Below are 71,278 nucleotides of genomic sequence, written 5' to 3'. Positions count from 1 at the left end.
TTAGTACAAATACTAATTTATGTATTATATCTTGAGGTCTCTTCAAGAAAATTAGAGATACCAAAGGAACATTTCATGCACAGATGGGCTCAATAAAGGACAGAAATGGTATGGACCTAACAGAAGCAGAAGATATTAAGAAGAGGTGGCAAGAATACACAGAACTGTACAAAAAAGATCTTCACGACCCAGATAATCACAATGGTGTGATCACTCAGCTAGAGCCAGACATCCTGAAATGAGAAGTCAAGTGGGCCTTAGGAAGCATCACTTCAAACAAAGTTAGTGAAGGTAATGGGATTCCAGTTGAGCTATTTCAAATCCTGAAAGATGACACTGTGAAAGTGCTGCACTCAATATGTCAGCAAGTTTGGAAAACTCAGCAGTGGCCACAGGACTGGAAAAGGTCAGTTTTCATTCCAATCCCAAAGAAAGGCAATGCCAAAGAATGCTAAAACTACCACACAATTGCACTCATCTCACATGCTAGTAAAGTAATGCTCAAAATTCTCCAAGCCAGGCTTCAACAGTTTGTGAACCGTGAACTTCCAAATGTTCAAGCTGGTTTTAGAAAAGGCAGAGGAACCAGAGATCAAATTGCCAGCATCCACTGAATCATCCAAAAAGCAAGAGAGTTCCAGAAAAACATCTATTTCTGCTTTATTGACTATGGCAAAGCCTTTGACTGTGTGGATCACAATAAACTGTGGAAAATACTGAACGAGATGGAAATACCAGACCACCTGACCTGCCACCTGAGAAATCTGTATGCAGGTCAGGAAGCAACAGTTAGAACTGGACATAGAACAACAGACTGCTTCCAAATAGGAAAAGGAGTACATCAAGGCTGTATATTGTCACCCTGCTTATTTAACTCATATGCAGAATACGTCATGAGAAATGCTGGGCTGGATGAAGCACAAGCTGGAATCAAGATTGCTGGGAGAAATATCAGTCACCTCAGATATGCAGATGACACCACCCTTATGGCAGAAAGTGAAGAAAAACCAAACAGCCTCTTGATGAAAGTGAGAGAGGAGAGTGAAAAAGTTGGCTTAAATCTCAACATTCAGAAAACTAAGATCATGGCATCTGGTCCCATCACTTCATGGCAAATAGATGGGGAAACAGTGGAAAGAGTGACTGGCTTTATTTTTGGGGGCTCCAAAATCACTGCAGATAGTGACTGCACCCTTGAAATTAAAAGACACTTGCTCCTTGGAAGAAAAGCTATGACCAACCTTGACAGCATATTAAAAAGCATAGATGTCACTTTGCCGACAAAGGTCCATCTAGTCAAGGCTATGGTTTTGCCTGTAGTCATGTATGGATGTGAGAGTTGGAGTATAAAGAAAGCTGAGCACAGAAGAATTGATGCTTTTGAAGTGTGATGTTGGAGAAGACTCTTGAGAGTCCCTTGGACAGCAAGGAGTTCCAACCAGTTCATCCTAAAGGAGATCAGTCCTGAGTGTTCATTGGAAGGACTGATGCTGAAGCTGAAACTCCAGTACTTTGGCCACCTGAATGCGAAGAGCTGAGTTATTTGAAAAGATCCTGTTGCTGGGAAAGATTGAAGGCTGAAGGAAAAGGGGATGACAGAGGATGAGATGGTTGGATGGCATCACCTACTCAATGGACATGAGTTTGGGTAAACCCTGGGAGTTGGTGATGGACAGGGAGGCCTGGTGTGCTGCAGTCCATGGGTCGTAAAGAGTTGGTCACGACTCTGACTGAACTGAACTGACTGATGCATTATTTCTAATCCTGTGCAGAATTAGTATTATGTCTTCTAACTAGTGAATCTGGCCCTTGGGTTTTCTATATGGGAAGGCTTTTAAGTACTGTTTCAGTATTTTAAAGGTCTTCCCTGGTGGCGCAGATATTAAGGAATTCACCTGCAATGCAGGGAGACTTGGGTTCAATGCCTCAGTTACAAAGAACCCATGGAGACGGGAAAGGCTACCCACTCCAGTATTCTTTTTTTCCCCCAGTATTCTTGCCTAGAGAATTCCATGGACAGAGGAGCCTGATGAGTTACAGTCATTAGGGTAGCAAAGAGTCAGACACAACTGAGTGACTAACACTTTCACTTTCTCACTTCCATTTCTTTAATAGATACAGAATTGTTTTTGTCATCTATTTCTTCTGTGGCATTTGTCTATTTTACCTAAGTTGTGAAATTTATTGTTGGCATAAAGTTATTTATAAAAATTTACTTTTATTCTTTTAATACCTATAGTATACATAGTGATGTCACGTCTCTAATTATACTGAGAATTTTTGTGTCTTTTTTCTTTTTTCTGACTAGTCCAGCTAGAGTTTAATCTCTTTTGTTTATCTCAAATAACCAGCCTTTGCTTAGATTCTCTGTATTGTTTTCTTCTTTTCTGTTCCATTGATTTCTACCTTGATCTTTATTATTTTTTCTCCTGCTTACTCTATACTTTATTTGCTCTTCCTTTTCTAGTTTTGTGAAGTAGAAGCTGAGATTATTGATCTGAGACATTTCTTCATTTCTAATATAGAAATTTAGGCTTAAGTTTTCACTTAAGGACTGCATTAATGGTATCTACAGATCCTATATATTGTATTATCATTTCCATTCAGTTTTAAATACTTTTCAATTCTTTCTTTGATTTCTTCTTTGATGTCTGCCTTATTTAGAAGGATGTTGTTTACTTTTCAAATACTTGGGGATTTTCCAAGGATCTTTTCATTATTGCTTTCTAGTTTAACTCCTCTTTGGTCAGAGAACATATTTTGTGTGACTTGAATCCCGTTGAATTTTCTTGTCTGGTTTTAGGGCCCAGAATAGCGCTTTGTGTACTTGAGAGAAATGTGTGTTCTCCAGTTGTTGGGTAGAGTGTTCTGTAAATGTCGATCAGGTCAAGTAGTTAACAGTGTTGTTCAAATCATCTATATTCTTACTGATTTATTGCAGAACTGGTCTAGCAAACATTGAGAGAAGTGTTGAAATCTCTGGCTATAATTGTACAGTTCTATCATTTTCTACTTAATGTATTTTGAAGCACTATATTAGGTTCATAAATGTTTAGGATTGTTATTTCCTCTTGATGAATTGACCCCGTTTATCCTTTTTTTTTTTTTTTTTTTTTTTACCACATCACAGCACAGCATGTGGGATCTTAGTTTCCTGGCCAGGAATCAAACCTGTGCCCCCTGCATTGGAAGCATGGAGTCTTTACCACTGGACCATCAGGGAAGTCCCAACTCCTTTATCCTTATAATGATAAAATAACCTTCTTTTCCCTGTTACCATTCTTTGCTCTGAAATTTATTTTGTCTGGTTCAAAAGTAGCTACTCTTGTTTTCTTTTGACTAGTGTTAACTTGGTGTATCTCTTTCTGTCTTTTAATTTTAACCTATTTATTGGTTTATATTTTAAAATGTGCATGCATACTAAATCACTTCAGTCGTGTCCAACTCTTGGCAACTATACGGACTGTAGCCTGCCAGGGTCCTCTGTCCATGGGATTCTCCCAGCAAGTATACCGGAGTGGGTTGCCATGCCCTTCTTCAGGGGATCTTCCTGACTGGGATCAAACCCAGGTCTCTTACCTCTCTTGCATTGGCAGGCAAGTTCTTTACCACTAGCACCACCTAGGAAGCCCATATTTAAATATAAAGATATATAAAACTGCCTACAGTTTATATTTAAAGATAAAGTATATTTGTAGGCAGTCCTATGTTTGTAGACAGCTTATAGTAGAGTCTTGTTTTTTTTTTTAATCCAACCTGACCATTTCTACTTTTTAATCAAGGTGTTTACACCGTTTACATTTAATGTGATTATTAATGTTAGATTGTCAATGTAGATTATTGCAGCTAGATTGCTATTTACCCCATCTGTTATTATTTTCCCTTTTCATAGTTTTTACCTCATTTTGGACTAATTAAGTTTCTTTTTAAATTTGACTTAATCTACTTTGTTGCTTTATTAGTTATAATTATTTTGTTATTCTAGTGGTCACTTAAGTATTTATGGGCTTCCCTGATAGCTCAATTGGTAGAGAATCGCCTGAAATGCAGGAGACCCTAGTTCAATTCCTGGGTCAGGAAGATCTGTTGGAGAAGGGAAAGGCTACCCACTCCAGTATTCTTAGGCTTCCCTTGTGCCTCAGCTGGTAAAGAATCCACCTGCAACGAGGGAGACCTGGGTTTGATCCCTGGGTTGGGAAGATCCCCTGGAGAAGGGAAAGGCTACCCACTCCAGTATTCTGGCCTGGAGAATTCCACGGACTGTAGAGTCCATGGGGTGGGGAAGAGTCAGACATGACTGAGTGACTTGCATTTCACTTTCACTAAGGGTTTATAGTATACATATTTATCTCTTAAAGTCTACCTTAAAGTAATATTATCCTACTTCACGTGTAACCTACGAATCTTACAAAAGTATAGTTCATTTATCCCCTTCTGGTCTAGATGCTATTGTTGTCATGTATTTATTTTACTTTTAATCTCTACAAGTTCAGTTTAGGATTTTCTCTGTATCTTCCATCTCTCTAACTTGTTGAATATATAGAATACAATATAATAACTGTCTTAATGTTCTTCTGTGTTAATTCTAACACCTGTGTCAGTTTTGAGTTTCTTTTGACTAATTATCCTGCCTTCCATCAGTTGTGTATCTTCATGTCTTTGTAAACCTGGCTATTTTTGTTTGGATGCCAAGCACTGTGAATTTTACCTTATTCAGCGCTGGATATTTTTATAGCTCTATAAATCTTGAACTTATTCTAGGAGAGACACATTACTTGGATAGAGTTTTGTCCTTTTGGTTTTGTTTTTACTATATAATAGGCAGGTCTGGAGCAGTGCTCATTATAGAGCTACTTCTTTATTACTGAGCAAAACTTTCCTGAGTACTGTACCCAATAGCTTGCGAATTATGAGTTTTTTCCAGCCTGGCTGGTGGAAACGCACTGTGTGAGTGAATAGAATTGTTCCTGCTAATCGTTACAGATGATTCTTTCCCTGGCTTAGGACAGTTTTCCTACATCAACCCACTGACCATGAACACTTGGGGATTCTTTGCAGATCAGTATTCTGTTTCTGTGCTTTGTTTCTCTCTGATTTCTGTCCTGTGAAATGAAACTGCTTTGATTTTCCTGGACTCTACAGTCTATCTCTTCAACTCAGGGAGTCTTCCAGGCTCTCTCTCAGCTTTTCTGTCCTTCTGTGATGCTTGGAAACTCTCAAGGTAGTAAACTGGGGCAATTGTGGGGCTCATTTTGTTCATTTCCTATCTCTCAGAGATGACTGCCCTTTGTTGCCTCTTACAGAGTATCTTAAAAACTGTGGCTTATGTATTTTGTCTGTTTCTTTTTTTTTTTTTTAATGGATGCTTCAGGTGGTATAGAAATCTGGTTCCTGTTACTTCTTGTTGACCAGAATGGAAAGTCTAGTCCTTGCTTTTTCCACTTTGAAATTTAATCGTTTCTTTTTTATTTCAACTTAAAAAAGTTTTCAAGGCTTAGAAAAGCTGTAAAAATTATTCAAGGAACATCTGTGCACACTTTGTCTAGATTGATCAATTGTTAACATTTTGCCACACTTATGCCCCCCCCCCTTTTCTCTGTCACTCTCTCACATACACAAATTTTAACTGAGGCATTTGAGAGAAACTGCAGACATCATGATACTTCATCATTAAATAATTTTTAAGAATAAAGTCACTGTCCTGGAGAAAAGAGATTCCTCTTACATTGTTGGTGGGAACATAAGTTAGTGCAATCACCATGGACAACAGTATGGAGGTTCCTCAAAAAACTAAAAATAAAATTACCATATGATCCAACAACCCCATTCCTGGTCATACATCCAGTCATATAATTTAAAAAGATATATGCACCCTTATACTCATATCAGTACTATTCATAATAGCTAAGACATAGAAACATCTGTCCATTGACAGATGATTAGATAAGGAAGACATGGTATGTATGTACAATGGAATAATGCTCAGCCATATAAAGGATGAAATAATACATTTGCAGCAATATGGATGGACCTAGAGGTTATCATACTAAAGTGAAGTAAGTCAGAAAGAAACAGACAAGCACCATATGATATCACTTATATGTGGAATCTAAAATGTGGCACAGATGAACTTATCTATGAAACAGAAACAGACACAGACATAGAGAACCGATTTGTGGTTGCCAAGGGGAAGGGAGGTAGGGGAGGGAGGGTTTGGGAGTTTGGGATTGGAAGATGCAAGCTATTATATACAGGATGGATAAATAATACGGTCCTACTGTGTAGCACAGAGAATAATATTCAATATCCCATGATGAACCACAATAGAAAAGAGTATGAAAAAGGATATATTTATATGTATAGTTGACTTATGATGTATTAATTTCTTCTGTACAGCAAAGTGATTGTCAGAAATTAATATATTGTAAATCAACTATACTTCAATAAAATAAATTTAAAAAAGAATAAACTCATTCTCTTATATAATCACAATAGCCTTTTCCTCCTCCTGGGGAATCTCCCTGACCCAGAGATCGAACCCGCATCTCCACATGGCAAGTGGATTCTTTACCAACTGCGCCACCTGGGAAGCCCGTAACCACAATACAAGGATCAAATGCAAGGAATTTAACATTGATAGAACATTATCATATAATATATGGTTTCTCTGATTATCTATTGCTTTGTAACAAGTGATCCCAAAATTTAGAGGCTGAAAATAACAATGTATTAACTATTATATCTCATGATTCTGTGGGTCAGGAATTCAGATATGGCAGAGTGAGGAGGGCTCATTTTTGCTTTATAATGCTTAAGCCTCAGCTGGAGGTGACCCTGAGTGGTTGGTGGCTTATTCACGTGGCTAGTGTGGGCTTTGTCATAGCGTGGTAGCATCAGGGTAGCCAGGCTACTTCCATGGTGGTTCAGGGTTCCAATAAAAAGTGATTCTAGTAGTCATGTATGGATGTGAGAGTTGGACTATAAAGAAAGCTGAGTGCCGAAAAATTGATGCTTTTGAATTGTGATGTTGGAGAAGATTCTTGAGAGTCCCTTGGACTGCAAGGAGATCAAACCAGTCTATCCTAAAGAAAATCAGTCCTGAATATTCATTGGAAGGACTGATGCTGAAGCTGAAACTCCAATACTTTGGCCACCTCATGAGAAGAATTGACTTATTAGAAAAGACCATGATGCTGGGAGGGATTGGAGGCAGGAGGAGAAGGGGATGACAGAGGATGAGATGGTTGGATGGCATGGACAGACTCGATGGACACGAGTTTGAGTAAACTCCAGTAGTTGGTGATGGACAGGGAAGGTTGGCATGCTGCAGTCCATGGGGATGCAGAGTCAGACACGACTGAGCGAATGATCTGACTGAGAGATCTCCAATAATACAATTGGTATCATACAGAAAATGATGCTTGAGAACATAATATCATTTTTTAAATCATATTTCTTTTTAGTGGAAACAATTTTTTTTTAATTTTAAATTGAAGGGTAATTGCTTTACAGAATTTTGTGGTTTTTCTATCATATATCAACAAGAATCAGCCATGGGATACCCATGTCCCCTTCCTCCTGATAGTGGAAACAATTTTTTAATGCCATTTAAAAATTATTCATTCATTTATTTTTGGTTGTACTGGGTCTTTACTGTGATGCTTGGCCTCTTTGTTGCTGGGTGCAGGCCTTCTCTAGTTGCTGTGAGTGGGGACTACTCTCTAATAGTGGCTCTTGTGGAGCTTGGGCTCTAGGGCACTTGGGCTTAAGTAGTTGTGACTCATGGGCTTAGTTGCCACATGGCATGCGGGATCTTAGTTCTCAGACCAGGGACTGAACCCGTGTGTCCTGCATTGGCAGGCGAATTCTTTACCACTGAGTCATAGGAAACAATCAGACAAACCCAAATTAAAGAATATTCTATAAAACAACTAGCCTGTAAACTTCAAAAATGTCAAGGTCATGAAAGACAAGGACAGATGAGAAACTATTTCAGATTAATGGAGAATGTATTAGTCAGCTTGAGTTGCTAATATAAATATTAATACCACAGACTGTGTGGATTAAACAACCGAAATGTGTTTTCTCACAATTCTGGAGGTTGGGAGTCCAAGATGAAGGTGTTAACAGGTTGGTTTCTTCTGAAATCTCTCTCCTTGACTTGCAAGTGGCCACCTTCTACTTGTGTTCTCACATGGTCATCCCCCACCTATGCTGGCTCTGACCTCATCTCTTCTTCTTTATAAAGACACGGGTCATGTTGGATTATTACCTACCCTAAAAACCCAATGTTGGCTTAATGACCTCTTTAAAGGCTCAGTTTCCAAATAGAGTCACATTCTGAGATACTGGGAGCCAGGGCTTCTACATCTGATTTCAGGAGATTCAGTGCTGTCCATAACAGAGGCTAAGGAGAGTTCTTTATATGTGGTCTTAGATTGGAAAAAATTGTTTCAAGGTATATTATTGAGACAACAGGAAATGAGTATGTACAGCATGACAAATTAAAAACAGCTTCAAATTCTTTGACAGTCCTCTTACTGAGGAATGGGCTATATTGACCATGCCTTTAAATCTGGACTGACCTGCTTTCTCACATAGGAGAGAGCGAAAGTGGAAGCAGAAACTGCCTTTAAAAGGCTGGACTCAGAATTGACATAGCTTCACTTCCTTTTTTTCAATCTACCATGCTTAATATACTCATTTCCAATCGTCTCAGTAATATGTTGCTGCTGCTGCTATGTCGCTTCAGTCGTGTCCGACTCTGTGCGACCCCATAGACAGCAGCCCACCAGGCTCCCCCGTCCCTGGGATTCTCCAGGCAAGAACACTGGAGTGGGTTGCCATTTCCTTCTCCATCTCAGTAATATACCTTGTAACAAAAATTTTTTTCCAACCCAGGAATTTAGATGTCAGATCTAATGTTCCTCATCTATCCTTGTCTTTCATGACATTGACATTTTTTTAAGTGCACAGATCAGTTGTTTTGTAGCACATCCTTTAATTTGGGCTTGTCTGACTGCTTCTTCGTGATTAAATTCCAATGATGCATTTTTGGCAGGAATACAATAATGGTGATTTTATGTCCTCAGAGCATCACCTCATGTGTGATGTCACTTTGAACTATTGCTGAAATTAATTTGGAGTACTAGGTTAAGATAGTGTCTGCCAGATTTCTCCAATGAGTACTATCTTTTCTTTGTAACTGGTAAGTAACCTCTAGGGATATTGTTTTTTCTTTAAAAATTAAAAAAAGAGCTTTCCTGTATCCTGTTTCAGACAATTCCAGTATCTGATGTCCTTGGGGGTTCAGGCAGGTCTAAATCTTTTGGGTATTCCTGCTAACTGTTCTTATATGCGGCTTCCAGTGCTTGAGATTTTTTAAAATTTATAAACTTGAATTTGAGTCCTATAGGACTAAATTGAGGATGCATCCTCTAAAGTGTGCTTCCATTGCTCAGCACACAAAGAACTCAGTGCTCTTCTGCAGCCTTGGCTTGACAAGGAAGACACGGTTTGGCTCTTCTCAGTTGGATCCCAAATCAGTGTCAGCAGAGACTTTTATCTGCTTCAGTCGTGTCTGACTCTTTGCCACCCATTGGATTATAGCCCACCAGGCTCCTCTTTCCATGGGATTCTCCAGGCAAGATTCAGTTCAGTCAGTTCAGTCGCTCAGTCGTGTCTGACTCTTTGTGACCCCATGGACTGCAGCACTCTAGGTCTCCCTGTCCTGTCCATCACCAACTCCCAGAGTTTACTCAAACTCATGTCCATTGAGCCAGTGATGCCATCCAACCATCTCATCCTCTGTCGTCCCCTTCTCCTCCCGCCTTCAATCTTTCTCAGCATCAGGGTCTTTTCCAATGAGTCAGTTCTTCTCATCAGGTGGCGGAAGTATTGGAGTTTCAGCTTCAGCATCAGTCCTTCCAATGAATATTCAGGACTGATTTCCTTTAGGATGGACTGGTTGGGTCTCCTTGCAGTCCAAGGGACTCTCAAGAGTCTTCTCCAACACCACAGTTCAAAAACATCAATTCTTCAGCACTCAGCTTTCTTTATAATCCAACTCTCACATTCATATGTGACTACTGGAAAAACCATAGCTTTGACTAGATGGACCTTTGTTGGCAAAGTAATGTCTCTGCTTTTTAATATCCTGTCTACGTTGGTCATAACTTTTCTTCCAAGGAGCAAGTGTCTTTTAATTTCATGGCAACAGTCACCATATGCAGCGATTTTGGAGCCCCCCAAAATAAAGTCTGCCACTGTTTCCACTGTTTCCCCATCTATTTGCCATGAAGTGATGGAACCGGATGCCAAGATCTTTGTTTTCTGAATGTTGACTTTAAACCAACTTTTTTGAATCTCCTCTTTCACTTTCATCAAGAGGCTCTTTAGTTCTTCTTCACTTTCTGCCATAAGGGTGGTGTCATCTGCATATCTGAGGTCATTGATATTTCTCCCGGCAATCTTGATTCCAGTTTGTGCTTCATCCAGTTCAGCGTTTATCATGATGTACTCTTCATATAAATTAAATAAGCAGGGTGACAATATACAGCCTTGATGTACTCCTTTTCCAATTTGGAACCAGTCTGTTTTTCCATGTCCAGTTCTAACTGTTGCTTCCTGACCTTCATACAGATTTCTCAAGAGGCAGGTCAGGTGGTCTGCTATGGTCTTCCCATCTCTTGGAGTGGATTGCCATGCCCTACTCCAGGGGATTTTACCGACCCAGGCATCTCTTTTGTCTGCTGCATTGGCAGTTGAGTTCTTCACCACCACCGCCACCTGGAAAGCCCGCTTCTTCCTGTGGTTTGTTCCTTTTGGGGTGGGGTGGTTCTTGGAAACATCTACTTCCCCATCAGTAGGAGGGTGACTTGGATAATCTAGTCTGCTATCTTGCCTGCCTAAGCAGAACCCACTTTAATGATTTTCCACTCTAATCTTTAGTATAAATATGATTCTGCTTGCCTTTTTGTAATATCTTCGAAGAAATTTGGATTTTTCACAACTTTTTAATATTCTCAATAATCCTGTGAAATGAGGAAGTCAGTTACTTTGGTACATCGTGCAGCTGGGGTGGTGCTAGTGTTAAAGAACACGACTGCCAATGCAGGAGAGTAAAGAAACACGGGTTTTATCCCTGGATCAGGAAGATTCCCCGGAGAAGGAAATGGCAACTCATTCCAGTATTCTTGCCTGGAGAATCCCATGAGCAGAGGAGCCTAGAGCGCTCCATAGGGTCGCAAAGAGTCGGGCACGACTACAGCGGCTTAACACAGGGTGATGTAAGGTAAATTTATTAACTTGTAAAACCTCAGTTTTCTACTCCGGAAAATGGACAAGTTCCTATCTCCTTCCCAAAGCTTTATGAATATTTACAAGGATGTAATTTGAGAAGTGCCCAGACCCTCGCGCAGTATTGGCACAGGGCTTTATTAAGATCACCCAAAGAACAAGCGGTCCTTTGCCCTCCAGCTTCCCCTTCGGTCGCCGCGGGGAGCGGAGCGGGGAGGAGACCGAGGGTAGGGGGTGGAGGGCTGGCATCCGTCTGGCCCGCCCAGCGGAGGACCGCGCAGACCCGCCCGGGGCCTGGCCGTAGCGACTCCCGACGCGGGCGGGGGCGGAGCAGGCGAGTGGAGCCTCCTCCCGGCGGCGAGGGCGGTCCCCACAGCCGTTGCTCCGCGTCTCCGCTTTCTGCGGGCGGTGCTCGTCGCCGCGGCGTCTGGGGTGAGTTCGTGGGGCCTCCGCTCCACCGGTGCCCGGGACGGAAGGTTTCACGCGGAGGGCGACGGGCGCCGTGTGGGCATCGCCGGGCAGCAGGGCGGGTCGGTCCCCGGGTTGCGGCTAGGCGCGCGCGGGCCGGGCCTCGGAGGGCTGTCCTGCCTCCTCCCGGGCGGCGGGGCCGGGCAGGGGGCCTGCGGAGGCCGAGCCCAGCGGGAGGCACCCGCTTAGGTGAGGGCACCACTGCGGCGCTCTCTCTGCTGCCGGAAGGATGGCCGAGCGAGATGCTGCCAGGTAGGAATCCAGGGGTCATCCCCCGAGGCCCCGCGTCACGGTTCTGGGGTCGCCACCAGCACTTCTGCCCGTGCGGGGAGCATCAGCGTGAAGATGCCCCTTCCTCTTTGGAGCCCTTTCCCCGGGGTTTCTGTTGGGAAACCCACCCGCTGATCCCATCCTGTGGCCTTCAGGGAGGGGCCGGCTAGTGGTGAGGATCGACTGAATGGTGAAGTGTATCAGCTCTCTACTCTTAGTCTGGCTCTGCGTCCATCCACTCACTGTCTGTTGATCCAAAGCCCATGAGGATGGGGGCTGAGGAAGGGCCTTTGGGTTGGTGGCCTCGGGAGAGCAGTCATCAATAGCGTGGGCCTGTGCCGGGTTGCACGGTGTTCAAGAGTGGGTGAGCGATGAGGGCGCGGAGGCGGCCCGGGCACAGCCGTCGGGTGATGAAAGGGAGCCGGAAGAACACAGTCCTTTGAAGGTTGGGGGTGGTGTTTGTTTAACTTCTAAATTAATGTTAAAAAAGAAAAATAACATTGAGGATGCGAGAAAGTCAAGGAATCGCGGATAGAGATGGCTAAGATTCAGGGTCTAGGCTGAGAAAGTGGGCTTCAAAAGAAGGGTGGAGGGCTGTCCTAGGCACCCGGGCTGAACAAGGGGGCTGGAGTGCTGGAATATCACTCTGGAGCTAATGCTCAATTAGGACCATAGTTTTCCTTTTGGAATTTTATCTTCTAGAGCTGGGTTGGCCTTTAAACCCTATGAAAGTGCAAAATTTTCACGTGCCTGTTTGTATTGTAGGGGAGAAAAACTTTTCTTCTTAACCCCTTCTAGGTTCTTTGGCTAGACTAATAATTAAATTGGATTGACATATAACAAATTAACAGGAGAAAACCAAATTTAATTTCATGCCAGTGGGATCCCTTAAAAATAGGAGGCTCAAAGAAGTAACCAAAGCAGGCAGCCTTTATATCTTTTAGACAAAGAAACACCACATATGTGAAGAATTGGTAAGACAAAGAAGTTTGGGTTTGGGGTAGTAAATTAATGAAAAAGTGTTAAGGTTTGTTGTACTTAGCTCTCCACCTTGTTTCTTATCTCTGATAATAAGGATGTCTGATCCTGGTGCCCTCCTGTTATAGAAAAGGCACCTTTCATGTGGGATTTATTTCTGCTTTTAGGGGAAGAAAGAAGGGTAAAGTGTCCTTACACAGGCTGTTAAGTAACTTTAATTCAAAATAATCAGTATGTCAAAGTGGCCTATTTTGGTGTGGCATATCTTGCTTCCCTTCAGTGTGCATTTTTAATCTGATTAAAAACATCTGTTAAAGAGCAGTACTGAACTGTTTGATTACACAATGTTGCAGGGGGCAATAAAACTCTTAGTATATTTTAGGTGCCGCTTGATAGAATAAGCTTTTGGTATCTAGTTTAAACTGAGCTATTAATAATGTGTGTTTTTTCCAGAAATGCATGCAAGACTTGAGAACTGTTTCTTTGAAGATCTTTAATTCAAAGTGGAAACATTCAAAGCAAGTCAGTGGTGGTTTTCTTCTCTCTTTTTTTTAGAAAAGCCATCGATGAACAATGGTTTCTCAAACCCAAAATATTGATTACCTGGCCCCACCTTGGGCCTTGGAAATAAAGATCTCCTGGGGATGGAGCCTAGGAATAGGAATTGCAAAGAGAGACCACAGAGTTCTCTGGCATGGGAAATTATTGACCCCTTCTGAAGTTTTTTAAGATTTGGGCTCATTGAGGCCTCTTTAAAACAGATTTCCTTTCTAGTTATGTTAATAAATTGCTAATAAACTTAGGTAAATTATAATCCCTGTCTATTGTGTCGTCTCTAAATTTTAATATAGTAGTTTTAAAGAAAAACTACATAGTCATCAGAAAAAAAAACTTCGTTTCTGATTATAACCCTATTTTTTAAAAAATAGATTTTGAAGAAATAATATTTCTCTATTATTAAGAGACAGTCACCAGTAATTCTTTCTGGCGTTTTATATATAAAAGGCATGTACACCACACATACGTAGCATAATGTGGATTGTATTCTACGTACATTTTTATGTTCTGGTTTTTTTTTCTCTCTTGGCTATCTTGAGTATTTTCCTGTGTAGTTAAATTTTTAAGTGCCATTTTAAGGAAAGCATGTGTGCCATCATATGTAGGTATTGTAATTCATTCAATCAGCTTCCCTGGTGGCTCAGATGGTAAAGAATCTGCCTGCAATGCTGGAGACCCAGGTTTGATCCCTGGGTTGATAAAATTCCCTGGAAAAGGAAATGACAGCCCACTTTAGTATTCTTGCCTGGAAAACCCCATGGACGAAGGACCCTGGTAGGCTATAGTCCATGGGGTTGCAGAGTCGGACACAACTGAGCGACTTCACTTTTACTTTCTAGCATTCTTGCCTGGAGAATCCCATGGACAGAGGAGCCTAATGGGTGACAGTCTGTGGGGTCGCAAAGAGTCAGACACTACTGAGCAAATCTCTGTCTGTTGTCCCTATTGTTAGCATTTTGATTCTTTTGAATTTTTGGTTGTTTTAAGTAATGTTGGTTTGAGTATCATGGTTTACCTGTCTGATTATTTCTTAGAATAATTTTCTAAATGATGGAGTCGAAAGCTATTCAAATGCATTTTAAGCATCTTCTTTTCACATATCTTCTTACTGCTTTGCCTCACCAGAAGGAAAATGGAATGTTTCTGAAGATCTATTGCATTACAGGTCCAATCTCTTATTTCATCAATTCTCAAACTTTAATGCGTATAAAAATCACCTGGGGAGCTTGTTAAAAATTCATTTTCCTGAGTCCCAGGCCCAGGTGTTCTAATCCATTAGCTCTGGAGCAGGGCCCAGGAATCTGCAATCTTAACATATTTCCCTCTGCATTTGATATAGGCACTTTTGAAATCACACTGTGAGAAATGTTTTTAAAATAAATGGCAAAACAGACTCAGCTTTAGGTCATTTGCCCAGCACCATTCATGCATCTGGTAACCAGATTTGAATTAGCTTTCGTGGCTTCAAAACCCTTGTTTTTTCCATTACCTCAGACCTTCTTCAGCCTCTCATTGATGTGCTTCTAATAATGGCAGAAAGGGAACTTCAGCTGACCCCACTGTAGCGTTCTCTGGGATAACTCAGAGTGACGCACAAATACACAATGAGCCTCCATTAAAATCCCCCATTGGAAATTCTTATGAATCCTTTCATGCTGCATAACATAGACTAAATGAAACAATTTCAGTCCTTTCCCGGTTGAATTTATTTCCTGTTTCCTGACTGTTTCATGCCAACCCTTGTAAAATAGGTGATGCGGTACCATCAGGCCCTTCTTGCCCAGGAGGCAGGGACACTGTGTGCTCCGTGGGTTCAGGGAGGTGGTGGCAGGCTAAACAGCATCTCCTCCTAGAGTCAGAAAAGGGAAGTACTGCTTTTGAAAAGTCAGTGGTAGAGGAGCAAAAGGTGGTGGGCATGACTAAGAAAGCATCATTTATTAGAGATAGGGCCTGTACCCTTAGAAAAGCATTGGTGTTAGTAAACCAAAGAAAGCTAGCATGGGGTTGACCCTTTTTCAGTTTTAAAAATCTTCCCTAAATGGAATTTTATGCCCAGTTAATTTTTCCCCTTCTTTATTAATCTTTATTTTTTTCCTTTTATACTATGTCACATTTATTTTAGTAGTAGTTGGGGATTATTGTATGTTGTTATGAATTTCAACTAGTGTATCCTAGAAAGTCATTCAATATTTACCACATTTAGCACCTATTATGTGTCAGATCAGTGTGAGGCACTAGGAATACAAAGAAATAGTGATTCTCCTTGAGAATTAAGTTAACCTCACTGCTGTGTGTTGACTTGGATTATACAGAGCCTTTGACTTTTTAGCTTTAGTTGTAATTAATTTTAGACTTAGAGAAAAGTTGCAAATATTGTACAGAGAATTCACTCAACTTCCCTTATATTGATCCTTTACAGAACCATTGTTCAGTTATCAATACTATTAACGATAGACTTTATTTGAATTTCATCAGTTTTCCTGCCAATGAATTTTTTTCTGTTTCCATATGCTGTCAAGGATCCTACCTTGCATTTAGTTATTTCCCCTTAGTCTCCTTCAGTCTAAGTAATTCCTCAGTTTTGCCTTATTCTTCATTACCTTGACCCTTTTGAAGAGTACCAGTTGTTTTGTAGAATGAAGATATTTTGTAGAAAAGTACTGATTAGTTATTTGGTAGAATGCAATTCGTCACTGATTCATGAGGTTGATAGGTCTTATCACTGATGATGCTAATGTTGATTGCTAGTTAAGGTGATATCTGCTAGGTTTCTTCACTGTAAAGTTACTCTTTCCCTTTGTTTGTTTTTTAGTCGCTCAGTCTTGTCTGACTCTTTGCGATCCCATGGACTGCCTCATGCCAGGCTTCCCTGTCCTTAACTATCCCCTGGAGCTTGCTCGAACTCATGCCCATTGAGTCGGTGATGCCACCCAACCATCTCGTCTTCTGTCATCCCCTTCTCCTGCCCCCAATCTTTCTCAGCATCAGGGTCTTTTCCAATGAGTTGGCTCTTCCCATCAGGTGGCCAAAGTATTGGAACTTCAGCATCAGTCCTTCCAATGAATATTCAGGGTTGATTTCCTTTAGGACTGAGTGGTTTGGTCTCCTTGCAGCCCATGGTACTTTCAAGTGTCTTGTCTAGCATCACAGTTTGAAAGCATCAGTTCTTTGGAGTTCAATCTTGTTGGTCCAACTCTCCCATCCGTCAATGACTACTGGAAAAACCACAGCTTTGACTATATTATTTGAGAGGAGATACTTTGAGACTAGGTAAACTGTTTATCCTCAAATTTTTACCTACTAATTTTAGCACCAATTGGGGGATCTTGTCTGCCACAATTATTTACAGTGATGTTTGCCTAATGGTGATCCCCCCCCATTTCTTGCTTCTTTATTAATTGAAAGGTTATTGTAAGAAAGAGCTGCCCTTTCCCATTTATTTATTTGATCGTTTATATCAGTATGGACTAATGGATATTCATTTTATTCTTTTTTTAATTTTTTTTATTTTTCAGTGGGTTTTGTCATACATTGATATGAATCAGTCATAGAATTACACGTATTCCCCATCCCAATCCCCCCTCCCACCTCCCTCTCCACCCGATTCCTCTGGGTCTTCCCAGTGCACCAGGCCCGAGCACTTGACTCATGCATCCCACCTGGGCTGGTGATCTGTTTCACCATAGATAATATACATGCTGTTCTTTCGAAACATCCCACCCTCACCTTCTCCCACAGAGTTCAAAATTCTGTTCTGTACTTCTGTGTCTCTTTTTCTGTTTTGCATATAGGGTTATCGTTACCATCTTTCTAAATTCCATATATATGTGTTAGTATGCTGTAATGTTCTTTATCTTTCTGGCTTACTTCACTCTGTATAATGGGCTCCAGTTTCATCCATCTCATTAGAACTGATTCAAATGAATTCTTTTTAATGGCTGAGTAATATTCCATGGTGTATATGTACCACAGCTTCCTTATCCATTCATCTGCTGATGGGCATCTAGGCTGCTTCCATGTCCTGGCTATTATAAACAGTGCTGCGATGAATATTGGGGTACACGTGTCTCTTTCAGATGTGGATTCCTCAGTGTGTATGCCCAGAAGTGGTATTGCTGGGTCATATGGCAGTTCTATTTCCAGTTTTTTAAGAAATCTCCACACTGTTTTCCATAGTGGCTGTACTAGTTTGCATTCCCACCAACAGTGTAAGAGGGTTCCCTTTTCTCCACACCCTCTCCAGCATTTATTGCTTGTAGACTTTTGGATAGCAGCCATCCTGACTGGCGTATAATGGTACCTCATTGTGGTTTTGATTTGCATTTCTCTAATAATGAGTGATGTTGAGCATCTTTTCATGTGTTTGTTAGCCATCTGTATGTCTTCTTTGGAGAAATGTCTGTTTAGTTCTTTGGCCCATTTTTTGATTGGGTCATTTATTTTTCTGGAATTGAGCTTCAGGAGTTGCTTGTATATTTTTGAGATTAATCCTTTGTCTGTTTCCTCATTTGGTATTATTTTCTCCCAATCTGAGGGCTGTCTTTTCACCTTACTTATAGTTTCCTTTGTTGCGCAAAAGCTTTTAATTTTCATTAGGTCCCATTTGTTTATTTTTGCTTTTATTTCCAATATTCTGGGAGGTGGGTCATAGAAGATCTTGCTGTGATTTATGTCGGAGAGTGTTTTGCCTATGTTCTCCTCTAGGAGTTTTATAGTTTCTGGTCTTACATTTAGATCTTTAATCCATTTTGAGTTTATTTTTGTGTATGGTGTTAGAAAGTGTTCTAGATTCATTCTTTTACAAGTGGTTGACCAGTTTTCCCAGCACCACTTGTTAAAGAGATTGTCTTTTTTCCATTGTATATCCTTGCCTCCTTTGTCAAAGATAAGGTGTCCATAGGTTCGTGTATTCATTTTATTCTGTGGATTAAAATACAATGCTATCATTATTTTCTTGCTCAGATGCTTCCAGTTTTGGCCATTAGGAGCACAGTCTGAGTTTAAATGACCTGTACATGTAAATGGCTGTTATCATTTCTGTCCTTCCCTTGCCAGTAAAACAGCCAGTTACTTTACAAGCAAAATGAGTTTATTCAGGAGAAGTAAAGAATTGCAGTTTGGAACATACAACTGTGTCAAACCACATGCAAGTCTGATAAAGCAAAGGAAAGGAAACTCTTTTATGGAGGAGAGGGGGAAATTGGGAGGGGCTGTTATTGAAAAAAAAAAAAAGTCCATTGGACGAAGCTGGGAGTTTGAAGTATGGTGGCTTTTCACTGGCTCAGCTGTGACATTCTCTCATTGGCTGAGGTGTCACCAGACTAGGAGAAGAGCTTCCTCCTCCTGCTAGTGGTAGTAGTTGCAACACTTCCTGCCAGAGATGCAAGAAGTCTGTATTGATGTGATCTGTATCTCCCCTTCTGGCCTCCCAATTCCACTTCAGTTGGGTTTCTCTTCATTAATTTTCACAGAACCATGGCTTGTTTAGGGTCTGGGCAATGATCACTGAAAAGCCAGGTAAAGGAGCTTTAATTCTGAGGAAAGTAGGACAATATGTGTGCAAGTAGTCTGCTCTGAGGAACTCTGCAGTAGTAAAAGGAGTAGCGAAATACTAGCCTTTCCATTGGTGCTATCCCAGAGAAACTCAAAGGAGTAGGACCATGTGCCTGGTGCCACATTTTGCGCACTCTAGATCCTGTCTGTGCAGGATTACCAGATAGATTTAGAGACACTGGAATGCTGATTTTAGTGTTCTTGACTGCTGAATGAAAACCACACCCCTTCTCCCTGGGTGCATAAGTGCTTAGTGAGTATTTATGGAGTGACACTTGGTGTCTTCCCCTGGTCTCCCATGGTGCTATAAAAATGTGTGCATGTAGAGATTCTCTAAGAATGATAATGATACTTAGCATTTATGCTGATTTGACCTTTGTTATAGCTTGTCTTCGGAGAAAGCAATGGCACCCCACTCCAGTACTCTTGCCTGGAAAATCCCATGGACGGAGGAGCCTGGTAGGCTGCAACCCATGGGGTCGGGAAGAGTCAGACATGACTGAGAGACTTCACTTTCACTTTTCACTTTTATGCATTGGAGAAGGAAAGGGCTACCCACTCCAGTGTTCTTGCCTGGAGGATCCCAGGGATGGGGTCGCACAGAGTTGGACACGACTGAAGTGATTTAGCAGCAGTAGCATAGCTTGTCTTCTGTGCTAGATTTTTTTTTAATGGAAAATTCCAAGCCTTCAAAAAAAGTAGGGTGAAAAAGAAAATGAAACTCTCAGGCACCTGTCACCTTACTCAATACTTTTCAGTATTTTGCCAGTCTTATTTCATCTGTTTCCCTGTTTTCAGGGTTGGGGTGGCATATTTGAAAATGAATTGCAGACATTAAAATCGAAAGAAATTGAAAATAAACTCTGAGTTCGAGGACTATATCTTAATTCTTTTGGTGCCTAGCACTGTGCCTGAAAATAGTGGGTGCTCAGAAAAGACTGGTTAAATTGAGAGGAGAAAGAACAAATTATGAGAACATCATCATTTTGAGCTAACTCTAGGGCAGACCTAAGAAGGAAAAAGGTGGTGAGACTTGCCCTAAAATAACTTCTTTCACATTACCTGAATTTGTTCTCTATAACTATTGTCCTCCTGTCACTTTAAGATAGCCTTGATTGAAAGAGAAAACTTAGGGAGAGTTCAGGGACTCTCCTTTATTTAAATATTTTTACAGGTAACTCCAATCTGATGACATTTTCCCAAACACCAACCAGAAATGACTTGCCCTAAAAAGGACTTTCTTTAAAAAAAAAATCATTAAAAAAAAATTACAAAAGTAGTATATACTCATTGAAAGAAAATAGGAAATAACAGAGACATAGAAAATAAAATTATTCAATATGTATTTCAATATGTAATTCCAGAGATAACATTATCTTGGTTAGCATTCTGATAAAATTTGAGCATGAATCACATTGGTAATCAGAGTCAATAACTATTTATTATGTCTGTGAGAATGTGCTAGGTGTGACTGATGCATCATCTCATTAAATTCTTACAGCAGTGTTGTAAGATAATTTTTTATAATTGTTTCGTAGCTGAGGAAATGGAAATGTGATAAGAGTATTTGCCTTCGATCACTTAGCTGATAAGCAGGCTGGGCAGATCTCTATTGAAACACTGTTTCTCTATGGGCATAGCAGCTCTTAGAAAAACAATGTTCCCTGACTAAGTTTTCCAAGACTGAGATTTTATCAAAAACATTAGCGATTGCCATTCAAGCCTTCTGCAGTTAAGTCTGTGAGAGTCTGGCTCCAGGAACCTGCAGACTTACTGTTACCTGGAGGGAAGGAAACAGACCTCCAGGAAACCATTTCAAAGACAGTCTCAAACAGAGGGACAGGAGGAGGGAGGTAGAAGGCTGCATATTTCAAGGGTTTGTGCTGCGCACACCCAGGTACCAAGGGGAGGAGAGAGATAGCAACATCCATGTGAAGGATGTGGCAGAAGCCCAGGCTTTGGAACTGAACACATGGGCTCATACCCCAGCTCCACCACTTACTATTAATAGTTTTGTGGTCTCTGGCAAGTTCCGTAATCTCTAAACCTTTGTTTTCTCCTCTTTAAAATGAGGAGACTAATAATTCTAAACTCACAAAGTTGAGAAATAAGTAAGTTAATATAAGTGATTGAACTCCCAGTACATGGCACAGAAAAAATGCACAAGTGAATCACTCCTCTTTTTAACGATTAATCTTCTAATGAGTTCTTACTGCCTTCAGCATTTACTTGTGATGCCTTCACAAGACCCTAAGCACAGGCCATACTGTTTAATTGCTTCCTGGGTCAGATCTCTTTTGCCGTTTGATCCAGGAACCTAACCACCATTTATAACATTGTGTCTAGAGAGGAATGCTTCCTAGGTTTCCCTCAAACTCATCTAGGCTAAAATTTTGGAATACTACCCTTTAGTAAGTATGAGGCTGTCTTGAGAGTTGCTAGGGTTGTTTTTTTTTTTTTCACAGTAAGTTACCACATCCCCACATCTCATTTAAGAAATCAAATTTGTTTTCATTACAAAAGGACAAAAGTGTGTTATACTTTTCCAACAATGAAAGAAAAAAGGAAAAAAAGCACCCCTGGCTAATCCCATATTCCTAATAGAATCTTTGCTAACTTTTGGTTCTGTTTCTTTCTAGAGTTTTCTTATTTCTATCATTTTAGTGGTAATCATATTCACAGATAGACTTTTTCTGCTTTTCTTTTTATTACTTAAGATTTAACTGTATGTGTTTTTGTGTTATTTTGGCAGGGAATATAGTTTGGTCTCTATCCTCTCCATTTAATTGAGGGTATGTTTGCTGTGGAGATTATCAGCATCCTGGCTTTAGCATTTTCCACACTCTTAACGATGACACACTTAGGATTTGAGAAGGGACATGGTTTCAGTAATGCAGAGAAGATGTGGGGCCTTGCCAAGTAGCTTTCATCACCTTAGTGTAGTTACCATGGTCCAGGGAGGGCCCTCAACTTTGTGGCCTCAGAAACTGAATTTTTGTTAGTAACGAAGAGCATAGCCATCTCTCATACTATTTTAGTACATGCAATTGAAGTATGAAATGAGAATGGCAATTTCATATTGATAGAAATGCAGCACAGCAGAGTGGTGATTCTGGCAGCCACCAGTAATCATCCTGCAGGTCATCTCTAGTCTAGAGTCATTAATGTAAATAATGTAACACAGCAGTGACAGTCACCACTTCAGGTCGTACTAGTGGTGAAGAACCCGCCTGCCAGTGCAGGAGATGTAAGAGATGCAGGTATGATCCCTGAGTCGGGAAGATACTCTGGAGGAGGGCATGCCTACCCACTCCAGTATTCTTGCCTGGAGAATCCAATGAACAGAGGAGCCTGGTGGACTGCAGTCCATGGGGTCGCAAAGAGTTGGACACGACTGAAGCAACTGAGCATGTATGCGTGCACTGTGCATCAGGAGGTGGGCTGACACTTTTTGTATTAATGTGTTAGGTCATCCAGTCCCTCATTAACTCTCTAGGAAGGTACAGTTTTTATCCCCATTTTACAGGCAAGGAGACCAAGGCCCAGTGAATTGATGGGTGTGAGGTTTCATACTTTCTGTCTAAACCCAAACCCCAGATCTGAAATGCTGTGCTGTAGTCTGTTGTTCTTGCAGATTCTTGCCTCCTGTGTTGGCATCCTTTTGTGTCCTCTGCCCTCTTCCCCAGATGTTGGGGTGTGCCTTGTACTTTATCATGGCTGTAACATTTATAACTTGAAAAACCGTTGATTTTTCATCTCTGTTTCAAGAAACAAGTTTTTCCAGCTCTTCACAGGGAAGAGCTTTTTGTCTTTTCCCTTATTTTCTCTTTGAGTCAAAATATGCTCTGGAACAAGAGTTCACCTTCTCTTAAAACTGTGCCAAGAAGGGACAACCAAGGCAGAGAGAACCATTAGGGCTGAACTTGGGGCTGTGCCAGCTCAGAACTGAGGAGGCAATGATCGGCTCTCCTTTGCCTTCTCCACCTGTGTGACATCTGGAAATGGCTTTTCTTCTGGAGTGAATGACAGCTGGGGTGATAACCTAGAGAGAGAACTCCTGTGATGTATAGGTGACTGGAACCTTCTACCTCCAAAATCTCTGGTTTTCTGATCTTTAAGCTCTCACTGGAGAACTCCCTTTACTGTTACAGTCAAGATTGGTTGGGGACAGGTTTTCAGTGTGTGCTGGTGAGTATTATTTCAGGTTAGGATTTCCATCTGAAACAGCACGTCTTTGTGATTGCATTTCAGGGATTGTTGGAGCAGAACACCCAAACAAAAGCAGGCATCGCACAATCAGTTGTCATCAAGTTTGCAGATTGGAATAGCTGAACTTGAAGCTTCCTGCCTGCAGTGGAGGCCGAGAGATACCTATTGCTCACATAATCAAAGACATGAACTTCAACGTGACTTTCCACCTTTCCTACAGATTCCGATTGCTGTTGCTTTTTACCTTATGCCTGACAGTGGTTGGGTGGGCCACCAGTAACTACTTTGTGGGTGCTATTCAAGAGATTCCTAAAGCAAAGGATCTCGTGGCTAGTTTGAGCAAGGGTGTCGTTTTAGGGAAGAAAGGAACTGTGACGGATGAAGCGTTTGTGGAAAAAGGAAAACTTGACAACTGCCCTTCTGTGTCTCCATATCTCAGTAAGTATTTGTTTTTCCTTTTTTACAAGTAGTACATACACTTTTTATTTAAATATAACAAATGTACAGAAAAGTACAAAAAGCAGAAGTGTACACTCAAGATTCACAAAATGAACATACCTGTGGAACCAGGATATAAATTAAGAAATGGACTCTTCCCAGAATCCCAGAAGCTCCCATGCTTCTTTTTGTCACTACCCTTACTCCAAGTTTATAATACGAGTCGTTAGATTTTTCCTATTTTTGAAACTGTATGTAATTGGAAACATAGTATGTACTCCATACAGTATATATGCTGTGTACTCTTTTATGTTTGACTTCTGTTGCTCAGCATTATGTTTGTGAGCTGTATTCATATTGTGGACATATTATGTTTATTATATGAATATCCCCAGTTTGATCATCCAGCTGCAGAAATCTCAGCAGGCATGTCAGTAGGCACTTGTGATGAGCTGGGGGTCAGTTGCCCTAGGCTGGTGGCTCTGCTCCATGTGTTTCTCACCCTCCTGGATCAACAGGCTAACCTGGACTTGTTCTCCTGGCATCCAAAGAACAAGGGTGGAGAAATTCCAGTACACCCAAGCCTCCACTCGTATCACATCTGTTAGCACTCCCTTGGCCCTCGGTATGGAGTCAAGGGACAGGATAGTACTTTTTCAGTGTTGTCTTAGTTTATTACTTAAATATGTTGTATGTATGGATTCTCCTTTAATGCCTTGCCTTTCACTTTAAATGAACAGTAAGTTGGTCTTAGGAAGCACATTAATTAGGAAAAACTCCACAGGAACATTCTGTCTAACCCACAGAGGTTACATCAGACCCCCCTAGAACATCTAAGACCTTGTAGTTCTCCAGATAATCTTCAGAGTATCTTTCCAGAATGCCTTTCCTCAACCCATGTGGGTCTGGCGGATTCATGTTTAGTCATCAGATGTGTGGTTTAGATCACTTCTCTCCCAGAAGGTTTTCTGGGACTGTCCCGGAGTTAATGCCAGGCTCCCTGTGTGCCTGCCTTTGTTTCTGTTGTTGTGTTGGCCAGCGTATTGTCTCATGTTTGACTTTCTTTCCCAGGAGACAGTGTGCAGGCAGGATGAAGGCAGGGTGATCCTTTCTAGCTCTGTGAAGTTCAGAACTCCCCTGTGGCCTTTCAGAGGTGGCTCTCTGCACACACCCACCTAGCACGCTGGGGTCAGTCGGGCTCTTCAGAGGCTTCTTGCACGTAGTTACACGAAACCAGCGGACCCTTTTCCTGAGTGGCTCTCAGACTCATACTGTGCCCATCCTGGCATGCCGCTTCCCTTTACTCGGTCATAGAAAAGCCAAAGCATTTTTCCTGATTGTTTGAGGGAACTCATTCTGCTCACAAATTACCCAAGTTGAGATGGGAAAATGAGTTACTGAAGCACAGATCTGACTGCATCATGCCCCTTGTTCAAAATCCTCTCAACATACTTAAGCGACAGATGCATTCATGGAAACAGACGGGCAGTGACACAATAGTGCGTATGGATCCAAAGGGTGATGCAGCAGTCATGAATCAGGATAGACCATTAGTGACCCAGGGAGGGACAGAACTTGAGAAAATATCATGGGGGCGCTAAGGGAGGACGCTAGAGCAAGTGGAGCCAGGTGCTCAAGATGAGGTGCGTTGAAAGTGGTGACCCTGAGAGAGTGAGCAGGGGCACTGGTTTTCATCAAACCTGTTTCTTGGTGTTCTCTCGGGCCAGGGACTGAGACATGGTCCAGTTAGCCCAGATGATGGGATTTATGAACAGGCTACATAGGAAAACATCGCAGCGGCCATCCATCGCATCGTCTCCCAGCAGCTCTGGTAGCTTGCTTCTCCTTATAACTCCCTTTTCTTACTGTTTGTTTTTAGGGCATTATTGCCTGCTGACCCTGTCTCATGTGTAGACCCTTCTGAAAAGGGTCTTGTAGGTCAGTTATTTTCTCTAGGTGTCTGGAAGCAGATACCTGCTCTTGGTGCTATTGTCTTTTGGCCATGGCCAGCGTGGAGGACGGTCACATGAAGCAAGGCACAGTGGCATACATGGGAAAAGCAGGCGACTGCTTTGCTCAGAAGAGGATAGTGCAGTTGCAAACATCTTGAGATTTTACAGCCTGACCAGGATATGAGGAGTTTTAAAATGTGTGGCTCTGTTCCCTAACCAGAGCCCTGCCTCCTCCCTGACCAGTCGGTATTTCCTGTTCATTCAGATCTGAGGGGAGGGTCAGTGGCTTCAGCTGTATCTTTAAAGACTTGTGTGAGATTGGTTACCGTGGATGGTCTTGGGTTTCATCCAGCCAGGCTGTGTCCAGACTTGCTGAGCAAATGCCCCATTGGGGATATCTGCTGTGTGAAACAGTGGGAGGGTTCTTAACGGTGTTGCACATACCTGTTATTGTTGAGTTAGGGAGGGAGGCTAGTTTCTCTTTCTTTTCACTGTTTTACCTTCAAGGAGTTAGTATGACTCTTAAGAGCTTAGGGAAGGACTTTAGGGAAAAAGTCTTTGTCCATGAGCTTGATTCCATGGAATGCTTTTAATTTTTAAAAAATTATTTTTGGCCGTGTTGGGTCTTTGTTACTCATGTAGGTTTTCTCTAGTTGCAGCAAGTGGGGACCTCCTCTCTAGTTGCGGCGTGAGGGCTTCTCATTGTGGTGGCTTCTCTTGTCGCAGAGCATGGGCTTTGGTGCACGGGCTTCAGTAGTTGTAGCCTTCGGGCTTAGTTGGTTCTGTGGACACTTCCCAATCTGGTTATCGAACCCCTGCATCGGCAAGTGGACTCTTAACCACCAGACCACCAGGGAAGTCCTGGAATGCCTTGATTTTTAGGAGACTTCACCCTCCTTTGGAGCTTTTTTTAATGACAACCAAAAAGTTGGATTTATTTATTCATTCGTGTATTCATTCATTCCATGGGTGAGGCTTCCTGTTATTTTCCCCCCCCCCCTTTCGAATTTTGAGAAGGAAAAGAGATTAGAGCAAATTTGAAGTTATTTAGTCTGCCCCTGATCTCTGCTCTTCACCAGGGTCATCAGGACAGAGTGTATTTCCTCGTACGGATGAATCAGAGAACCAGAACTGGTTACTCTGCCACAGGGGGCTGCTTTTGTATGTCATTTGCTTTTTTTTGCCAGTACCCTGAGTCATAGATTCTGCGGTTCTGTGGTTTATATTTCGTGACCAAAGGAGGCTTCACAATAGTGCTTATGGTGTGCCAGGCAGTGTTCAAAGTGTGTGGCATGTACTAGCTCCTGCAAGCCTATCAACACATGATAAGCTTGCTCCTGTTAGTTCCTGTGTCCGTTGTTTATTGTAGAAGGCCAGACCAAGCTCGTGTTCAAGCCAGATCTCACTCTGGAGGAAGTCCAGGCAGAGAACCCCAAGGTGCACAGAGGCCGGTATCGCCCTGAGGAGTGCAGGGCTTTGCAGCGGGTTGCCATCCTCATCCCTCACCGGCATAGGGAGAAGCACCTGCTGTACCTGCTGGAACACCTTCACCCCTTCTTGCAGAGGCAGCAGCTGGACTATGGCATCTACGTCATCCACCAGGTGAGTCTGGGGGGGTGGACAAGGCCTCTGCCCTCCAGGCTCCCCTCTCTTTGTGGCTCTTTGTCTGTCTTGGGTAAAAGAGCGTCTAACCATCATTAAAAGTGAGGTCTCTTAACTTATTTATCCTTGACAGGAGTAAAGGAGTTTCTTGTCCCAGATTTTGGAATAATGGGATGAGTGCTGAGAAATTTTACTTGGTCTTTAGTGAACATCTGGAGGAAGCCTGTTTTCTTTTGTGAGCCCTTCCATGTTAGCCAATGACTGCCCGGAGATATTCCCCCTGGTCTTGACCTTACATTACCTTCTGGGTTTGCTCTGCATTACACGGTGAGATGTTGGAACCATGCTTTATTATTGAGCTTGGCTCTTTGATGGGGAACTAGACAGAGGAGTTGACTGCTTTGTGCTAATCACCAGGGAATTCTATAACTCTCTCTACCTCTCCGCCTTTAACTTTGCCACTATCTATTACGTAAAACATTATGTTTAGTTTTCACTTTTTGATTCAGTTTTGTGACTTCCAGAAGCATGAGTTAGTAGGAACATAGTAAGTATGAGTGTAGGCTGCTTTTGAAGAGTTTTGCTCTAAATGGAGCAGGTGATTTAAGATGCCTCTATTTGGTTTTAACATGTATTGAAAGAAAAATAAGCCGTCAACTTAAATATCTCTTTTATGGCTATCTTTTCAAAATTATCCTGGGCCATCCAAATAATTCCCCCTCAAATCCTTACAAATATATGAAAACAAGTGCTCAGTTGTGTCTGACTCTTTGTGACCCCATGGACTGTAGCCCGCCAGGCTCCCCTGTCCCTGGAATTTTCCAGGTAAGAATACTGGAGTGGGTTGCCATTTCTTCCTCCATTGAATATAGGGAAAATAATTAACTACATGCCTAATATCAGTTATAACTGGTAACACTCGTCTTAGGAAAACTTTTGACAGATCAGAAGATGTTATTCTGCAGTATATACATTGTAATAAACTGGGACTCTTAGAAATTGTGTGTATATATTTATACGCATATATATAAACAAAACATCTATGCCCATTTTCTGAGGATTTGAAAAAAATTAACTGTTATACTGGTTTGTCATTATTTTTGTTTTTAACACTGTTAGTCATTCAGAGTTCTTACTCAAATCAGCAGCCCCCAGCATGTAATATTTTTATGAGTAGAAAAATATGTCTGCTTTATGTTATTCTTTTCAGGGAAGTACTGTGGTGAGTTTTGAGAATTGCCTGTACTTTTGTTATGATAAACTGTTTACTGAACTGGAATCTATTCTTAAGGAATTTGATTCAAGTAGCCATGAAAAAATTACTAGTGTAAATTTTTTTTTTTAATACTATAGCTTTGATTATGTTACTGTTGATTTATGTTCTTTTCTTACCTGATAATGAATCCCCTCTGTCAGGCCACTGTGAGGATTAGCGTCTGCCATTAACTGTTAAAACAGAATTCTTTCACAATGATTCCATGAGACTTTTAAGTAGCTTAGGAATATTAGCAGTAGACCTCTCTATTTATAGATCAAGATTTCTTTTCCTTTTTTTTTGTGGACCTCACCGTGCGGCATGTGAGATCTTAATTCCCTAACCAGGGATTGAACCCAACCCCCCTGCAGTGGAAGTTCAGAGTTATAACCATCAGATCAGCAGAGAAGTCCCTAGGTTAAGATTTTTTGATCCTTTCTGGCCAGCTGTGTTTTCGGGGAGCTTAGTGTAGATTTGTTACATGGGCTATGATTGGGATTAGCTGAGAGTTGAACAGTGAAGCAGTGATACTACTTGTCATGACTAGTATATAAGAAAGGTTTTTTAGTTTTACATGGAATAAATAAAGGTATGTTTAAAGATTTTTTGAGTTTCTTTATTAGTAAAAACTTTTAAAAAATATGTTTTTTTAAAAAATTGTTATAAAACACATATAAAATATACCATCTTAACCATTTTTATTGTATGGTTCAGGAGTGTTTAGTATATTCATATTATTGTGCAACTGATCTCAGTTTATCTTTTTTCCTGCAAAACTGAAACTCTAAACCCATTAAACAACAGTCTTTCGTTTTAAGGTGCTTTTAGTTATGGGATATAAGTATGTATGAAGCATAAAGAAAAACACAAAGGGTCCGTTATTGTTAATTCAATCTACTGTGTCAGATTTTCATGTCATGTGTATATTCTTGTGCATTAGAGAATAATGCCTACTCCTGCATGTGAGATGAAGAGGGACACAGTGTGAAATCTTGTCTTAGGAACTTTTCAAGTTGTAATTTCCATATCTACAGGCTGGAAGTAAGAAGTTTAATCGTGCCAAACTCCTGAATGTGGGCTATATAGAAGCTCTCAAGGATGAAATTTGGGACTGTTTCATATTCCACGATGTGGACTTGGTACCTGAGAATGATTTGAACCTTTACAGGTGTGAGGATCAGCCCAGGCATCTGGTGGTTGGCAGGAACAGCACGGGGTACAGGTAAGGTGGCTTTGCTCATGGCTGGCTGGGGTCAGGATGCCTGGCCTGTTGTCATCAAGGCTGTGGAGACATAGTGTCTGGGGGTGTCTGCAGAAAATGAGAAATAGGAAGAATGGTTCATGACAGCTCCTTCAAAGTTTAAAACAGGAATTAGGAATTAGAGAAATTAGATTTTTTTTCTAATTAGGAAAAAGTTCTACAAACGCTTTGGCAGAAGATCACAAAGATAAAGGGGGAGAGAACAGGAGAGGGAAAATAATCTAAACATTGCACATGGTGGCCAGACTTGCCTGCAGGGCCTGCCTGGTAGAACTTTGCTAAATGTTCCCACACTGAGTAGGGCTACAGTAACTTATCTATTTGTCCCTGACTTCTTTCTCTAGGAGGCAAAGAGAGGGAGCATCCAGGTCAGCTTTTAGGCCTCTTTTGTGAGACTGTGATGTCTCTTTCCAGACTGTGGCATCTTTCTAGAGTCCAGGGGGAGCCTGGGAGGGGCATGTGCATCGAGTGGTTTGCCTGGGAGCTGGGACACCCAGGACAAGTCCCTTTCTCTTAAAACCACTGTGGGAAGAGCTAGGCACCGTCATTTCTGCTTCCATTCCCCACCCCACCCCTTCCCTCAGGAGAGGCATAGGTGCTTTTCAGTCTTAGTTTATTAATAAGTTCCTCTTTGAAAACAACTGAGAGGAAATAGTGAGCAGGAAGCTTTCCCCAAAGTGAAACTACATGTTCACTTATCTGTGTGCACACTTACCTGTCAGCCTTCCCCAAGCCCTTCCTGTCACATGTGCTCACATATGGGGTGCTTACTATGCTGGGGCCAGGAGACCAGTCTGAAGAAAGGAGAGTGCCTGCCCTCACAGTGCTTCCTGGTGTGTGTGGGGAGACGGGCATGTGGAGTGGAGCTGTGTCAGCTTTGCACTTCTCTTGTGCAAATTCAACTAGAAGCGCTTGTTAATGAGGGGGAGGGTATGGGAGTGGTGAGGCAGAGGAAGAGACAGCTATAAAATAATAAGGGAAATTCCACCAGGGTCTACTCCAGGAGGTGAGCACAATCTCTTGACGCCTCCCTTGGTCTTGGTTTCTGTGTTGTTCTTAGTATGTAGGTTTCTCACTTTGGACTATTTAAGAGTTTTCCAGGAATAACATTGACTGCAGGGAATTTTTGCATCAGGTAAGAGTGTACAGACAGAGGATGACATGGTTGGATGGCATCACTGACTCGATGGACATGAGTTTGAGTAAGCTCTGGGAGTTGGTCATGGACAGGGAAGTCTGGCGTGCTGCAGTCCATGGAGTCTCAAAGAGTGGGACACGACTGAGTGACTGAACTAAACTGATAGACTGTAAATCCAGTCCCTGTTTAAAGTATGGGATGTAAATAAATGCCTAGAATAAATTACAGTGGGTGAGAGCACACTGACTTTAAGGAACACCTAGGGAAGGGTTTAAAGCTGTTGTTCAGGAAACGTGGCACCTTTATCTTGTGGAATCAATGGGAGCTTCCCAGCAGAGTTCCCGGACATGGAAGCAAGAGAGAATGTGGCACAGGTTTGGAGGAAAGGCAGGTGGCTCATTAGTGCTGGAGAATGAATGTCTGGGATGGTGGAAGGAGGAGAGGCTAGAGATGAGACTGGGCAGGGGCCAGGTTAGGCAGGCCTTATTCAGTCTGGTAAGGCATTTGGAGTTCCTGTGGAAGGTATCAGAGTGCTGCTGACACACGGTTAGAACCGGAGAATGACAGGAGAAAGCTCAATTCAGCTGGCCTTTGGTGTGCGGGATGGAGCCAGGCAGGAGGAGAGAAGATGAGGGCAGAGGCCCATTCCTGCCTCCAGGCTCCAGGGACAGTGGGGCAGGAGGGCAGGGGAAGGTCTGGAAGAGAATCCCAGGATTTTTTCTTTTGGGAAACTTGATCATTTTCTGGAGGTTTTGGTGTCTGGTCTCTGAGCCACCTCTGCATTGAAGAAAGCAGTATATCATATCCGGGTACCTTGGTATTTTCAGAAGCATGGCAATTAGCTGCTCACTTACTGGCAATGAGATGTCACTTTCTACAATATAGAATACTATACTTCAGACCCTTGGCATGGATGATAACTTTCCATTACCCAGTCTTTCTAAACACTGTGGTGAGAAATTATAGTCACACAGGATTGTTCTTTTGTTTGTTTTTGGAGTATGGATACACTGAATTATTTCAAGGACAGCCCTTTTGTTGGGATTCTAGATTTTATCTCTGCTTTAAGCTGGACCATAAGAAAATGAGCTCTTGGGCATTCCTGCTGGGAACCGATCTGGAGTATAACTTTGGTATGATGATTGTGGGTTTTATCAGATGTCACACTGTCTAAAAACAGCCCCTTATGAATCTTGCTGTTTTTTTTTGCCAAATGTTTCTTTTATAACTAGATAGATGGCAGTCTTTGTCTTCCTTGAATAACTGACAGTTTTCCTAATGTAAATCATGTGGTTGAATGTGTCTCCTCTTTTGATCTGGATGCAAGAAGCTGGGAGCCAAATCTATGACCCTCTTGTAGAAGCTGAAATAGTCTTATTTGCAGGTCAGAGTTCTAATGTATTTCCTATTCTAATTTTCTGATTTAAGTTTTCCTCTGGTCCTGGTTTGTCCTTTATATTTTTCAGTTTTTCTGTATGTATCATGTAAATGGCCTCATCTCTTGTGGTCTAGGGAGGCTTGAATACAATACAGGAGTTGTCTTCATCCCTCTTACCTCTTGCCTTTCCTCTTTTGGGCAGAATCTCTCTAGTTACTGGCTGTTGCAATCAGTTGCGGGCAACTAAGTGTCTGCCCCCTGCTGGTAACTATGTGTCCCTGCACCATAGAGCTTAAATCAACAAAATATTGTCACAACTGCCCGTTGAGTAGAAAGAGAAGTGCAAGAGCTGTTTTCACTTTACACACATGCAGAGGGAAGAAGTTTAAGTAACTTGTCTCAACTATCTCAGTGTCTGTGAAGATAGAAATAAATCTTGTTTCTCCCCGTGATTATGTCTGTGATAAAGATCTCTTCTAGGCCGTGTGACATTTTGTTGCCAAGAATTCCTTTGATACCTTCCTGCTTTCTACAAGGACTCTATTATTATTTTATGACTGCATTTTCCCCACCCTTGGGCCTTTAAAAATAAAACTATCTCTGGACCAATCAAACATTTATGCTTTTCTAGGTAAGAAGAAATGGAGAAGGCAATGGCACCCCACTCCAGTACTCTTGCCTGGAAAATCCCATGGATGGAGGAGCCTGGTAGGCTGCAGCCCATGGGGTCACGAAGAGTCGGACATGACTGAGCGACTTCACTTTCACTTTTCACTTTTATGCATTGGAGAAGGAAATGGCAACCCACTCCAGTGTTCTTGCTTGGAGAATCCCAGGGATGGGGTCGCACAGCGTCAGACATGACTGAAGTGACTTAGCAGCAGTAGCAGGTAAGAAGAAAAACCAGGAGCAATGAACAATAAACATGTAGATGTTTGGCACCTAAGAGGCAACAGAGAAACTGATAATTCTTGAACCTTTCTTTCCAGTTGGTCTCCTGCTACACCTCCTACTGCAGCTGAACAGGTCTCAGATTCTCCGCAGACAGCCTGTACCTTCTCCCTCTCTGCTTTTTCTGATGGAGTTCGGGTCACCGGATGTTAGTCACTCACCCGTGTCTGACTCTTTGTGATCCTGTGAACTGTAGCCCTCCAGGCTCTTCTGTCCATGGAATTCTTCAGGCAGGAATATGGGAGTGGGTAGCCATTCCCTTCTTCAGGGGCTTTTCCCAACTCAGGGATTGAACCTGGTCTCCCGCATCGCAGGCAGATTCTTTACCATCTGAGCCACCAGGAAAGCCCCTGATTGCCAGGAGTTCCCCCCATTTTTCTACCTCTCTGAATCCTTCCAGGCCCACTTGCCCTGATGTTGTCGTCTCCTTCCTCAGAACCCTGAGAACAGTCACCTCTCTTGTTGGACTGTCAACCGTGTGTGAGGCTGGGCCCACTTATTCCAGTGTTCAGCCAGCTGCTTTGCATCCAGTGGACAATAATTACTTAATAGATGACTCCAAGTCATCTGTGCTGTTCCCTCCTGGTGACCCCTTGCTGGTGCTCTGCAGGTTATGCCTGAGCAGTGATTCTACTCAGGGTCCTGATGAAACTGCTGGTCTTAAGGTAGTTTAGGAATCCCTTCCCAGCCAAACAGTGCCAGTCACCATGGCAACAAGTCACTGTAGTTGATGTCTTGGTCAATAACACCTGTCTTCTGAGCACTTTGTTCTTTTTGTTTGTTTTAGGTTGGGGGTATGTAAGTAAATCTGTTTCCATTGTGGGTTAAGCAGGGTCCATCCCATCTGTACTCAGAGCATAGAAACAAACAGCTGAGCTACAAATTAACTTTTGGGAGTTCATCTGCTGGCATGTGTCAACATCAGGGGTCCCTAACTGCTGGGATCTAATGCCTGATGATCTGAGGTGGACCTGATGTAATAATAATTAGTAATGAAGTGCACAATAAATGTAATGCGCTTGAATCACCCCCAAACCATCCTCCTCTCACCTCCTGCATTGTCCACGGAAAAATTGTCTTCCACGAAACTGGCCCCTGGTGCCAAAAAGATTGGGGACTGCTGGTCTACATGATGATTGATCTTTCCTTTTGGTTTTCCTTCTTATGTGGAAAAGTAGAAATATTTCATTGGTCCTGGAATACTTTGAACTGACATTAATTAAAGTAAGAAGTCCTCCATATATTCATATTCTCTTATTCGGTAACATCCAAGTTGTTAAGCTGCCTTCATTTGCGTTTCTAAATGGTTGCCGTGTTCTAAGGGATGTCTTTATTTCTCAGATTTGCTAGTCTGTCTGCCAATAATCCATTAGTCCTAAATGAGTGGGACGTGCTCTCTGGCCAGTGCCTCTGTTCTTTCCCTTTTCCATGTTGGTATCCCCACAGCTCCGCCCTCTACACTCTTCTCTCTTTACTTATTGCATTGTCTTCAGGCAACTTTTGCTACTCTTGTGCCCTCAGGTACCACCTCTTGACAGCTTATTTCCAAAGCTATCTCTGTAACTACTCTTCTGTATTGAACTTGGACCCTGTATCCTTTTTCCCACTGGCAGAAGTCCCATGAGTACCTCAAATTCCGCTTATCCAAATCATAATTTGTCTCCTTCTCAAAACCTAATTATTGGTTTGTATACCCTGTTTCTGGACAGGCGTTGTCATGTACCTAGTTGCCCACGCTGGAGCCCTCAGGGTTGGTAAGCTATGTCGGGTTCTCTAGGAGACAGGCTCTGAGATGGAGATTTGCATAAAAGTGGAGGTTTGCATACGAAGTGTGTTCAGGAGCTGTCTCCTGCCCTCCACCCCACTCCCTAAAAAAAGTAAAAGTGAAAAACCATTCTGTTGTTGTTTAGTCATGTCATCGTCATTGTTCAATCGCTCGGTCATGTCTTGACTCTTTGCAACCCCATGGACTATGGCACACCAGGCTTCCCTGTCCTTCGCAAAATTTAATGCCTAACCTGGACCCAGCCTTAGAGTTCTTCTTAACCCACAACTGTTTGGCACAAAACTATTTACTGGATTTACACGTGAGATGAAGTCTGTCATCCAGGTCTGACGTTACGATGGACATGTACAGGTACCTGTGTAGACCTCTGCACACAACCATGAACAACCAAAGGTGGGTGGCACCTTGCTTAGAGAGCCTGTCTAGATAGAGGTTGGAAGGCCAGGAGTGTGGGGAGGTGGCTCTGGAGCAGGAGTGGACAGGTTAGAGAGCACAGTCTTCAGAATACGCCTGCCCTGCAGTCCGAGAGTCTGGAGCAGCTGTAGAGAACAAAAGAACTTGGTGCTAACCTTCTCACCTTCTCTCTCCTCTCTCTCAGGTTACGTTACAGTGGATATTTTGGGGGTGTTACTGCCCTAAGTCGAGAGCAATTTTTCAAGGTGAATGGATTCTCTAACAACTACTGGGGATGGGGAGGCGAAGACGATGACCTCAGACTCAGGTGAACAACAGAGACATGTCCCCTTCACGGGGTCTGCTAGCTGTAGTTGTGTGTGGTCCCTGTGGATGCCAGGCCAGCAGGTCATGAGGCTTGAACTTGTCCTAGAAGAGTGGCAGAGGGTGGGGAGGGGGGTGAACAAGGTGGCCCAAATTGCTCTTTGCCACTGGCAGTTTAGAAATGACAGAGGATGGTCCAGTTCTGGCTTATGGATGTCTGGGGTCCAGGAGTGTTGATGGAGGTGTCTGTGGACTTGTCAGCAGGTCTTAGCTACTGAGACAGGGTCTCACCAGTGAATGGGAAGTCCCAGACTAGAGTGTCTGTAAAGCTACAATCTGAGGAAAGTGTCCAGAAGTCTCTTCTAAGCCTCTGCCTTCTCTCAGACCCCAGGTGACACTGGCAGTTCCCAGTGTTGTGCACAGCAGGGAGTGCCAGTCGCACACCCTGGAGCAAACCAGGATGCCCTCTCCCACGCTCTGTGGGAGCAGCTGCTGGCATAACCTGGACCTGCTGGCATGACCTCAGATTCTCTTGGACTTTTTCCTACTCTGGAGGATTCACAGGGAATATGCCTGGTCTCCTCTCTCAGCCCCTTTTCCTGAACTTGGGTTTCGTGGCCAGATAGTTATGGGTATCCCTAACTCCCAGAATTAAGTAATTTTTAACAAGAGCCTGGGGCCAGTATATTCAGACTTGTATTAACAAGGTCTTTCTGTTAGGATACCCCCCATCCTCCTATTGTTGCCTCTTAGAAAGAAAACCTCTCAGCTGGGGTTCCGAATTAATAGATGTGTGGCTTTCAGCAGTTTTCCTTTGCTTTTCCATTGCTTCAGCATGAGGAAGCCATGGCTCCAGGTTGGTCTTGGTCCCAAGTCTAGGCTGAGAGTCTCTGCAGTGTTTTTGGCAGGAGGGAACGGATCTCTCTGACCAAAGGCTGCTTAAGGATGGCTGTAGTGATGGGCAGCATACTTCATGGCCCAGCCCATCAGCAACCGGTGTGGCCATGGCTTAAGAAGTGGACAGAAGATGCCTGCTAGATTGCAGGGCAGGAATAGCAAGGGCTCAGCCAATGTATCCATCATATTCCCCAGCTCCTTTTTACTTCCCAGATGGGATGGTTAGTATAATTTTACATTGGTGATGGATCTTCATTCTGTTTTTCCTGTTGCTCTTTGACTTCAATGTAAAAGGGAGCCCCCAAGTTTGCTTTCAACATCATAGCCTCCAGAGTGGTTCTTGATTAATGCTATGAATAAACCAACTGATTTGAGCATAAAAATTTTGTAGAAATTTCTTTACTACTTATTTACTCACCCGTGCAACAGGCACCATCCTCTTTATGCTTATAGAGTACACATTTTGCAAAGGATCCTCCACATAGATTGTCTTGTTTGAGCCTGTCAGATCAACTGTGTGTACCATTGCTATTTTACAGTTGAGGAAACCCAGGTCTGGAATAGTGAACTGACTTCCCCAAGGTTGTAAATAATAAAGTCTAGTTTTGAATCTAGGTTTGTGACCTTTAGCAGTTGTACTTTTCCTAAAGAAGAAAACACTAGGTAAATTAGGGATCCTGAGAGACTTGGCCTTTTAAAGATCTATTTTCTCAGCTGTTTTTGGAAAACAACAAACTGTGTATTGATACATCTTTGCACCTCATTAGTAAATGTTAAGTGTGATTCTTTTATGGATTTATTGCCTGAGTTCAACATAAGAAAATTCTTTTTTTAAAATACCAAAAATAATCAAGATATATGTATGGGCACATGTATATAAATTTTTGCAAGTGATTTTTTCCTTAAGTGCCTAGTGGTGGATAAGTGGAACAGAATTTTTCTTTAAACACCTCTGTTATTTTTCCAGGGTTGAACTTCATAGAATGAAAATCACCCGGCCACTGCCTGAAGTGGGTAAATATACTATGATCTTCCACAAGAGAGACCAAGGCAATGAGGTGAATATAGAACGGTAAGTCCTGGAGTCACGTGCCTGACAGGCTACCTGTTTAGTCTCTTCAGTCCATAGTCATATGCCAGATTTGATCAGATAAACCAGTTTATTTTATTCAGAGCTTTTTCTTAAGGTAATTTTTCAAACAGACCCAAAAGCAAAGGGAATAGTCTATTGAATTCTCACATAGACGTACCCCATATCCAGTTTCAATAGTTATCAATTCATAGCCTCTCTTTTTTCTCTCACTTTCTTTTCCTCACCCACTGGATTGTTTAGAAGCAAATCAGATATCACAGCATTTCATATGTAAATAATTCAATATGTATCCTTAAAATAAAAGAAGTACTAAAAAAATGAATTGCAGTACCATTATCATGTGTGTGCATGCTCAGTTGTGTCCAACTCTTTGCAACCCCTGGAGAAGGCAATAGTACCCCACTCCAGTACTCTTGCCTGGAATATCCTATGGACAGAGGAGCCTGGTAGGCTGCAGTCCATGGGGTTGCTAAGAGTCGGACACAACTGAGCTACTTCACTTTCACTTTTCACTTTCATGCATTGGAGAAGGAAATGGCAACCCACTCCAGTGTTCTTGCCTGGAGAATCCCAGGGACGGGGGAGCCTGATGGGCTGCCGTCTATGGGGTCGCACAGAGTTGGACATGACTGCAGTGACTTAGCAGCAGCAGCAGCTTTGCGACCCCATGGACTGCAGCCCGCCAGGCTCCTCTGTCTTTGGGATTTTCCTGGCAAGAATACTGGACTGGGTTGCCATTTCCTACTCCAAGAGATCTTCCCGACCCAGGGATTGAACCTATTTCTCCTGCTATGGTAGGCGGATTCTTTACCACTGTGTCACCTAGGAAGCCACCTTTATCATACCTAAAATAAAATTAGCAGTATTTCTTTACTGTTATCAGATGTCTAGTTAATGTTCAGATTTCCCTGATTATCTCATAAATGCTTAAAAATTTTTTTAAACAGTTGGTTTATTCAGGTGAGGATTCTAGACAAGTTCGGCACATTACATTTGAATGATCTCTCTGAAATTACTTTTAATTTGTAGGTTCCCCCTTCCTTTTTTTCCCCATTGTAAGTTATTTGAACAAGCCAGGTCATTTGTCTGATGGAATTTTCACATTGTGGGATAAAGGGAAAAAATTTGCATTGGTTTATCATTTCAAAATGATGAGTGTATGCTACCTACATCCTTCCAAATGTAGTTGATATTCTTTTTGATACTCGGATTGTCTTTGACAAACATTATCTTTTCCTAGCTGTTCCTGAATCCTTTTTGACATAGCTCTAGTTGTTTTGAAAGCTTCTTTCCCTTTGCTCTGGTGTGATGAGCTGTTTTAGGTTCATCTTGTGTTTCTGCCCCAGGAATTAACTCTTTCACCAAGGAATCCTGGCGGAGAAACCAGTTATTTTGGGTGCTATGACTAAGGATTCATAGATTCTCTGAAGCTTATCCGAGGGCCTGTCAGCAGTGGATGACATGTATCATTGTACATCCTTCTGTCCTGTAGACCAGGGGCTCACCACTTGCAGGACTGTCCTCATCATTGGTTCTCAAAGTCTTCCATGGAGTCTCCATGGGAACACATGGCTGTCGTTGGTGTCTGTTACCTTAATGAGAAAATATAACTTCTTTTACAGTAGGAAGCCCAGCAGGTGCAATAATTTGGAAAGGTGCCTTTGCCAAACTTTATGGCAAGGCAAAAAGCAATGGAAATAGATGTTAAATTCTTATCATTCATGTTTGTTCTTTTTGTCTTTAGGATGAATCTCTTACATCAGGTGTCACGTGTCTGGAGAACAGATGGGTTGAGCAGCTGTGATTATAAATTACTCTCTGTGAATTACAATCCTTTATATGTCAACATTACAGTGGATTTCTGGTCTGATCCATGACCCTGGCTCTTCTGGTGACATTTGGAGGGACTGAATATTTGATTGCAGTAATCTAGAGACTTCCCCTAGTAGCACACGTTAAGAACTTGTTGTGGCCAATCTTTGAGCTGACTTTCCCTCTTTGGTATTTTCTTAGCAGAGTTTCTGGTGATGTGGAATATAAAACAATTGTAGAAGACAGCTTTCTTAGTTGTTTTGATCATGAAGGTTAACTATGGTACTGTAGATAACTTGAAGGAATAAGTATGAAAGGACCACTCAAAAGATACCATGAAGACTACTTGAGAACTCTGATTGGAGAAGATTTATTTCTGTTTGAAGTGATACATATTTTCTGGAATGAAAAAGGCCATGGGAGATAAGATGCTGAATGTCCCAGAGAATCAGAATTCTTCTCATCCCAGGGGGAAAGGGTTGAAGATAAGTTTCTCTTACTCATTTACCCTGTGTGGTTGTCTGTGAAGAGGTGGGTCCCATGTGAGAGGAAGGCTGAAGAGGAGGAGAGAAAGGTGAAGAATCAAGATACCATGAACTTGGGGCTGAAGAGGTGGCAGAAGGACCACGTCAGGCAGAGAGCAGCTGTGGCTGTGGCCCTGCATCGGGTGTCTCCTGCCCAGGTACCCCTTCCAGCCCCAATTCAGCAGAGAACACATTTTATCTACTAGTTTTTAGGGCATTTTTGTAAAATCATTTTGTACGTGTAGGGTATGATGTAGCAGTTTACAAATTGCATATTAACTAATAATACATTGGAAATACCTCTGCAGTAAATATGAAGAAGCTTTGGTTGTTCATTCTTGTTTTTTTTTAACTGTTCTTTTGTTACCAAACCAAACTTGGGTGTGCTTTCTCACATGCAGTACAGCCAGTCTACTGAAAGCAGTCTGTGATGAAGCACTTATTGTGGACACCAAGCAAGGAATCCAGGCAGCTAGTGCTTAAGAGGTTCAAGCACTTAAAAAAAAATTATTTATTTATTTTAATTGGAGGCTGATTACTTTACAATATTGTAGTGGTATTTGCCATACACTGACATGAATCAGCCACGGGTGTACATGTGTCCCCCATCCTGAACCTCGTTCCCTCTCCCTCCCCATCCCATCCCTCAGGGTTGTCCCAGTGCACCAGCCCTGAGCACCCTGTCTCATGCATCAAACCTGGACTGGTGATCTGTTTCACATATGGTGATATACATGTTTCAGTACTATTCTCTCAAATCATCCTACCCTCGCCTTCTCCCACAGAGTCCAAAAATCTGTTCTTTACATCTGTGTCTCTTTTGCTGTCTTGTGTATAGGGTCATTGTTACCATCTTTCTAAATTCCATATATATGCGTTAGTATACTGTATTGGTGTTTTTCTTTCTGACTTACTTCACTCTGTATAATAGGCTCCAGTTTCATCCACCTCATTAAAACTGATTCAAATGCATTCTTTTTAATAGCTGAGTAATATTCCAGTGTGTATATGTACCACAGCTTTCTTATCCATTCATCAGTCGATGGACATCTAGTCTGCTTCCATGTCTTAGCTGTTGTAAACAATGCTGCAGTGAACATTGGGGTACATGTGTCTCTTTCAATTCTGGTTTCCTTGGTATGTATGCCCAGCAGTGGGATTGCTGGGTTGTATAGCAGTTCCATTTGCAGTTTTTAAGGAATCTTAAAAAGCTGTTCACATTGTTCTCCATAGTGGCTGTACTAGTTTGCATTCCCACGAACAGTGTAAGAGAGTTCCCTTTCCTCCATACCCTCAACAGCATTTATTGTTTGTAGACTTTTTGATACCTGCCATGCTGACCAGCGTGAGATGGTACCTCATTGTGGTTTTGATTTGCATTTCTCTGATAATGACTGATGTTGAGCATCTTTTCATGTGTTTGTTAGCCATCTGTATGTCTTCTTTGGAGAAATGTCTGTTTAGTTCTTTGGCCCGTTGTTTGATTGGGTCGTTTATTTTTCTGGTATTGAGCTGCATGAGCTGCTTGTATATTTTTGAGGTTAATTCTTTGTCAGTTTCGTCATTTGCTATTATTTTCTCCCATCCTGAAGGCTGTCTTTTCACCTTGCTGAAACACTTTTAGGGAAAAGTTTTTGAAGACAGGATGAGAGAGAGGGGTTGCGGTGTGTGATCAGCTCATGGACATCCTTCTGATTGGTTGTTGGTAAGGTAATCAGGAGTCAGCATCATCAAGCTTCTGGTTCCAATACATCCAACCCATCTGGTGTCTAGGTGTTTGTGGGCAGCATAGAGTTAACTTCTTCCACCTGGTGAGCTTCAGTATCTGCAAAACAGCTCAAAGGACATGGCTCAGAATATTATCTATATAGTGCTTGAGAAGGAACTAAAACTCCTTGACTTCTTTTAATAGCTAAACTCTTATAATTTTACCTTTTTTTTTTCTCCCATTCTGTCTGTAGTTCTTCACTTCTCTAATTAAATTTTCTCTTTGGAACTTAGGGGAGACTTAGGAGGCTATAATTTCTGTACACATAAGAGGCAGGTGGAGGATATGGAGGTGGGTTTCCTCCAAAGGCTGCATAGGGCCCTCCTTGGTTCCAGTTTGAGGCCTTCAGATGTGTTCATGTCGGTAATCCTACTGCTTAAAAGCAAACAGGTGAGGCTCAGTCCTCTCCCTCCCTCCCGTCTTCATCCTTCTGTCACTCTGAGCTGTTACGGGCACGTTCCTGTGCGCCAGCTCCAGGCCTGTGCAGGCGCCTCTGCGCCTCGGTTCCTGGGCTGTGTCATGTTTTTGTCTTCATCCTCCTGGGTTTGCTTGTGATCAGTGATGTACATGGAAGGGCTGCCTCAGGGGCACACCTGGTTGGTGAGAGGATGGGAAGGGCTAAAGCCAGAGCCCACGGCTCCTGAGGCTTTGATTTTGGAAGGAAGTTGGGGCCGTGGCACTGATTAGGTACTGGTGAGCTTCCTGGGAGCGGGGTCGTGGTGTGGGAGGAACATCTAAGGAAGGTAATTGGAGATGGATGCTGGCTCAGAACACAAATAAGAATATTTTGTTCTCCTAGGACAATGGGCAGAAATAGTGCAGATGTTGGTGTTCTTGAGCCCGTATTATTCACCTGTGCCTGAGGGTTTCTCAATCCATCATCATATTGTGACACTTAGTTGTTAAACTTCTACATGAATGTGTGCCAGCCAGTTAGTGTAAATAATATCCTTCCCAAGTAAGGAGAAGGAGGGAGTAGGAAGACTGAGGGCTTCCAATAAAGATAGCAGTCACCACCCAAGTGGGCTTCCCTGGTAGCTCAGTGGTAAAGCATCCACCTGCCAGTGAGAGAGATGCAAATTCAATCCCTGGGTTAGGAGGATACCCTGGAAGAGGAAATGGCAACCCACTCCAGTATTCTTGCCTGGGAAAATCCCATCAGCAGAGGAGCCTGGCAGGCTACAGTTCATGGGTTTGCAAAAAGTTGGATACAACTTAGCAACTAAACAACAAACAACACCACCCAAGTTGGGAAGGAGAATTTGAAAGGAAAGTGCATTCTGTGGACAGGACAAGTTTAGCCCGGCTCGCCTGGCTTAGCTTTAACCCAGTAGGGGAAAGCAAAAGCTGTGTTTTTTTCTTTATTTAGAAAAGAAATATTGTAATAATGGTTTTATTCCCCCCACACTCTCTTGTCTCTTCTGAAGAATCTTCCTCTAGCATTCCATCCTGATTTTGAAAAACTGAAGTATAGTTGATTTACAATATTGTGTTAGTTTCAGGTGCACAGTTGTTCTTTTCTTTTGCAGATTATATTCATTATGGGTTATTACAAGATACAGGAATCTTGTGCGATACAGTAAATCTTTGTTGCTTATCTGTTTTATTTATAGTAGTTTGTTAATGATCCTGATTTTCTCGATTATAATCTTGAGCACGCTGAACCTTTGTAATTGTCAGCAGCCTATGTCAGGGCCCTCCAGTTTGGAGGCTGTGGGTCCCTGGTCATGGTTGGGGAAGGTAGAGGAAGAGAATGGTGTATGCAAGGAATTTGAGGACCCCGACTGAGAACAATCTCTCATTCAATGGAAACAAAATACGATAGGTACTACGAGGAAACTCCCTATGTATTTTCAGCTATTAACAAGGCATCTGCATTTTTTTAAAGGTTGGAAACCACCATCCCATGCCTATTGATGTTCTTCAGGTAGTTCTTTCAACTAAGATAACATGCAAGTCATTTGAAGGACTGGCTATGAAAGGTGTTGAGGTGGAAGATAGTTTTTTAAGACCTTTCTTTTCCCACTCTGCCTCTGTACCTGTACCCAGGGCTGAAGCTCATGACCCTGGAGGCATGCGGCTGCCCGCTTGCTCTGCTGGGAAGTTTGGCCTCAGAGGAACCCAGCTTTCCCAGTTGTCTGCCTTTGGTTGTCATTTGTCACAAAGAGGCCAAACTTTTTGAGTTTTGTAGATAAAACTACTATACTTGCTGGGGATTATATGAGTGCAGTCTGTTTGGACACCATAAATACTTAACATGAAGAATGTACTGCTATAAAAGTTTTTACTGATTTTTTCTCACTTATACTACCACTCCTTTTTATAGTGCTTTATGGTTTATAACATTTTTACACAAACTTTATTGATGCTCTTGAGTCAAGAGAAGTAGGGTAGAAGAGGATGTGGCGGTCCCTTGGTACAATATTGTCTCCATCTGGGCCTCTCTTATTCTTTTTTTTTCCTCTGGCCATGCCACATGGCTTGTGAGATCTTTGTTCTCTGACCAGGGATTGAATCCAGGCCCCAGCAGTGAAAGCACTAGGTCCTAACCACTGAACCTCCAGGGAATTCTCTGGACTTCTCTCATTCTTTAAGGAAGGTTTCTTATCTCTACATCCTTGGCCTAGCTCCTAGAGAAGTTTGGTTTCTTCTGGACTCGAAAGTATATTCCATTCTCATCTAGTCTCTAAACTTTTTCCCCTGATTCCCTCCCTGATTTTTCTGCCCTTTACCCCCTCACTTCCATTCAAGCCCCAAGGGGGCTTGCTTTTTCCTGGGGCCCCAACTGCTCTGTGAATGGACTCTTGGGAGAGAGGAAAGACATTTTCTGCTAGACTAACAACGTCCACTTTCCTCAAGTCCTATGTGTATATAGTGTCTCTCAAAAGCCATTAAGATGTCTCACAAAATGGAGCATATTCAGGAGGAACACTTGATAAGTTCTTCACTCATCACATTCCAAAAATTTTTTTTCAAGATACTATTCCTTAGTGTCTTAATTGTTTAGGCTATTGCTACCTTCATTAGCTTCAAATACAGTTCGAAGGCCATCTTAAACCTGCTGAGAGAGCCAGACGTCTCTCACAAAGGAGGGGGCCTATTGGCCCCCAGGGAGTGCACTTGACAGGTAAGCCTCCATTATTCCACTGACAGCTGCTGAAGTAAAAAACTCAAATAAGATTGAATCTTATGTACGTATGTGGGGAGTGTGATGTGTGTGTGTGTGTGTGTTTGAGATTTGGGGCCTTGGGCCGAGAGGTTGGTGGAGGTTGGGACACAATAATTGAATGCTGGCTCTTTGTTTCAATTTTCCTCAGTTTTTAAATTTTAACTTTCCAATAATTTTATAGGTAAATATGTAGTACTATAAAGAAAATGCAGATTCAAGTAACTTCCCAAAGTTGGCAAGAGGAAGAGATAAGATTTGAACCCAGGTTTCTTGACTCCACTGTCTAGTCCCCCCCCACCCCCGCCCCAGAACACTCAGGAGATTATGAGATTTCTCTGTGAAGGCAGAAAGGGCAGAGATCTTTGTGTTAATGAGACTCTGGAATAATAACACACAATAATACAAGACTCTGGAAATAATATACAAAACTGGAGATGAACCCACTAAAATGCCTTATCTTGATGTCCTAGTACATTCTTTCACTATTGAGCAGAGTTTTGCTGAAAAACTCTTACTCACAGCTATTGTTTGAGGGCCAGTGAATTTACACCAGTATGTTTGGTCATTAAGCTTATCGCAGTGAATTGAAGTAACATGATATTAGTTGGCATGTGGGATTATGGGCCAAACAGAGATCTTCAGACCAGATTTATGGTATGACTTCCTGTTGGTATTTCTTACAGGCTGTTAGCTGTTCAAACACATACTTCTCGCTGAATCCTCCCAGTCCCCCGTGAGACCTGTCTTTCTGAAGCAGGTTTTAAGAGGCTGACTTGCCAGAGTCATGAAGTGCTGGGGTTGGGTGTCAGGTTTTTGACTCCAAGGCTCGTGTTCTTCACCACTTCATGGTAATAAAACAACAAATACACAGAGAGAGGAAATAAGGATAGGCAGAGTTATTTGGAGACTGTCTATCTTAAGAAGCCCAGGGACACATCTGCAGATAAGTGGGATGCTGACTCATTGCAAAAGCTCTCGAGAACACACCATCGGGAACCTTGAGGTGTCTTAGGAAAAGGGAGTCAGACCCAGTCTTATCAGAGCATTTGGATTTGGGGTGGGTCATTTGGGGAGGGTTTAAGTCAGCCGGATGTGCTCTGTAGTGGACGCTCTCAGAAAGCAGGGGCAGTTCTATGATTGTGTATCAACACATTTTACCCACCGGGAAGGACTAGTGGAAGAGTAGAGCTGTAATTACAAACACGTAGCAGTCACTTACTTTAGCCAAAAAAGGGTGTGTTTGGCATTTTGAGAGTGGCACAGTGACCTTATCTTTGTGCTTGGACAGAATTATGAAGTGGCCTTGATTTGTCTCATTTCATGAGAGCTTATCTGAAGCTGACATTCTGTGAATTGTTTAGGTCTAGCAGAAGAATAGCAAGGTGTGGTAGTGAGTGCCAGGCTGGCTTCTGGAAGTCAGGGACTGTCTTTTTTTGAGAGAGCCTCAGGGTGGATACCACTAGAAAGTAGGACATGGCAGCAACCTTCTGTCTAACCCCAGAAGTTTCCAATTTATCTTATTTAAAGAAGGTGTTTGCATCTGTTTTTGGAGTTGTTTGGGGTCTCCGGGGAGGGTGGTTTGGGAAGGGGTCTGGTAGTTATACATTTCTCAGCAATGTGCCTTTTTACAAGATGTTTTGGCTCTACTCAGTAGATGTGGCCATTCGAGCTTTGTGATAAAAATGTCACATGTGAAAGCAAACTCAGTAGCTCACAACTAGTCTCCTCTGTGTTTCTTCTTTCTTTTAAAATTTTTATAATTTTTAATTTTTTGGCCACATTGTGTAGCATGTAGGATCTTAGTTCCCTCAGCCAGGGATCAAACCTGGGCCCCCTGCAGTGAAAGAGTGAGTCCTAACCACCAGGCTGCCAGGGAATTCCCTCTGTGTTTCTTCTTTGATTGAGTCTCACATACAGGAGGTGATAAGGATCTGAGTGAGGTGGAGCAGAGAAGAGAAACTAGGCACAGGAGAGAGGAGACTGTTCATTCTATAGAAATGAGAAAGCAGCTCAGCTTCCAATTCCTCAACCACAGCCTGGCTTGTCGGTCAGTCTGGTGGGGGTAGGAAGTGGAGTGAGGTTAAGAGGAGGTTAAGAGGAGATTCAACTTTCAAACCCATATGACTGTTGCTATTTCTTTTTTCCTTTATGGGTAGCCAGAAACTACCTGGTCTGCTGCGTAGATTAGGAGCAGTCCCTGTTTATTCCAGCTGATGTGGGAAAAACTTACAGTGCTAAAAAAAAAAAAATAAGCTTCCTAATGTTCAGGGCGAACAGCCTGCCAGAAGCCTGAGTAACAGTCTGGGGAGGAGACAGCCAACCAAGGAGCGTGATGACCCGTCCAGTATGCAATTGGGTAAGACCTACCCCAAGGTCAGCCTGACACATTTTCAGAGTTAGGCTGGTGGTAATTGTTCTTCACCCACCCGATAAGCAGGCCTGTTGAATGAAGCAGGAGGTTTCTCGAGATGGTTTTGTCTGCGTGTGTCTCCAGCCAGCAATCCAGAGCCCAGCTCTCCTGCTGTCGTCCCTCTCCCTGGACTGGTGGGGTGGGTGGGGGCCTTAATGAGGCTGGGTCTAAGTCCCCCCCGAACAGTGTGACTTGGGTCTTGCTGTGAGCCCCACTTCCATCCCAGAAGGAAGACGGGTAGGGCTTGGCTTCCAGGGCAGGTGGAGAGGGTGGACGCAGGAACTGGGTAGAGGAGCTGCTCTGAGGTTAAACTACAGAACCCCGTAGCAGAAAGTGCGGAGTCCTGAATGGCTGGACTCTCTGCAGGGAAGCCCTCAGGCCCGGGTCTGTCTCAGCTGAAAGATGTGTCCTCCCCAACTGCCGGGGGCTGAACACATTGATTCCCTGGGGTCAGGGTCTTACGTGGTAGGAGACTATCTGGAGAGGGGTTGGTGGGTAGTGACCAACTGAAACCCATTCTTTTTCTAGTTACTTCTTGATGGAGAAGGCAGGGGGTAAAATTTAACCAGCAGTCAGTGGGCCATCTTCCTCCACAATAGCTCTTTCCAGCTCGCATTCCTGCACTGGATTCTACCAATGAAGGTCCATTTCAGTTATTCAGGAAAAATCTACAGAGAAGATTAAGAGAGTATAGACTAGCTCTCACTCACACTTTAGTATGAATTAGTTTACAAAAATGCTTCCCCTTAACCCAGCTGAGATCAAGTCACAGGGAGAATGGAATTTTGTAGGGAAAGAGCTCTGAAGCCTTCGAGACGGAAGGCAGGAGTGGGTCCGAGAAAGGATTTGCTTAGGCTTGAGAGCACTGAGAAATCCAGTTAGCGGCAAAAGAAAAAGACACCGGAACACATGAGAGAGGATGGAAAGGGAGGTGGGAGAGGCGTTTCACAAAGCTTTGCCCAGAAAGCTTCTTTCTCTTCCTTTCTTCAAAAAGACCACAGAGAAACTTCTCAGCCATGTGCAGGTGTCATTTATCTTGACACACCAAACTCTATCCTGGAGAGGCAGGTGAGGCCAGGGAGGGGCAAGCTGGTGGTGTGTCATAACAGGAACCTTTGACCCCTGTCCGGGGAATAGGGTCCTCCTCCAACTTTACCACCCAGGTGCAGGCCAAGGTGCCACCCCCTCCTGCTCTGTCCCTCCCTGCCCTGGGGCTCAGTCTGATGCACAAGAAAGATCAAGGCCTGGGACCCAGCTATTGCATGGGAGTACCTGAAATGCCAGGTACATGTTCTTCATGGAGGGTGCGGCTGAGCAGTTGGAGTCAGAGATGCAGGGGGAAAGGATTTGAGGAGCAGCAGCCCCATTCCTACTTCTGGGTGAAGTGTAGCGGAAGCAAAACATTAACAGGAACTTGGAAGTTCCAACCATTTAAATGTACAGTCAGATTACCCAGTATCCACCGGAAGCCACACCTTACTGCACTTTCCATCTCCTAAACTTTAATTCCCGTGAGCCTCCTAAGCTCTTCTGTTGGAAAACCCATTTTGCTAGACTCATACATGACCGATTATGACAGTGCTAAAAAGAAAAGGAAGTGAATATATTTAAAACCCTCTTTATTTATATAAAGACAAATGTTGTTACAAGAAATTCCTTCAGGATCACAAAAGGAAACCCATCAGAAGAAAGATATTTTACAGTGCACAAATCACCCTAAACCAACTAAATAACAGCTGGCTTGCTTCTTCTCTGTTGGAAAGCAGTTTTAGGTTGAAGGTGGTAAATATGTAACAGGTCTCTCCTTTGTCCCAAAAGTTCACATACTTTTAATTAGTGGGAGAATTGAGGTTACCAGCATGAATCACCCTGCAGTGTCTAAGAGGAAATTTCAACCACTGTTTGCTCAAGATCAGGCCTTGTCTTGGATAATAAAGGGTTCCCAAGCTATCTTTAAGAGAATCACTTGAGTCAGTAGGTGGGAGCCACCATAGAACAAAGGCAAAAGATATGTTTCAGCAATCTTCTCCTTAGTTCTCTCACTGGGACAATACTGACACAATGAAAGTCTTTGAAGGGTACTTTTAGAAAGCAGTGAGAAATACAGGCAGATTTCCTGTCCCAAAACAGACTTGGCTTGCAGTATAACACAGGTTCCTAGAAATGTCTTTATGCCCCCACATTAAAAATAAACAAAAATGGGAACAGTTATTATCTACCATCCTAAATCCTCCCTTTGCTACAGTCTATAACAATGTTGCAGACTCCTAGATCAGGGTGAAAACACATGTGCTGAAAATTTCAGGAGTCTGAGAGCCTAAAAGAACTCCCTACTAACTGACTTGCCAATTTGAGGAAGAATGCCTAAGTTCCCGGGCAGCACAAAGGGAGAACATTAGGAGAGAGCATTTCCAGCACCAAATCCAAAGTCACTGTGGGGAGTGGTATGGTGGGTACACTTCATTCTTAATAATCAATTCTGCTCCAGTAGAACATGGTACCCAGGAGAACCCAGAACTAGAATACAAGGAAAATAAAAATAAATAAGGAATTGTTCTAGAAACATTGTAGTTGGGGGGAAAATTATGTTCGGTTCATTCAAGCTTAGGTGACACTGGATTTTTAAGAATAATCTTGCCTTAAGCATCACAAGGGCAGAGGTGACTGAGTCCATCCTGTTACATGCATTGCAGGTGGATTCTTTACCCTCTGAGCCACCATGGAAGCTTATCCTGTCACACAGTGAACCAGTATTTTCCCAAATGACCAGTCATGAATGGGTAAAAGATTTGTGCAAATTGCAAGACACATCAATGTAATGTACTTTAATGTAACAGAGCCCTAAAAGTTCTTTGATGAAGTTTCAGATTCTATATTGCAACTAACCTTTAAGAAACTACTACTACTTGACCAGTTTTATGTAGTGCCAAAGAAGAATATTCAGTTATTTCCAGATAAGGTTACCAAAATATTCCTCTTTTTTTTTCAATTACATATCAGTGTGTAGGATGGATCTCCTTCAAATCTTTCAATGTAAGCAACATATTATAACAGATTAAATGAAGATCAAATATGGGAAGCCAACTGTCATCAGTAAAATCCAGACATTGAAGAGACTTCCAAAAATGTAAAAAAAAATGAATGCTACTTTTCTCGCTTTCTTTTTGTTTGGGAAAATAGTCTTTTTTCCCCACAGAAATATATTGTTTATAGTAACATGTAATAGTTTGTTATTGTTATTTTAAATGAATTAACACATATTTTTAAAAATTCTGTGTTAATTTGTAACAGGGTTAGTTGGTTAATTTCCCCCATAGATAAAAATCTTTTTGGAGTCCTCAGTAGTTTTTGAGAAAGTGAAAATGCATTCTGAAACCAAAAGTTTGAGACTGCTTTCTGAATGCAATGGGTCTTAATCCTGACAACAAATTAGAATCATCTGGAAAATTAAAACAAAACAAAACAAAAAAACCCCGAAAGACCTGGGTCTTGCCCCTAAATCAACTGAAATCTGAATCTCAGAGGTTGGGGCTCAGGTATGTTCCCCTCCGGCTCCTCCGTGAGGTTTTAATGTGCAGTTAGGACTGAGACCCACTGTTATACCCTCCTAGCTGCATGTGGATCAAATAAAGTGGGCAGAAGGAATAAGGAGGGAGGCGGGTGAGAGTTGGGCAGGAGGCATCTAGAGAAATGACAGTCTTTGATATCTACTTGTAATGAATTTATAAGATCTAGAGAGATGGAGAAGACGCAAGTGCACCCGTCAGCCGGAGAAGAACCTGGTTGGTAGCGGAGGTTCAAGCCTAACTCCCCCCGGAAATCCACTGTCCTTCCCCTGGTGCCAGCATCCTGCTGAGAAGCTCCCAGGTCTGAGCTTTTGTTTCTAGACAGTCTGGTGTGGTTGAGTTAACCAGGGACTGTCTCAAGGTCTCTCCTCATCACTATCCTCTCAGAAATAAAACATGCAATGGGAAATACTCACAGTCCAACAGAGAATGGCAAATCCAAACCACGCAACTCCCCAGGCATGTCGGTTCATTGGTCCAGAGATCAGCTCATAGCAGCCCTGGAGAGAAGTGGGCGATTCCACATCCGCATGAAAGGGACCAGAAAAAGAGGTAAAAGATGGTGGGAAGGTGATTTGAATCAACGCCAGCTCAAAGTCCAGTTTAACATGACCAGGCTATTTCTATATCCCCGTGGACAGCCAGGTATTAACTATGCTGTACTGAAGAAATAGGAATAATCCTGATGAACAACTATTCTATATCATATTTATTTCTGTTTCTTTTCATTTGATCTAACTAACAAAGGTGCTGCTATTTTAGCAAAACATTTTCATATTGAATATGTGGCAATGTAAAGTATTCTTAATAAAATTTGAGGTTTTTTTCCTCTCCCCAAAGATTTTATTGGTGATTTTTTGGAGGCAGAGTCACTTTTTGATTTGTTTTTCAATAAAAGTGCTTATAGTTAATAAGAATTAGGTTTTATTTTTTAATCATTAGAGGAACTCCTATACAGTACTTTGTGAATTCTCATTTGACATTGTACTTAACATATCTTTACAGGATTCTAGAAGAGCCGCTGTGTGTGTGCGAAAGAGTGATTCATTTTTTACTCATTGAGTCATTCATTCATTCATGTATGCCATAATCTGGTTGGTTTTATACATAGCGCATTCTGTCCTAGTCTCTATGCAAAGTGCTGGAGCAATACACACGCATAGGACTAGACCTGCCATCTGAGTGGCCTCTGCTAAAGCCCTTGAAATCACAGCAATGCCTAAGAAATGCAGTGACCAGATTGGTTTTATGAACCACTGAGATCCAGAGAGAAATGTCTCTGAAAGGCCAACCTTGAAGTTTATGCCCTGCCCAGTGTCTACTGTTGGTCACTTGAAGTTCTGTCCTTTCTGACCCCACCCCAGTCTCTTGTTCATCCGCTCCCATGCCCTGGCTTTGCTATATATGCCTTGATTTCTCTTCATTTACCCTACTCCATCTACCTGACCCCTCCATTCACCCTGATGCTCAGATGAGTCTTGGAATTATCCTTAATTGTTTTTCTCTTAAGCACATCTATTTGGATTTAAAATACACTTCAAATCCAAGCATGTATTACTTCCTACTACCACCTTGGTCCACCATGGCCTCACTCCAGGGTTCCCACAGTCTCCTCCTCGCTGGTTTCCCTGAGGCCCAAGTCCACCCTTGGTACCCTACTAGTTTTCATACAGTGCCAGAGGGGTCCTAGTAAAACATGTCAGATCACTTCGCCTTCCTGCTCAGAACCCTCTGAAGGTTTCCCACTACCTTAAGATGAAATTCTAAGTCTTCACGATGGCCAATGAGGTGCTGTAGGAAACGGCCCTGCCTCTGTCTGTGGCCCCAGCTACTGCTAGCAGAGGCTGTCTTACTGCAAAGCTTGGGCTCAGGGCTCCTTAGTTGCAAGACCGTTTCAAAGCCCTGTACCTAATTTTGTATTTGTAGTATGCAAAAACATTTAAATTGTTTTTCCAAAGGAGAATACCTCTCCACAAATCTGAAAAGCTTTAGGCCCTAAGAAATCTACCTTCTTCACTCCTACTGTTCTTTACTTGTTCTGGCCTTGCCAAATGGATTGCCTTGAGAGCCCCCACCTTAGGGCCTTTTCACTTGCTACTTCCTTTGTTCAGAACTCTCTTCAATTTTCTTTAATTGAGGGTCTCCTTTCCTCACTTAATTCAGAACTCTGTGCAAGTATCTTAATAAAGCCTTTCCTGACAACCAGAGAAAAATAACTATCTCCCCATCATCTTCTATATCTTTATCCTGCTTTATTTCTGCTCATAGCACTTACCACTACCTGGAATTGATTGTGTATTGGTTTGGTAGCTTGTTTGAGGTCTGTCTCCTATACTACAGTGCAAGCTCAATGAGGGCATGGACTTTACCTTGCTCCTTATTGAATCTCTAGAACCCAGAACAAGTGCCTGGCGCAAAGTGGGCACCTGGTTAGGATGAATGGAGCATGATAGAAAATAATAATTACAGTGATGTTATTTGTGACCCACTTGATGGTTCACAAACACTCTTCTATCCATCTATCACTTGGTCCCCCTGCCAATCCTGGGAGGTGGTCATTTGTCCAGTAATATGTTTAAAAGCCCACTTATGCCAAGTGCCAGGCTCCAGGCTGGGCATTCAACTGTGACAAGATAGAAATGAGTCTTGCCCTCATGAAGCTTACAGACAAAAGTCCCAGGTTTTCCCCCTTTCTCATTTAGTACCTTTCATGATGCCTTTTTCTCATTGTAGCAGTGCTTACCTTCATCTTCCTTAGTTCCATCATAATGTTCTTGAGGCGTAGTGAATCAGAATTTGCACATAGCATTTTGGGGGCAGATGAACCATGATGTAAGAATGTATATATTTGCATCTGATATGCTGTGTGACATTTTGGTGGGTTTCTATTATTACTACCCTTTTGATAATGCCCCTTATTTTGTTAACCTTTCTTCATGAATTGCAGATCTCACAAAGCTGTTGGATAGCCTCAAAACTGGGTTGTTCAGTTTTAAGTGAAAATAAAAGATACATTTTTCATCTTCATCAAGAATTTCATTGAACAATGTATTTATTAAGTGAATGAACTTTCTGGCCAGGCCAATACAACGTGGATGAGAAAAAGTCATTCACCTCTTCATTTGACCATCTAGAAAACATTTACTGATACCTGTTTTGTGCCAGGCATTATGCTAAGTACTGAGATACAGAATTGAATGATGCATGGCCCTCAAGAAGACTAATGGACAAAACAGGCTTGCAAGCAAATACTTATTTTTCAAGATATCAGCTGCAATAATAGAAGTAAAGTAGTTATGACCAACCTAGACAGCACATTTAAAACCAGAGACATTACTTTGTCAACAAAGGTCCATCTAGTCAAGGCTATGGTTTTTCCAGTGGTCATGTATGGATGTGAGAGTTGGATTATAAAGAAAGCTGAGCACTGAAGAATTGATGCTTTTGAACTGTGGTGTTGGAGAAGACTCTTGAGAGTCCCTTGGACTGCAAGGAGATCCAACCAGTCCATCCTAAAGGAGATCAGTCCTGAATGTTCATTGGAAGGACTGATGTTGAAGTTGAAACTCCAATACTTTGGCCACCTGATGCGAACAGCTGACTCATTTGAAAAGACCCTGATGCTGGGAAAGATTGAAGGCGGGAGAAGAGGGGGATGATAGAGGATAAGATGGTTGGATGGCATCACCGACTCAATGGACATGGGTTTGGGTTGACTCTGGGAGTTGGTGATGGACAGGGAGGCCTGGCGTGCTGCGGTTCATGGGGTCGCAAAGAGTCAGACATGAATGAGCGACTAAACTGAACTGAACTGATATGAGGTACTGGGGTGACATACTTTGCTTTGTGGAAAGAGAGTGCTATAGGAGAATTAGCAGGACCTGTCACTTGGAGAGAGTGGTGGTGTGTGGGAATCTGGGCGATCAGAGTAGGGAGAATCAGGAGGAAAATGTAGATAAGAGAGTTACGCAGGGGTGAGTGAGGGGGATTCAGAAAGTAGGAGCACAGGGAGTCAGACAGAGAGGAATTTCAGAATGCAGGGTGCGAGAGCATGATTGAGTGACGTGAATTTATAGTTGTGGTGTAGCTAGTCGGTGGAGGAGGTAGTAAGGCCAAGGACTGTTAGGGAGGGCGAGACAAAAGTGTCAAAAGGAGTGCAGAGTTCCCTCATTACTAGAATATTCTATGTGTAAGGGAAAATGGTGTGGATATGAAATAAATCAATTTTTTGATGGCAAACATCCTTTTTGGTCTCTTTCAAAGACATGATCAATGTGTATGGAATTACAGTCCAATCAAGATACATCTGCATGGGCTAGTTCCAAGGTTGAAATGTTAAAAGCATTTTATCATTCTTCAAAGTGATCATTATATTGCATATTGTGATTATAGGCAATACATTAATTTTTTTCAGCAGTCTGAATATAATTAAAATGATACCAAAACAATGTTGCTGAAAGGCTAAGTGAGAGTTTCTTTGAACAACTCTACAACATAATCTGTATCATTCCCATGTTCTTTGCTGGGATAATGCAACCAATCCTAGTCCAGGTGCCCTTCCAGAGGCGGGGGCGGGAGGCATGATGACCAGCGGTGCTTTGTCCTTCATTCTGAAAGTACATATTGTATTATTTCTTCTGAGACTGAAGAGTCTGGCATTTCTCAATTACTTAAAGTACTGGCACACAAGTAGCTTTGCTCGAAGTGGTAACTGGCACAGCAGTGTAAGCATTTTAGAGGCTGACTTCAAGTGTATGAGGATTCTCTTCAGGGCTTTTTGGGATGATCACCAAGTTCCTTCTTGGCTTAGAGTCTGGGCTCTGCAGCCAGCCTGCTAGCATTTGAGCCCTGACTCTTCTACCTACCAGTCGCATGACTTGGGCAAGGCACTTATTAGTATCTCTATATCTTACTTCCTCTTCTGTAAAATAGGGATCAAAGTGGCACTACCTACTGAGCCTTAAATGAATTAATATCTGTATGGCACTTGGAACAGTGTCTGGCATTTGATAAGTACTCAGTAAATGTTAGTTTTCATGATTATCATATCATTCTCATCAGGCTGGAAGCGCTTTTTCAAAAACCAATTGTATGTAAACCACCTTTTACCCAAATCACCAATCAAATGTTTCAGGAAGACTATCCTAGCTTACCACTGAATAAGGAAGGGGATGCATCATTACTGCATCTACCCTCAGCAATCGCCATTGCTTTGGAACTGGCAAAATGTTCCTTTTGTATGTCATCTCTTTCAATTTACATTTTGCAAAAATAGAGCAAATCTTTGTTTGATGTAAATATTTTTTCAAAATACTAATTCTATACATTGTACAAATAGTTTTCATTTAAATAAATTGGATTTTGCTATTGCAGTTCTCATGTTCTGTTCATTTCATTAAAATGTAAATTTTCCTAGATCAGCCCTGGATTAGCATTTACATTTTATTAACAGAGAAGGAAATAGTTAACATGAGGTTTAGGAAAAAGGATGTAGAATTCCTTAATGAGAGACTATTACCTACAGTTAACTAGTATTTTCTTCATGAAGAACAGATAAACCTTCTGGCAGGTCTTGAGTGGAACAAGGACTTACCTGATTGTGGTAGTATCCAGGTACTCCTAGTTTGCAGGCGTCCAGGTTGAGAGGTTCCTTAAGGTTGTTCATAACACAGCACTGACGAGGCCAGGGGTAGTCGGCATCGCAGTTCTCAGTCCGGAAGGCGGAGGTGTATTTCTGCCAGTCTGATGGGCCATTTACACCACAGCAATTGTCCTGTCGGCACACGAGATACAAAATTCTCTTCCATGATCCTTGACAAAATCACCAATGTAGCAACTGAGATTTCATGGAGAAAGAAGAGATGTAAAGTGTACCCTATTTACTGTTTACTAAAAATCTGCAAATGAAAGCTGATGGTATTTTTAAGGTATTACATTTTAGAGTTTGCAAAATACGTTTATATTTACTACTTTACTAGCCATTAATGAGCTCTGTAGCCTTTGACAAGTTAAACTTTCCAAGCCTCATTTTTCTTAACTGCAAAACTGGGACAGATGGAGCACCTTGTGAAGATTAAATCAGCTATTACCTTTAATGTGTTTACACAGTCCCTGGCCCCTAGTAAACCTTTAATAAATGTTAATCATTTTTAATATCTTGCTACAATAAGGTGAGAGTTATAATTATTCTCATGTTACATATGAGCAAACTGAGAATCAGAAAATTAAAATTTTTGTGGTGAAGAAATTATGAGAAATTCTTCTTGTTTTACTTTTCTATTTTTTAAAAACTTTTTCTGGAGCAATTATGTATTATTTTTACAATGGGTGAAAATAAACTAGAAAAAAACAACCAAACCTAGTGGCACATGGTTATGCCTCTACATAGGAAAGAAAGATCACTTAATACATAGCTCATGTCACTCTGGATAGAATTGAGGATAGAGGATAAAACACATTTCATATCACCTTCCTTCCTTTTTATAAAATCTGCAAAAATGTTTCAAGGGAAGGAATTAAAACTATGCCATCTCTCAACTTTTAGGACAAATATATTCAGCAAACTTGGTGAGAAAGCAACTACCTTAAAAGCATACACATGTAAATCCATGGCTGATTCATATCAATGTATGGCAAAAACCACTACAATATTGTAAAGTAATTAGCCTCCAACTAATATAAATAAATGAAAAAAAATAAATTTGGATTTGAAAAAAAAAAAAAAGAACTATCTCCAAATCACACTATTAATATTAAGGCTAATTATCAGTTATTTGAAATGTTTAAATTATTGATGAAACTTTAATAGCAATAGTTGTTTTGGGTATATTATAGGTATAATTTCAATCTTAATATATTGTATTTTTTATCTTAGTAGAGGCAAATATAGGCTTATAGGATGAGCAGTTTATGATTTCACATAGGAGAGATGTTTGACAACCTAAAATTCAGAGGGATTCACAGTGGAATCCATTAGGGGTATAAAATGCAAAGTCTGGTTAACTACTTAGGTAAATCAATAAGTCTGAAAATTATCAATGATGTTTCTATTTGTTAAAGAAATCTTAAAATTAAAAGACTTCTCAACAGAAAAAAAAAGTATATCCTGTTTTGGCACTGGATTATGGAAAATATCTCACCAAAGATATTCTGTAATTTGACGTGAGAATTTTGAGGAGAAATGGTTAAATTTGAACCAGACTTGTTTCAGACTAGACTTTAAAAAGTTGGTAAGTGGTTCTTTCAAATGTGTGACCATTCACATTTTCATTTAAAAAGCTTAGTTCTTTGCTAATTGAGTGGGGGGAAAAAATACTTGACCTCTAGTCAGAATAGTGATAGGAAATGAGAAAGTGACCAAGACACTGAAGGTCATAATGGGCTAAAAATCTACAAAACAGGAATATTAGACTAAATGAAGGAAATTTTAGAAGATAAGAGTGTGAAGAGAGTTCAAAGAAGGGGTGAAGGCTATATATAAGGAGTTTGCTGATGATGGACTGGGAAACACTGGTAGTTGGTTGGGAAGGGGGAGAGGGCTGTACAGAGTTGGGTCAGATAAGGGCGTATGTAGGAGGTAAATATGTACATTCTTACAGCCATGTGGGTATGATAATAGGTATTCTGCAAGACTTGTACTTTTGATGGTATTTGAGGTAACTTTGGATATAAGATTATGATTGCCAGTTAGAAAAAACTGGGTGATCAAGTCTAGAATAGGACTAGCCCACAGGTGTGAAAAGGCACTCGGTAAACAACATAGATAATTTCCACTTGAGTTCACTGTGGGGCGGAGGCAGCACTTTCTTTATAAGTGATACCTGAGTTCTAAGAAGCGGAACATATGAGTAATCTACATTTCTTTTACTCCTATAAATGGAAGCGAATCAACGTCATGGTTAAAAATAAAATATAGATCTAGGGGTCCACTGAGTCATATGTCCCTGCCAGTAAACGAGAGGAAACAGATGACCTTGCTATGTCAAGGTTCTCCTTGTTTTTAATTTTCCTTTACTCGGGGGCATCAGAGCTTGGTTGCGGCACATGGAGTCTTTGTTGTGTCGTGTGGGATCTTTGGTTGCAGGGCATGGACTCTCTAGTTGTGGCACGCGGTCTCAGTAGTCGCTGCATGCAGGCTCAATTCTTCTGTGGCATGTGGAATCTCAGCTGCCCGACCAGGGATTGGACCTGCGTCCTCCACAATGCAAAGTGAAAGTTGCTCAGTTGTGTCCGACTCTTTGTGACTCCATGGAATTCTCCAGACCAGAATACTTGAGTGGGTTGCCATGCCCTCCTCCAGGGGATCTTCTCAACCCAGGGATCAAAGCCAGGTCTCCTGCACTGCAGGCAGATTCTTTACCGTCTGAGCCACCAGGGAAGCCCACACTTTGCAAGGCGGAGTCTTAACCCTTGGAATGCCAGGGAAGTCTCTCAAGTCTTTTTTGAAGGAAGCCCCTTTGGAGGTTGTGGTCCCCATACTTTGACTTCACTCCTAACCACCCATACACCCTTGGATACTGGTTTAGGTACAAAATGGAATCTCCCCAGCAGGCATTACCTGGAGCATGAGTCTGTCCCAGGTCTTGGTGACTCCATTGTTTTTCCATTGGTCATCATTGTTTGGAGGACTGTTGTTTTGGTATCTCTCCAGCATCTGCTTCAGGAAGAGGTTGGGTGTGAACTATGGTGCGAGGAGGCAACACAAGAGGAAGAGTTAGCATATTAATCCTCAAGGAGGCAAAGTGATGCTTAGCCTGTGACTGGGGGCGCTGAACATTATCTCCTAAATAAAACTGAGCTCAGAGGCTGGGGTGGGGGTCGGGATTGGGCGTGAGGTTGTTCTGGGTGGCGGAAGTGCCTGTGTGGGGAGAAGACTCCCATCTCCAAACACATCCCTGTGAAACCCGGGTGGACAGGCATTGGAGGGTGACCTAAGTCAGGGAACTGAGAAAAGAAAGAAAGCAGGATGCTGAATTGGGAAGATGTCTTAGATCCAGCGGATTACTGATCATCCTGGTGGAAGGCCCTGGCTGTGGCAGAGTGGTGAAGGGCAAGCTTGGGCCCTGGACATGGCCTGGACTCAGGATTCCTCTCTTTCATTTACCAGCTGTGTAACCTTGGACAAATTACTTTTTAAGTCTCATTTTATTTTTATCTGTAAAATGACAGTAGTGTTAATACCTATTTCAGACGGTTATCGTGAGGAGAAAAATTATATATTTGTTATTAATGTGCATATTACAATGCCTGGTGCAGGGTAAGGGCTTAATGCATGTCAATTATTGTATTGTTATCATGGTAATGATGATTCATACAGTTGTTTCTGCTCCTCTTTTGGAGGCTGTACTCACAAAGTCTCGTTGTGTTGCCGCTGTGATACAAGATGCCACTTCAAAAGCATATACAATAAACATCAGGATGAAATACTGGAAAGGAAACAAATGGAATTAAGAAATTATGTCTACCTCCAAAGAGTTTTTAAAAACAAATAATTATTATGTTTTCTGTAGCACATTTGCCTAAATATAATTATGTAATCATTTACACAATTATTCAGCAAACCCTCACTGATCAGTGATTGGAGCCAGATTTGGTGCTAGGTTCTAATCAACTCAAGTCCCTTCTTTCCCCAGAGAATATAAGACTGTTGAACACAGAGCTTTCTCAATTCAGCACCTTGTATTTCCATTTAAACTGGGGAAAAACATACAAGATAATGAACTGGTGTTTCTGTGTGTTCATTCAATGGCTGACAAGACAGTCTTAGTGTATCAGACACTAGGTAGAGCCTCCTAACTTCCCTCTCTTTGGGGAACATCGTTATGGTTTACTGAAGATTTAGGATTACGGGGTCACAAAAAGCTGAATAGGGCCATGTTTAATATCCATCCTGCCTCCTGACAATGTCCAGTCTTATCAGAAAGGAACAGGCTCTCCCTAGTGTCTGATACACCCACTGATGTATCTTCTCTGACAGCACCTTCTCTCACCTACTCCCACCCTAGTTGCATCAAGTCAGTTGAGTAAAACAGTGTATTGTGTGTTTTGTTGTGTGTGTGTGTGTGTATGTGTGGTGGGGTGTGTGTATGCTCCTGATACCTCCACAGTGCACTGCCCCTGTTTGTGGCTGGAGAATAACTGAAGGACAAATGACTTCTGAATATGGGCCAGGGACTACTTTGCCATCCTTAGCCTTGCACAGTCGTACTGTCCTCAGGTTCTTCTGGGAGGGGCACAGAGAAAACCGTTCTTCCTACCTGGGCAGGGGCGATGGGCTCTCAGAGCTGGACCTCTGCCGCCATAACCACTCCACCCAGGAAAAGGTTTTGGCTACTGTTCACTCCCAGTTAACATCAGGAGCCCTTCAGAGGCGTCATGACAGTGTCCCTCACTGTAATAGCTGTTGCCTTGCTATTTGTCGAGAGCTTTGCTTGCTCCCCTTAAAAAGGCTCAGAACCCCCTTAGAGATGCTCCAGAAAGGAGACACAGGGTGCGGGTGTTTCTCCTCCAGTCGCATGGAGGGTGCATGGCTCGGTCTCCTTGCCAGGCATGGCCAAGGGTGTTCACAGCTGTGCCGTGCACACACGACTGGCTCAGAGTGAGACCAGGCTGCGGCTGAAGCTCACCTCTAAGGACACCTTTCCCTGCATTCCTTTCCCCACCCTGAAAAGGTGGGTGCTTTTGCCCTGGGACTAACTCACACTAAGGACCCAGAGAATGTAAATATTCTACATTCCTTGGGTACCAGCGTGATGTTAGTCCACAGGAAAAGCAAACCAAGAGGCACCTTACCTTGCTGGACTCGTTCCATGAAGATGGAACTCAGGTCCTGCAGCCTTTGGTTAGGAGAGATAGTTCTGGGTATGAAGTGGGGCCCCATCTTGGGGTGAGAAACTGCTGTCCTGAACATGGGTAGAGGGAGTGGAAGTTTAGACCTAGTACCGAGGGTTCTTAGCCTGGCTGGCTGAAAATCTGCTTCCACCTGCAAAGTCAGGGCACAACCTGCTGTCTGCAGTTTGGGGCAGAAACCTCCCTATGGGTGCCCAGAATTAGAGCCTTCAGAGGCAGGTGGGAGCTGAAACTCATCTCTACCTGGAGCCCAGCAAGTGTTTCCAGGGTCCCTAAAAAGCAGAGTGAATGCACGAGATGGGAGGTGTAGGCCATTCCACAAAATCATCAGCCTTGAGCTAAAAAATGTCTAAGGAGGCTCACGCTTTCTCTTAAAACTTTATGCATATTTTGTTATTTATATACTGATATATTAACACTTGATTACTACTATAATAAGATTTTAAACTACTTGTTCTCGGAAGAAAAAAAATCTGATCATTGAGTTCTCACTTTGTCTCTCTGGCCTGTGTAGCTCCTGGCTGTATCTGCTGGACACATGCAGTCAGAGAAGCCAAGATCTAAAATGTACTTAGTCGGTAACCCCCCGGTGTCTCCCCTTCAGCCTCCCTGTACTGGACTTTCCTGGACTTGCGATAGAGGAGAGCATCCTTGCCCCCACATGCAGGGAGGGTCTTCCTCTCTAGTCACCCCTCACCTGGCACCTGCTTCTACCTAACCCACTGAAAACCAAAGCATTGTGCTCAGGGGAGAAGAAGCAGTCCATCAAAATTGGTCCAGGAAAGAAGTGTACAGAGTTTTCAGTTCTTACCACCAGAAGAATTTTCCTGTTGGACTTCATGATGCCCACAATGCCCAGGACAGAGAGGCAGAAGAGGCAGATGCCAACAAACATGCCAATCCAGGCTGCCGCATAGATGTCGTCATTGTTGGTGGCTTCAAGCAGCGGGTAGAGTCTGTTTTGGTCTGATACAAAGAAGATGCACTCTGCCATCAGGGCGATGCCGCACATCTGTGGGCAGAGGGGGTTCTGTCAGGCTGGGGGCCAGGAGAGCAGCGATGGGAAAGGGATGTGAGGAGGGGCAGCCCCTGCATAGTCTGCATAGGCTATAAGCAGCTGACTTAAACTCCTCACTGCAGGCAACCAAACAGCCCCTTCCATCCTGTGAATTGGTTTCATGCCTCCTTCCACATTTCTCTCTACCTTAGGCTTTGGGAGGAGACCCAGACAATTTCAGACCATCCATAAAACTCTTGGGGGCATGCACCACTCAAACAATGACTTCTTGTAGGAAGATCGTCTCTCACTTCCATTCCCGCTGCCCACCACCCTAATTCCTGGACTGTAATAAATACTTAAACTGGTCCTGGTCGTATTTATCAGTGCCAGAGAACCAGGCAATGTTGGAGGAGGAAGGAACCTTGGTGGTTATCTTTCCTGCTCCCTTGATTTTATAGATGAAGGGTCTTGGCCCAGAAAGACAATGACTTGTCCAGAGTCAGGCAGGGCTGGGCCCAGAGCCAGTGATCTTGACTCCTAAGAGCTCTCACCTCACTGTGCCCATGCAGCCTGGCCTCTGAGCTACTCTCATATCCCAGTCCTGGCCTCCAGTGTGACCAGAACAGGAAGATGCAGACACCTGTCCCCAATAGCAGAGTCCACGGAAATCAAACTAAGGTGGGAAAGGAAAGACGCCACCGCGTGTGTGTTGAGGATACTTGAATGCTAACCATGGTAGGCATAGCTCCTTTTCGATTCTGGTGTTTAAAGCTTGGAGGAAAATATCTCTCTTTTTCCACATAGTGTTTTGATATATTACATAGTTGCGTGCATGCTAAGTCGCTTCAGTCATGTCCGACTCATTGCGACTCTGTGGACTATAGCCCACCAGGCTCCTCTGTCCATGGGATTCTCCAGGCAAAAATACTGGAGTGGGGTGCCATGCCCTTCTCCAAGGGATCTTCCCAACCCAGGGATCGAACACAAGTCTCCTGCATCTCCTGCACTGCAGGCAGATTCTTTACCACTGAGCCAGCAGGGAAGCCCTATGACATAGTTACACAGGATTATTCATATTGCTAAATTTTAGCTAGCATGTTTTACTGATGCATTTCTTAAAAGGGAGAAAAGATGAAGGGAATCAGTCACTGTCTCATTATTTTCCTTTAAAGTCTCACTTTTGTTGGATCTAAAATCATGATTACAGGAAGAGCAGAATTTCCTGGAAAATACTTATTACTTACACCGATAATCACATTTCCAAAAATCAGCAGGCCCTGGAAGCAACGTACTGTGGAGTCGTCTTTGGCCATCTTCAGGATTTCCTCCAAGCTGTGGACACGGTTGAGAACATTACAACTGGATAGGAGCAGGTAATAAAGACTGCTGCAAACTCCACAGCAGAACTCACTCACACCATTGTGCCTCCTTGTGTTCTGAAGCATCCAAACTAAGCCAGGCGGTCATTTAGCAATGGAGGATGTTTCGTTACTACGTTCAGTAATCACTGTAATTTCATAAAGCAGAAAAAAAAAGTAAAGCCGGTCTGAGTCTGATTATCAACTTTTAGGAGTTCTTTAAGATGTGCAACATACAGACCGCATCCTTCTGAGTGATGAACTGAGGCCCAAAGTCACCCAGGACAGACCTGAGGAGGTGACGAAGCACCCTGAGGTCTTTGGTATGGTTCTTCCTGCCCTTGGTCATGGCAAACTGAAAAACATGTGGATGGAGTGGGCAATTGGTTCCCATTTAGACTCTGGGCAGCTGTTAAAAACCATTATTTTCAGGAGGTCTTATTATCTTCAAATATACCTGGCAAATTATAAATACTCTGTCATGTTGAGCGGGGGGTGGTGGGAGAAAGAAGGGCTAACCGTTCCTTCTATGTGCTACTCTACTAGGGACTTGACATACACATATGTGATTTTCATAACCCAATTAGGTAGAAAAAGAAAACGGGTGAGGAGGCTCCATTTTGCAGATGAAGAAACACAAGCTTAAATTGGTAAATTAAGTTCCCTGGGGTCTCACAGCCAGTAAATGGAAGAGCTGGGCTGGAGGCTTGATCTACGTGACTCCAGAGCCCAAGTGCTTCTTCTCAGCCCCATGTGGCTCGCAGAAAGTATTTACGAGGTTTAATGCTGTGTCCGACACTTTAAAAAATGGATCTCTCCCTCCATGAGGATTCTCTGGAAGGAATGCAGGGTAAGTGTTTGGGTGATTTATTTTGGCTTTTACACTGGAATTATAGCTATCCACACCTCTCAGTGTTTTGTTCATTAAACTAATTAACTATCTACTTCATGCACTCAGGCTCTAAATCAAAATGTATTATGTGACACAACTTGCATTTTGAGGTATAGAAAGATACATAAAGGAGATTGATGCATTCTAGAGTTTCGGGCTTTAGTAGGGAAGCTGTGTTCCCAAATCATTATAACACATGTAATAAGATCTTAAGAACATCAGAGTTTTGAGGAGGTAAGAGATAATGCTCACAGGGTCTGTGTGGTTTCCATGCATCAAATAGATGTGGGTGGGTGTGGGAGGAAAGTGGGGGTGACATTCCAGGTAAAAGGAAAGGAAAGATCAGGGAGTAGAGCCTTAGAAGAGTGAAGAGACCAGGAGATAACAAATGAGCCAGTTTGGCTGAAGTCCTGGTGTGTGTAGTGAATCCCTGGGAAGCAAGACTTCTATTTGACTCAGACCTTGCTAAATTGTAACTTCTTTGTTACACTCTAATGTAAGTATTTACAACCTTATAAGTAATCTTAAACATCTCTAAATATTTCCCCCTACTGGTTGGACTGTGAAGAAAGCTGAGCACTGAAAAATTGATGCTTTTGAACTATGGTGTTAGAGAAGACTCTTGAGAGTCCCTTGAACTGCAAGGAGATCCAACCAGTCCATCCTAAAGGAGATCAGTCCTGGGTGTTCATTGGAAGGACTGATGTTGAAGCTGAAACTCCAGTACTTTGGCCACCTCATGTGAAGAGTTGACTCATTGGAAAAGACCCTGATGCTGGGAGGGATTGGGGGCAGGAGGAGAAGGGGATGACAGAGGATGAGATGGTTGGATGGCATCACCGACTCGATGGACATGGGTTTGAGTGGACTCTGGGAGTTGGTGATGGACAGGGAGGCCTGGCATGCTGCAATTCATGGGATCACAGAGTCAGACGTGACTGAGCGACTGAACTGAACTGAACTGAACCCGTTCTTTGGCTAGTGGTAGAAACTGAAGGAGCTGAAATTTATGAGTGGGGCCTACGGTGGATATTACCAGTGTCATCAGTATTTGCTGAGTGAATGGAAGAAATGGGGCCATTGTTACAAGATTGCTGTGCGTAGCTTATGATTAGAATGCCATTCATTTCTTTATGGTTGGAAATGTCATTTCAGGCTTAGAAATGTCATTTCTTCCCTGAGACAGTTGCCCACTAGACAGAGTGGAGCCAGAGTCTGGAGTTAATGCACAACCTCCACAGAGAGGAGCCTCACTCACATAGCCGGCTCAGCATGTTATGAAGTCTCTCCCTGGAATGTGCAGATACTGCTCCTGACCAGTTGGGTTACCACCTAAACTAGGCACAGATAAACAGATGGTAAAAGTGGAAGTTCAGGCAATGCAGGTACATATAGAGAGTAGAGGGTAAGTGTCTGGAGAGGCTGGAAGCAGCCTCGTGAGCACCCAGCACCCATTTGCAGGGGCAACTGAGTTGTGGTCATTAGTTGAGCTTAAAGAACAGAAAGAAGGCAGTTTGTTCCTTTAAGGAATTTAAAATGTGATGACAGCAATGTGGATTCAAAGCAAAAATGACTGTACCCCCATAGAATAAGGGGGGAAAGTAGAGCTATGGGGAAAAGGGAAGAGGCAGCTAGTTCTCCAAAGAAAGTGGGGAGCTGATGGGACCCTGAACAAAGGACCTGGCCCCAGTGGCCTAAATATATCCCACACGGTCCCAAAGACGGGTCTGCCACACAGAGTTTTCAAGAAGGGGAAGAGACCCAGGAATGCTTTGTGGGAGAATTGCAAGTCAAAATTAGAGTGGGAAAGTGCTGTTGTAACAAATTACCAAAGACTTAGTGACCTCAAAGAACACCCAAGGTTTCATCTTACAGTTCTGGGGGTCAGAAGCACGAAATGAGTCCCAGTGGGCTAAAATCTAGGTATCAGCTGAGCTGATTCTCCCCTGGAGGATCTAGGGGAGAAGCTGTTTTCTTGCCGTTTAGCAGATGCCAAAAAAAAAAAAAAGAGAGAGAGAGAGAGACTGAAAGAGATTAATTGCTTTGCCCAAAGCCATGTTGCTAGAATATGCAAAAGCTGAGACTCAAACCCAGATCTGCCCAGCTCCAGATCATTCACTTACCAGGGCATATTGTAAAGATCTGCCATGTGACTGACACTTTCAGAAGGAAAAGAAACACCTGGGTTGTTGTCTTGCCTATCCGAGAGCGGAGAGGGTAGATGCTACATTTTCCTGCTCAGATGATCTTGTCTTTGCAAAAGTCAGAATCAGTAGGCCTCTCTTCACTCACCTAAGTTTTTGCCTCCTTAACCCCTCAACACTACACTATTTTTTGCACATTTTCCCTAAACCCAAGGCTGCACCTGTAAGTTGTTCTAGAAAACCTGTCTAGATGTCAGACCTGGAGTTCTCCCACCACCCTTTGGTACCAAAAGTTTTAGAAGTAAGAGGTGCCAACCTGCAGGTTAATGTGAGAGTCAGCATTTCATAGACTCTTCATGGCCACCTGTAGTTAGACAAGGTTGGTGTCTAGAAGACCTAAAATATTTATTACATCCTCCCAACAGCCACAAATGTCAAGAGGTGTGGTAGTTAGGGGGCCAAGTGCAGGTTTCTAGCAGCTCACAGTGTGATCTACTGGGTGTGGTCTAATGGTGAGCATCCCAGACTTGATGTTAGAAATCCAAGGTTCAAACTCAGTCTTGCCCAGTCCTTACTGTGTAACCCTGGGCGATGCCACTCAGTGTCCACTCAATCCTCATGTAGAAAATGAGTAGAATACAAGTTGTCTGGTGGGATTGTTGTGATTACCGAGATAAAAGATGGGGAAGTGATAGGTAAATACCAAGATTGTTTACTAACATAAGAAGTTATGAACAATAATTGGGCTGTGTCTTTGCTTTATGTACCAGTGACTTCTGGACCCTAGGAAGGAGGTTTCAGTGGTTACCGATGCTACAACCAAAGGCTTCTAGGTTGGGGTAAAGCAGCCTCTTTTACCTTCCCCTGCTCCCTGCTCAAGGGCTGCTCAAGGATCCTGAAAGCCTTACCCATCTCCCATCTGTGTTCCTTTTTATTTGCCATGGGAGGATTCATGGTGGGGAGTGGAGGGGAGCTCATTTGGAGAGGGAAAAAGCTTCCCGGATGTGCTTGGGGTATGACCAGAGTCAGGTACCAAACTGCACGTCCATATGGGAGGGGCCCTCTGTGCATTCCGCTGGCATTCCTCAGTGGTTAACACCCACCACAGGGCAGGCCTCATCTCTCTGGCACGGGGGTGCTCTGGAGCCTCTGGCCCAGACTGCGAGGTGATGCAGAGATGACCCTCAGTTTCCTCCTCTCTACGGGGCCGCTTCCTCTCTGACACCGAAGTGACTCAGGGAGTACTCTGTTCTGCTGCCCTTGTGCGTTCTTTCCTCCCAGTACCAACCTATGAAGGGCTTCCTGCACTTTACTGCAAGAGTCTCCAAAGCAAGAGAAGGCCCTGGGAATCCTGTTGTATTTGTCTTTTTAGGTCCTAAGTGGCACAGTGCCTTACACGTGGTAGGCACTTAATAAATTGTTTTACTCAGTAAAAGGGTATATGAAGTGAATTTTTTAAATGTGTATTTGGATGAGAAGAATAAATGAGTGAATTATTGGCCTAGAGCTTTACTGCAGAACAGGTTATAGTGAAGGAGAAAAATACGGGCTTTGGTCAGATCTAGGTTTGAATCTTGTTCTACCGCTTAGTGAATTTGTGGCCTTTGATAATGACTTAATCTTTTGGAGCTTTCTTTAAAAGAGTAACATAATACTTAACTAAAAAGGTTACTATGAAAATTACATGAGAGTATGGGTGAAGTTCTAACACAGTATGTTACCCAACCAATATTTATTTTCTTTATCTTTGCCTCAGTTTCTTGAAGCAGACAGACCAGAACAAATAGTGAATGATTAAGGCAACTAAAACTAGTGATTTAATTTTGTTTTAAAACAGAAGCACATTGGGAATCTAAATTAGTACAGCCACTGTGGAAAGGTTTCTCAAAAAACTAAACTAAACCGTATGACTCAGCAGTTTCACTTTTGGGCATATTCTGAAAAAAAAGAAAAAGCCCCACTAATTCAGAAAGATAAATGTACCTCTATGTTCACAACAGCATTATTTACAATTGATAAGATAAGCAACCTCAGTGTCCATCTACAGATGAATGGATAAAGAAGATGTAATCTATAAAGAATGGAATTTTGCCATTTGCAATGACATGAGTGGACTTGGGGGCTGTTATGCTAAGTGAAAGACAGAGAAAGACAAATATGGTATCACGTATATGTGAAATCTAAAAAAATACAACAGACTAGTGAATATAACAAAAAAAGAAGCAAACTCACAGACATAGGGAACAAATTAGTGGTTACCAGTGGGGAGGGGAGGGGCTTAGGAGGTACAAAGTATTAGGTATAAAATAAGCTATAAGGATATATTGTACATCATGGGGATACAGGCAATATTTTATTATACCTATAAGTGGAATATAATCTTTAAAAATTGTGAATCACTATTATTGTACACAAGTAGCTTATATAATGTACATCAAGTATATTTCAGTTAAAAACAAGCAGCCACACTTTCAAAGGAAATATGAAAATACGACTTCAATATGAAACTCTCATATACAAATTCAGATCAAAATCTGACTGAAGCAAAAGTCGGGATCCTGAGCTTCCTAGAGCTTCCCAGAGCTTCCCTTCTTCAGCTCTAAACTTCTAACTGCAAGGCTAGCCCCAAATTGGTTGGAAACTGCTATTTCCAGAACTAACAGAAAAGAAACATGTAGGCAGATCACTGCTCAAAATGCAGTTACCAAAGAAGTTAGAAGGTGTTCAAGAGTGACATTGGAAAACCCTGGTTTAATGTGTAGGCTGATATTACACAGTCTGTCAAGGGGAAACTCCTAGGAAAACCTCCTAGAAAATGGTGGCAAGTGAGTTTACTTCCCTAGTAGACTAGCTGCAGAAACCTCGTGGAGGGGTTGTGTTCCTGGATCACTTAGAACAAAGGCAAAGTGATTTCTATGAAAGAAAGGATCAGATCTGGTTAATCTTTTGAAGTTCTTGGAAGGCTTGTAAATGCCTGTGCACAAGGGTAAACTAATAAACTTATTTAGATTGCACAAAGAAAAACTCTGACAAAGCGCCTTGCTGATGGTTATTTAAAAAAAAAAAGACATTATGAATTTGTTGACCTTTCCATAGAGGTCAGGCACGGAGAGAGACCAAAAGAGAGGAACAAATGGGCCCTTTTCTACATAAGAAATTTAAACTGTGACGGTCTCTGTAGCCTGGAGTAGTTATGCTTTAAGAAGTTAATAAACTTCTTGAGTTTTGTCTCGGCCTGCCTGATAAGGAAGTACCACAATGAATACCTTTCCATGATTAATTTTATGTGTTAACTTGATTAAGATAGGGCTTCCCTGGTGGCTCAGATGGTAAAGAATCTGCCTGCAATGTGGGAGACCGGGTTTGATCCCTGGGTCAGGAAGATCCCCTGGAGAAGGAAATGGCAACCTGCTCCGGTAATTTTGCCTGGATAATCCCATGGTCAGAGGAGTCTGGCAGGTTACATTCCATGGGGTCATAAAGAGCTGGACACAAGTGAGGGACTAACACTTTCACTTTGATTAGGATATGGGTCTAGTTGTTTGGTCAAATATAATACCAGTCTAGGTATCACTGTGATGACATTTTATAGATGTAATTAATGGTTAAATAAGTTGACTTTGCATAAAGCACCTCCCATAATGTGGGTGGGCTGCATCCAATCAGTTGAAGGGCTTAAGAGCAAAGACTGAGATTTCCCAAAGAAGAAGCAGTTCTGCCTCAAGATTGCAGCATAGAAACCCTGTAAAAGTTTTCAGTCTGCAGATTTCAGACCCAAGACTGCAACACCAGCTTCTTACCTGAATTTTCAGGCTGCTGGTCTGCTCTGCAGATTTCAAACTTGCCAGCTGCCCACCCCCACCCCAGTCACATAAGCCATTTCCTTAAAATAAATATTTTCCCCTATATGTATATCTTATTGGCTCTATTTCTGCAGAGAACTCTAAAAGATGCTCTCCCCTGATTTAAACTAATTTATAGTTTT

The 71,278-nt window shown here is 42.4% G+C and overlaps 2 protein-coding genes across 4 annotated transcripts; one reads left to right on the top strand and one right to left on the bottom strand.

The window, feature by feature from the left end:
• Nucleotides 1-11,595: 11,595 nt before the first annotated feature.
• Nucleotides 11,596-40,459, top strand: B4GALT4 (beta-1,4-galactosyltransferase 4). Of its 3 annotated transcripts, none has more exons than XM_065943093.1 (8): nucleotides 11,649-11,730; nucleotides 13,468-13,536; nucleotides 23,377-23,772; nucleotides 27,094-27,326; nucleotides 29,616-29,803; nucleotides 35,694-35,816; nucleotides 37,677-37,781; nucleotides 39,547-40,459. In XM_065943093.1, exons 3-8 carry the CDS (start codon nucleotides 23,520-23,522, stop codon nucleotides 39,677-39,679), a joined length of 1,035 nt encoding a protein of 344 aa, XP_065799165.1. In that variant the 5' UTR covers nucleotides 11,649-11,730; nucleotides 13,468-13,536; nucleotides 23,377-23,519; the 3' UTR covers nucleotides 39,680-40,459. The 3 variants fall into 3 exon arrangements, with proteins under 3 accessions (XP_065799164.1, XP_065799165.1, XP_065799166.1); XM_065943094.1 differs by lacking the exon at nucleotides 11,649-11,730 and adding an exon at nucleotides 19,511-19,584 and having other exon boundaries at nucleotides 13,475-13,536; XM_065943092.1 differs by lacking the exon at nucleotides 13,468-13,536 and having other exon boundaries at nucleotides 11,596-11,730.
• Nucleotides 40,460-48,852: 8,393 nt separating this feature from the next.
• On the bottom strand, nucleotides 48,853-64,227 carry UPK1B (uroplakin 1B). Its single transcript, XM_065942874.1, has 7 exons — nucleotides 64,144-64,227; nucleotides 62,711-62,911; nucleotides 60,402-60,476; nucleotides 59,609-59,731; nucleotides 56,645-56,824; nucleotides 51,468-51,551; nucleotides 48,853-50,002 (listed from the first exon to the last, which is right to left on the bottom strand). The coding sequence occupies exons 1-7, from the start codon at nucleotides 64,210-64,212 to the stop codon at nucleotides 49,952-49,954; spliced, it is 783 nt and encodes a 260-aa protein (XP_065798946.1). The 5' UTR covers nucleotides 64,213-64,227; the 3' UTR covers nucleotides 48,853-49,951.
• Nucleotides 64,228-71,278: the final 7,051 nt, after the last annotated feature.

Source organism: Muntiacus reevesi, chromosome 8 (assembly GCF_963930625.1).
Source record: "Muntiacus reevesi chromosome 8, mMunRee1.1, whole genome shotgun sequence".
NCBI lineage: Eukaryota > Metazoa > Chordata > Mammalia > Artiodactyla > Cervidae > Muntiacus > Muntiacus reevesi.
This window is presented reverse-complemented; position numbering and strand designations above follow the sequence as displayed.

Coding starts and splice junctions, on each gene's coding strand:
- B4GALT4 (XM_065943092.1), top strand. CDS start 23,520: ATGAACTTCAACGTGACTTTCCACCTTTCCTACAGATTCCGATTGCTG. Junction 23,773..27,093: donor TTCTGTGTCTCCATATCTCA/GTAAGTATTTGT, acceptor TGTTTATTGTAG/AAGGCCAGACCAAGCTCGTG. Junction 29,804..35,693: donor AGGAACAGCACGGGGTACAG/GTAAGGTGGCTT, acceptor CCTCTCTCTCAG/GTTACGTTACAGTGGATATT.
- UPK1B (XM_065942874.1), bottom strand. CDS start 64,212: ATGGCCAAAGACGACTCCACAGTACGTTGCTTCCAGGGCCTGCTGATT. Junction 60,477..62,710: donor ACAGGAAAATTCTTCTGGTG/GTAAGAACTGAA, acceptor TTTCCTTTCCAG/TATTTCATCCTGATGTTTAT. Junction 51,552..56,644: donor CTGGATACTACCACAATCAG/GTAAGTCCTTGT, acceptor ACTTCTCTCCAG/GGCTGCTATGAGCTGATCTC.